At 33.4% G+C, this 72,089-nt stretch overlaps 3 protein-coding genes across 3 annotated transcripts in view; all 3 read right to left on the reverse strand.

The window, feature by feature from the left end:
• The window catches only part of LOC120348706 (protein takeout-like), a 15,508-nt gene extending 11,647 nt beyond the window's left edge, over positions 1-3,861 (reverse strand). The window contains exon 1 of the mRNA XM_039440077.1: positions 3,462-3,861. Within this exon, the coding sequence (XP_039296011.1) occupies positions 3,462-3,540 (79 nt within the window). The 5' untranslated portion in view covers positions 3,541-3,861. The remainder of the gene's footprint in view (positions 1-3,461) is intronic.
• Positions 3,862-10,092: 6,231 nt separating this feature from the next.
• On the reverse strand, positions 10,093-40,846 carry LOC111048647. The gene is made up of 12 exons (XM_039440388.1): positions 40,617-40,846; positions 35,417-35,509; positions 32,634-32,781; positions 29,791-29,924; positions 27,507-27,659; positions 25,520-25,672; positions 18,554-18,901; positions 17,381-17,473; positions 16,233-16,380; positions 13,565-13,698; positions 12,259-12,408; positions 10,093-10,986 (listed from the first exon to the last, which is right to left on the reverse strand). Exons 1-12 carry the CDS (start codon positions 40,681-40,683, stop codon positions 10,832-10,834), a joined length of 1,776 nt encoding a protein of 591 aa, XP_039296322.1. The 5' UTR covers positions 40,684-40,846; the 3' UTR covers positions 10,093-10,831.
• Positions 40,847-56,230: 15,384 nt separating this feature from the next.
• Positions 56,231-57,253, reverse strand: LOC120354114. Its single transcript, XM_039440389.1, has one exon. The coding sequence runs from the start codon at positions 57,251-57,253 to the stop codon at positions 56,231-56,233; it is 1,023 nt and encodes a 340-aa protein (XP_039296323.1).
• Positions 57,254-72,089: the final 14,836 nt, after the last annotated feature.

A 72,089-nucleotide genomic window follows, 5' to 3' on the forward strand; every position in this document is an offset into this window, starting at 1 on the left:
AAAATGATATTTGTTATTAAAATATCAGGTGAAGTCTTCTGGAATGACTTGTATCACCATGATATGACTGGAATCACAGCTAACTACTGTAGAACTATATCTCTGTACTTATTAAGTTTAATATCGGGGCACCGAGCTTCGCTCGTTATTTTTATTTATTGATAAGCAGAACACATTTCTCTAAAATGATCGTGTTTATATTTTACAGCTATTTTATACGTCAGCTTATGAATTTCGGGGATGCGATATTTTGATTTTCCTCAGAATCACTCGCTCACTTTTCACCATCCACAGACGACGAAAGTCTCAGCTGTTTCAGCAAAGGATGAATTATCCTTTTAATGTCGTTCAGCGAGTTTTCCCAAGGATGAGACCTAGTGCAATCGAATCTTTATATCATAAACCTACTATGGTCTAAATTTCGTGAAAATCGTTAGAGCCGTTTTCAAGATCCGTTGAACATAAATAACCAGATATAAATATACAGAAATTGCTGGCAATTATTATATTAATAATAGGATATTTGTTTGTATTTATACTACTTTTCATGAATGCTTTACAGATGTATGATCTAATTACTTTGTGTGTAGGGGTCGATAAGATCTAGCAAACAAAAAACTAAAGAATAGAAGGCGGTGGAATTGAAAACATGACAAGTATGCTGTCTTATATGAAATTCATCTACAGTATTTTAAAACTGAAGTAAATCTTACTACAACAGTTCCAAGAGAAATCTAGTCGATACACAAGTAAAAATAAAACTATATTGTTTTGCATACAACATTATTAGCAAGTCTAAGCTAAAATACCTAATATTTTCCTTGTTTGTTCCTTCCATCCGTCTACACGCAGTGAGTATAGAATGTAATAGAATGTAAGAGCATAGAATATAGAGTATAGAATGTGATGTAATGTTATATTCTCACTGTCTACAGTAGGTTATTAAACTAATGGAATCTTCTGTAGGCTTTTCCATTTTGCAAAAACAGGATACATATTTGCTGCTTTGTTTACAATTTTTATTTGAAATCACCAGAGATTATCTCTGTCAGCATCAAAACAGCTATTGGATGTCATTAACTGTGCTAATCTGTCAATAAAACGTGGTTTATTTTTCACAATAACTTGTCGATTCCCGATAATTTCAGTAAACGATTTGAATTCAGTGATGATTAATCATTACCATCATCATTGATTACAGTAATTCAGTGATCTACATTGAAATATTCCGCTAATTATCTAGTGAGTAGAAATTATTTAGAAAAAGATTATCAGTTCTCATTCACCTATTCGGGTTTTCACAATAATTATTGGTGCAGATGTTGTCCTTGTAGACTCATTAACCTCACGTACACTAGAACACTCCACTGTACTCTTATGGAATTTATGGAGAGAAAAGTATAATATAAAGTATAAGAGCGATAAACTATTAATAGAAGCCTAATCTTTAATGACTGATCAGGATCATTCTTCAAAGTGAATTTGGAGTAATAATGAGAAGAATTCTGTAATGTTTCATTAGCAAGTTTTGATAGAAGACTTGTTTATTGGACTGATACGATATGAAGTGCTATTTATTAATCTTTTATTCGCAGAAAATTCACTTTCAGATCGGTGAACACGTTGACAATATTGTTGGAAATTACTTAATGGTGGAAGCTCTACTAATAGCAGAAATATTTATGAAGCTTATTGTTCAAAGATTCAGAATTTCAATTGAGTAAACTATAGTGAGGTCCACGTTATAATGTCAGTGATTAATAAAGAGGATAGCGATATCTCTTTCTCGCTTTGCTCTGTTGCCAGATTGTTTTTTAACAATGTGGAATTAATAATTAACTAACAAAATATTCAATCTTGATTATGAAAATTCATTATGAAATAATTGAACAATATAATTTCTTGCTTGATAATATATAATTGATTATTTCAAACGGAAATGAACATCTGATATTACATCATTAAACCGGTATCAGTTACCCTCTATAGAAGGCATTGACAAGACAGATCATTGACTCAAACCAAATCGGTGAAACTTGTAATTGAAACTTCAATAATATGCAGCATCTTTGTACAAAGAAGAGTATATAGGACATTAATAGAAATACAAATTTCAGTACCCTTTCTTGAGGGTATTCTGAGGCTTCATGTTCTGATAAAATAATTTGAAAGGGTACTGAGATTTGTATTTCTATTTATATTACAAGTAGCCCTAAACAGAAAAGAGATATATAGAACATATACGGATATTATTTGTATTACATTACTTCACTAATAGATCCTGCTACATCCTATCTATCCTATATACCATCCTTGTCTTTGTTCAACGCTAAAACTATAGGTTTACACGTAAACCGGACACATTTACCCTGCATTATAAGTCGTGTTACATTCAGGATTTAAACCACGGATCTATCTCCGTTTAAACTGGGATGGTGCATACAGGCCAAAGTGTCGGATTAGTACTGTTTCTTAGAACCAAATTCACCAAAACGAAAACTTTGAGCGCCAGTTGATTCTAAAGGTACGTACAGATATACGCGCCGCGAATAGCTGACTATCTGTATTTTTACAGAAACGGTAAGATACAAATATAAAAAGCTTGGCATCAGCTGATTAAAAGTGAATTGCTCATGTTCGCGGCGCGTATATCTGTACGCACCTTAAATGAACAAAAAATCATATAACAAAACCCATTCAAAATCATCCGACTTAGAATCAACTGCCACTTAAACCTTGTTTTCGTTTTTGGTGAATTTGGGCCTTGGATAAGCTTCTCGTTAACCTACACTATTCAAAAATCCTTCAAATTCCAAGTGATAGTGGAGTTGAACCTGAGTTTTCATTTGTTATGTTGGATATAATCAATCTGTCCCTATTTATTATTCATTTATCTACAACAATATGTGATTACACGAGAGAATCACAAAGATTGTTCCCCAATCAAGAAAATTACAATAAACGCAATAGAAAGGACATTTTTCATTTAAAATGGTTCAGATTCAGATTCAGATTCCTTTATTCATGTGTTTAACACAACAAAATTCAACTTACGTTCTAGCGTTATGAATATCTATTATTTTACCAGTAGCTGTAAAATAACATGGTAAATCATATTAAACTAAAGAGTTCTACAATAATATTGAGCTAGAAAAATGATAAATTATGCGAGTCAAGGTACTACTGTTATGTTTTCACATGAAACGGTGAAGTTTGGACCTTAGAAGAAGTCCATTCTCAGAGAGGGTATCGAGAATACCCTCCTCTTCAGCACTTAAATGGTTGAGAGGAGAAGAAATACAAGGAAAAAACTATTCTATATTAGTGAAAAATATATATTACGAGAAACTATATTATACTGTACGTTATTCTACTCCTGTAAGAGTGAAATTAGTTACGACTGACATGGAAAAATTAGAAATTTTAGTGAAGAATGTATTGTTTGATTTAGAAGGACTTACCCAGTTTATTGGCCGGTGTGACAATGCCTAATAATCCCAAAAAACAAGCGACTGCCAATATTTGACTGGAGACCCGCATTGTGCTATTACAATTAGCAGCTGGTACAAGAAGTAAACTTATAGTAAAGCGAAAGAACTTATGGTAGAACGAGAAAACTTATGGTGTACTTTACAATGAAAGCGGCTACCAAGCTAAGCACCGGTTGCCAAGTCCACTTTACTTAAATACTTCTCACTCTACCGACTCTCTATTTGTACGCTTCACAGGCGCCATCTTGTTTTTTTCGCGCTCTCCGAGAGGGACTGCGTCGGTTATCCTTGTTCGGTGGGCTGTGTGAGAGAGAGAGAGAGGGAAGGGAGAAGACAATAAAAGATGATGAAGACGGATGGGTAGAGGAGTATTGAAGAGGATGAAAAACGAGGAGAATAAGAAGGATTAGGATGTGGAGGAGGTGGATGACCGGAGGAGGAGGTGGAGGAGATGGTGGAAGAGGAGGAGGAGGTATCAGGCAGAAGGGAAGGATAATATGGAGGAGGGAAAGAAAAAGGGGAAAAAGAAAGTGGAAGAGGAAAAAATAACAAGGATGGAGTAGGAAAAGAAGAAGGAGGAGCACGAGCAAAAGTTATTGAAGATGAAAGAGGAAGAAAAGGAGAAGGCGAAGGGAGAGAAGGAAAAAATGAAGAAAGGAAAGGAGGAGGAGGAAGACAGGAGGGACATGATGAAGGAGTGGGAGAAAATAAATTATGAAGATGAAGGCAGCAGGAGATAGTGAAAAAGAAGAGAGTGAAGGAGGAGAAGAAGAAGAAAAAGAAGAAAAGGAAGAAAAGGAAGAAAAGGAGAAGAAGAAGAAGAAGAAGAAGAAAAAGAATTTTCAAAATGGAATAATGAAGGTAATATATTTCAAGGAGGAGGAGGAGTGAGAAGAGGAAGAGGAGGAGGGAAAAGAGGAAGAGCAGGAGGAAGAGGAGGAGAAGGGGAAGAAGAAGAAGGAGAAGGGAGAGAAAAAGAACAAGAAGAAGAGAAGAGAGTAAGAGAAATAAGCAGAGACAGATTAAGAAGTTAATAGAATTATTTGGAGATTCGTGGAAGAGAAAAAGAGATTGATTGATTGAGTGCTTTATTTATGCAGATTGCAATATTGGGATTGAGAGAAAAGAAGAGAGAGGGAACAGATAGAGAGAAAAGGAAAGAATCAGTGAGAGAATGACTGATGAAAGGTAGGAGTAAATCAGAATAGAAAATTGAGATGAGTAAATGAATAAAGTTCAAATGACGGGGAGAGGGTAGAAAACAGAAGAATCAGTGAAGAATAATATTAGTGTAAATGGAGAAGAAAATGAGGTAGGAGGTAATATCCATAGGGTTTGGATGTTGCAGCAAAGAAGGAGGAGATAGGAGACTAGAGTTTTAAGAGAATGGAGAGAAGAATTGCGGTGGATAACTAAAGAAAGATGAATTCGTAGATAGGAGAGACTATAATATGTGTGGGAGAGAAGGAAAAAGATACGAAGAAAAAGTTGAAAACAATCAAGAGGAATCATAGTTGGTAACTCTTTGCGTGCTGTTTAGGAGGAAAAATGTTAGATTGTGATAAGTATAATTATTTGTGGAAAAAGGCAAAACATTACACGAAAAAATAAGAAGAAATTACTTAAATCTTCTGAAAAAAATGACGAAGAAGAACGATTTACAATGTAAATAAAATTTTATGTGAAGGGAAGAGGCGTGATGGATGAGATAGAAGAGTATTTTAGAAACAGAAACGTAGAAGATGAAGAGATTAGAAAGAGAAAATATACACATTTTGAATGTAAATTAGATCGCATATGAAAATAAAAAAGTTCCAGTTGTGTTTTTTCAAGATTTGGGAGACAAGAAGTGAATAAAAGAAAAAATAAACAAAAGAAGAAGCTGCAACAGTGAAACTAAAGGTGTTTTTATCAGCTAAAAAAAGTTGAAAAGACCTTGAAAACTGAGATTCTATTTTGAATTAAAATTATTGGGATGCTCTTAGTGAATTCAAGGTTTGATATAACGTTCTGCATGTATGTAACAATAATTATGAGATAATAGTTGGGTGATAGGTAATTTCGAGAAACATCGATGTAATTGGAGGTTTGAGATACATTCAGAGTCGCAGAAGAGACTCTGAACAGAATCTAAAATAAAATAGAAATTAAAGGTGTGATTTGAAGTGGATTCTGGATTAGAATGATAAATGACCAGGGCCAAAGAAAATAGATCTTTCAAATAGAGGTTTGAGATACATTCCGAGTCGCAGAAGAGCAGGCTAGAACTTAGAAGAATCCAAAATAAATTGAAACTAGTGATTTGAAGTGTACTCTGGATTAAAATGATAAATGATAATGACCAGGGCCAAAGAAAATAGATCTTGCAAATAGAGAAACCTGTCTTAAGAAATATTTATTATTCTCCTCTTAAAATTGTTTCAATATTTGTTGTTGGGTTGAATCTATTCAATTTATTGTTCATGTGCTCTTTGGAGCCACAATAATAATATCGATCAATAAAATTCGTATAATAGATCAATCATATTTTTTAATTATAACATTTTTCGGAATTTTACTTGTTTTTGGCATTCATTTGGTCTTTATCTACTAAATTTTGTTGTTGTTGTTGTTCTTCTTCTTCTTCTTCTTCTTCATTGCTGCTTATTTTACAAATCATCACCGCCACTGAAATATACTGAATGAGAAAGATAATAATATTACCACTTTTCAAGAGGAGTTAAACTAACTACTCTTATAATAAATATAATTAAATTAAATATAATTTATGAGTTTAATAATCGCTTCCCGGTGGTTCGGAACCCACCTCAAGCTGTAGATCCGCTCATCTCTCATAATCATCCGTCTCATAACTCACGCACAAGCCTGGATCTCATATGGGCATCATCCTCGGAAAAAAGGTTACCTTGTAATGCATAAGAATTTCAGGAAACGATTAGTATTCGATCAAATTTTCATATCAATTTATTCTTCTTGATATCCGAGTTTCAATTTGTTTGCAACATACAATGCTGATTTAAAAATAAATGATAAAAACTAGTTAATTGGTGTTATTACAGGAAGTAGCAGTAATTACTCAAGTTCTTGTTCAGTGAAGGAGCTTGACCTTGCGCTCTTCATTTGTTGCTTTCAACTGTCAGAATTGGTTGAATGAGAAGCAGAGATGCTATTTATCAGGTGCACTGAAAGATCAAAGTTACAACCTCACTTTACTGACTTCGGCTATTAAAAGCAATGAAACACCGTAACCAATTATTATCCAATATTAATGGATTATCATTTATCAACTTTAGTGAGATGATTTTGAAATTTGGGGGAAATTGACGGATTGATTTATGACAAAAACATCAGTATTGGGGATGACTGTTAAGTAGTAGTTACAGTCCATGCTCAGGATGAAAATAGGTATTGGGAAGATGAATTGTTCTGAGAAATATTAAGGAGAGGAAGGAGATTGAATTTTACAATGATTATTAATGATTCATCTTCATCTTCCACTCATCTCTTCTTCTTCCACTTCTTCTTCTTCTTCTTCTTCTTCTTCTTCTTCTTCTGCTAGTGCCTTTTCGTTCCGAATATTGGCGATCAGACCATGGTTATCTTATTTACAGCCATCCTGAAATATTATAATAATAAATATAATATTAAATATTATTATTATTATTGTGAATATTCATTCATATTGATCGATATTAGAACCATAAATAGAAAAGGAAAAATGTATAGAGGAATTGACGGTTGAATTATGAAGGAGAGTAAAGGAACCTCTAGTGAGGTCCTTTGAGAAGAAAATTGTAATATTTGGGCCATGTAATGAGGGGTGAAAAGTATGAGCTGTTGAGACTTATATTGCAAGGAATGATCATGGGAAAAAGGAGTGTGGGAAGAAGAAGGATATCCTGGCTGCGTAATTTAAGAGAATGGTATGGCTGCAACTCAAGGGAACTATTTAAGGCTGCAATCAATAAAGTGAAAATTCCCGTGATGATTTCCAACCTCCGATAGGAGAAGGAACCATAAGAAGAAGTGAGGTCCACGTTATAATGGCAGTGGAGAAAGATAGGAGGACCCTCCGATCCTCCGTCTTATCAATGCCTTCTATAGACGGTAGCTGATAAAGGTTTATTGATGTAATAATAACTGTTCATTCTCGTTCAAAATAATCGATTATATTTTATTAAACGAGAAACTATATTTTTTAATAATTTAATAATGAATTTTCATAATTAAGATGGAATATTTTGTTAATTAATTATTAATTCTACATTGTTAAAGGCGATCTTGCAGCAGAGCAAAGTGAGAAAGAGATAGCGCTATCCGCTTTGTTGAATGATAGACAAGGATATCAATGCCATTGCTAATCAAACGCTGCCATTATACGTGGACCTCACTATATTAACTGAATATTGCCGGCTTGGTTTGGTCATGTGGTAGAGCGTTACAAACTTCAGCCTGGTTCGTGGGTTCGAATCCCGCCGATGGCATGGACGTTCGATCATCTCATCAATTCATAACTAACTTTTCATTACCCACGCACAAGCTGAAAGCTCATGTGGGCATCATCTATACTATAATAAAAGAGAGAACTGGCTAATACACGTAAGGGATGGAAAATTATGTTTGACGCATCCTCACGTCTGAACTACTGGGCTGATTAACTTTTGAAATTTTTATCATTAGAAATTTCTCATTTAGATTATTAATTAACCGAGGTTGGTTCAAGGTCAATTTCAAACTATTCAAGATTCCACTCGGTCAAGTTTTCAGTTTGTCAAGTTTTAAAATAGACCCTAGCGGAGCACGGGTTACCTGCTAGTAGGTAACCTATAGTCCACAATAAAATAAAGTCAGGGATACACTGATCTTTTTTCACTCACTTTTTTCTATTGTGGACAAGGAGGTAGGTGATGGATGAAAAGTGAGGGATATAAATCAAATGGAAATTAAAGAGAGATTGAAAGCTGGAAATAGGGCATACTTCTGCCTACAGAAAATTCTCAGATCAAGGCTGTTAAGCTGGAGCAGTAAAATTAAAATTTATAGGACAGTGCTGCGACCAGTGGTGATGTATGCTTGTGAAACATGGGTGTAGACAAGTTGTGATGAGGTGCTGTTGAATCGATGGCAGAGGAAAATCCTGAGAAGAATTTATGGGCCAGTTCTAGAGGCTGATAGGTGGCGACTCAGAAAAAATGATGAGCTCTATAATCTGGATGGGCAACCGAGCATTGTTACTGGAATTAGAGAAGCTAGAATTCATTGGTTGGGCCATGTGGAACGGATGCCGGAAACCCGTACAGCACGCATGTCTCTGTATCAGCAACCATGGGGACCGACCACGCAAGAGATGGTTGGACGACGTGGAGGCAGACCTTTAATCCTTGGGCGTGAGAAGGTGTACACAGCGAGCACAGGACAGAGATGTATGGAAAAAGCTTTGTGGAGGAGGCCAAGGCTCTTCAAGGGCCATAGAGTCAATGAGTAGTAGTAGTAGTAGTAGTAGTAGTAGAGGGATACAAAGAAGAGACTTGGAGAGTGACTTAGAAAGATAGGTAGCCTACTATAGAGAGTGAGAATATAATTGGGAGAGAAAAGTGATTAGTTTGGAATTAAGTGCAAGGAAGTACCATGAAGACATGTTTAAGAGTGGAATAGTATAGTTGATACAAGATTAAGCAGGCCGAGGAGATTGGGAATAAGGATTTCAAAGGATAGTACAGACTTCAAAAGTTTTTAACAGAGAAACTACAATAGTGAGAAAAAATAGAGGAGAATGATTATATGAAAAAAGGAAAAGAAAATAGAGAACAGGGTTATAAAGAAGGATGAAAGTAGAGGGTTAGTGGAGGGGTGTAGAGATGATGAAGGAAAATAAGCAGGGGAGGTTGTAGTAGTGGTTGGTGGAGGTGGTGGAGGAGGTGGAGGAAGAGGGAGAGGAGGAGGAGGTGGTGGAGGTGGAGGAGGAGCAGGAGAAGGTGGAGGAGGAGAAGAATGAGGAGGAGAAGGAAGTGCTGATGGTGGAAAAAAGGATAAGAAGAAGGAGAGGGTGAAGGATAAAGTTGGAGTAAGTTGGAGTAGGAATAGGTTGTAGCGGATTAGAAGGAAGAGGTGACGTTTTGGAGCTAAAGGAGGTGGAGGTGAAAAATCAGGAGAGGGAGGAGTAGGAAAAGGAGTAAGACGATGAAGAAGAGGGGAGGAAAGAAGAGGAATAGGAGAAGGAAAAGAATAATATAAATAATGGGTTGTTATAGAGAGAAGGTGTTTAATGTAGAACCGTATAAGATTTCAGATTGAGTATGAACAGGACAATATTGTAACAGTGGAAGAGATAGAATACAGACAGAAGAAGTGAATGATGACACGATAAAAAGGGAGAAACTATGCAATGAAGGATGAAAAGGAAATTGAAAATTAAGAGTCAAATCCTTTGGGAACAGTAAAACAGTCCCCAATGACCCATTGAACTAGATTCAACTCAATACTGAAACTTGATATTATAATAAACATCATTGAATTATATTGGAATATTATTGATAATTATCAGGTTATTATTGGAAGATTGGTTTAGGTGCTGTATAATGCAAATAAATAAGCCATCATGAACAAAACAATGCTATAACTTTATTAATCAAGCTATGAACATAAATCATTTTCCAAACTTAGTCCTATATTGCTTAGCAATCTGCGACTAGATGAATAAATATCACAAATATAATATTATCACAATTCATCAATAAATATTATGCTCTAGCTAGAATCATGTATTCAAACAATAATAAATATTAAATCAGTCTGTTACCATACTACAAAATACGAACTACATATTCATTGAGAGCATAATTCGTTTCATATAGTACTGGTCATTTTTCAAATACCTACTTACAGTCATTTTATGTACAAAGATAATATACACACTAGTTTTCACAATTCTATGAATCTACATAGTTTACAATATAATGAAATCAGGGGTTCATAAATAAATTATATACATTCAGCTCAATATTCTAAAAAATTTAAATCATATCTTCACAATCGTCTCAGGAAATGAGGGTGAAATTCACATAAAATTTTAGTTTCAATGAAATGATTAGATGATGCCGTATTTAACAGCCTGAGAAGAGATTGTAATACAGTATGTTTCAATTCATACTTTGGAAGCATTCAATAGTGTAGTTAATGAACGAGAATGAGTGATGATAAAGTTACATTTTTTTGTTGTGGGCCCACATTTTATCTTTACTATTTTTTCAAAGTTTTTTATTTTGTATCATAATCTAGTAATATTATATCTAAGATTTCTAGTTAAGTTACCAACTTTTCAGTGTTATTGAGTAGTTTGTTTACATGTCAGTGAACATCTGAGAGTAAGATACTTTGTTGAAAGCACGGTTTCCGAGTTCCATAAGAATTTGAGAGAAAGACTCCTCGATGACTGGTTTCAGCTGCTTGAAGACTTCCTGCCAGTTCTCGTTCATGAATTTATTCATTGTGTCACCTGTAAATTCAATAATTAATTCATGATACTGAGTAAGAATACAACTCCATGAGAATTGAAGAACAAAGAAATGAATTGAGAGACTTATTGTAAGATTCGTGGACAAATTTGAGAGAAATTGTATAAAAATGTAGGACTCAAGGACTGTTTTTTTTTCAAATGAGACTTTGTTATTGTATTCTTTATCACTGATATGATATTTATGTTAAACCTGTAGGTTTTACGGGTTATTAGATTTAATGAGTGTCCTAGAAACCTGGTCTGGGTATAAATTTCTCATGAGTTTTTGAGATGTGATTGAGCTCTGAAGGTAGCTGGGAATAATTGGGCTATTGATCTGTCACCCATATTTCACATTATCCATATAGGTAGGCTACGTATTTTAATTTGGATTGTTTAAAATATTCAAGTACTGTCCAACTGGCCAATAGAGAAGAAATCTCCACTTGAATTAATTTTGGATTGAAAGTTAAACCAGAGGCAAAAGCTCTAATAATCGGCACAAAAAGGAGCAAAGGAAGAGAAGTGAAAGGGGAAATTTTCTCCTTTAAAAAATAATGGACGAATAATACACAGTCTCATTAATACATCATTCTGATTCAGCGAATTATAACCAGGGATTTCAACAACTAATAATGATACAGCTGCAGAAAACTTTTCTTCCAAATTCAGCTAGCTGAAAGCTAAAAAGGGACAAACAAGAATATCACAGAGGCCCGGTTGGATGCAAGCTTGTTGAAATTCAATCATGATTGAATGTTCAATTGAAGAAACCTTTCTCTTGAAAGTCTCCTCTGAAAGTCATGGCATTTAATCTCAGTAAAAACTTCACAGGCCTGGCTGTTGAATTATTCCAATCTCCATTAAATGTTATGAGAACTAATTGAAGAAGCCTTATTTTTGAAAAGCCTTCTCTGATTGGTTCTCGTGGTATTTTATCACAGTTGAAATGATTCAACAGACATTTTTGCAACCGGCCTAGAGACTTGTAAATGATTCTTTTTCGCTCTACAATTAATTTGATAACGCTATTGACAGTAGAAATATAGTTATTGGATAGTAGCTCTCATAGAATTTTCATCTAGCTGTTTACCCTTTAGTCAATATTTGCATTAGCAGAAGTCTTTGGGGTGATTTACAGCATTCAATCTGGTTTTTCGTACAGTAATAATAAATTAATAGATTAACAATAAATTGCCGACGGGATACGAGAAACGGCTGGAGCTGTAAAATAAACTTGCTTATATTTTTATAATAATTTATGATTCTCACCTAATTGTTTGTTTCCATTGAAGAGGTTGTCGAGCTTGACAGATACCTTCTCAGGGTCGATGTTGACATCGAAGTCAGTCAATTTGACAAAAGTCTTCTTGTTCTTGGTGCTGGGTTCCCCCTTCAACTTCCACACAGCTTGGACATTCTCTAACAAAAATAAAATGATTAGAGAAAAATAAAATCGATATGTAAATGAAGTTGAGGAATAATTATGTTTCATTTGTCACAGTGTTCAAACAAATTTATGGTATTGTCGAGCCAAAATTATACTCTAATATAACTTCCAAATTAAATGGATAATTGGTCATGCAATTTGAAATGTTGTGCACTAGGCTTCAGTTTGTTAATTAGATAATTTACTATTTATTTATTCTTATGGCTTTTATCGGCAGAGGAATCCTTTTGGATGTTCTGCCTTGCCGTATTACCCAATGTCATTTCCTATCAACACTCAAGTTTATAGGTTATGTCTTGGGTTCTTCATGTTTTCTCACTAAAAATTAGCACTTTCACTTCCTGTGTTAATTAGATAATGATGCAAAGTATGCCCAGCAGTAATCCAATCATTATCTATCTGTAATCTGTATGTACAGTACATTATATAATTCATGCAAACCCTGATATTAAAATTCAACATTATAAGATTTATTTACTGGATCATTCCAGAGTTACCGAAATCATTGGTCACTCTATTGCCGTATTATGGCCAGTGACGTAGCGAAGGGGATTTCCAGTTTACAATCCTCCATGAGCCCAAAAAGAGGCCCAAAGACCCAAGATAGCAACTCCTTCCCCACAATCAAAGGTCGAGGGAACTCGACCAAATTTTTTGTTAATTCCCCATTTCAAAATCCTGGCTACGCTAATGATTCATGCTGGGAGCAACAACTCAATTATCCTTTTCTGATTTAATAAAACAATTTTTAGAGAGTTATCCCATGTTGATGTCAATTCTATCTTTATGCAATGCAAAAACCTTCACCATATATTGTTTTAGTTGAAATTGGATTGCATTGTCCTTTCACCATCTATAGACAAGCTCCTGACAATCATCGAACAAAAACCAAGATTAAATAGTGCAATTATTATAATCATTCATTCATTAGCATTTGAATGATTGCAACATACTGTATTTTTAATCAGAACTAGCATTCCTTCACTTCCTTCACCCTATAAAGTTAAAGGAAACATTATCTACTTCAGTGGTATTAATCAGGTATTATTAGTTACAGTTTAATTGCATATACTGATTATGTATATATTTAGTTGTTGTTGATGTATTTATTTATTCGTTGGGACTTACTGAATGTGATGTCAGATGGTCCGCTTCCCATGATGGGCAACATCATTATCTTACCAGACACATTGTACATGCCCTTGATGTTGTATTCAGGAAGTGTCAGCTTGATTTCAAACTCGTACTTCTCTGGATCAGCTCTGTTCACAAAATTAGAATTAATTATCACAAGATTAAAATTATAATAAATGAATAAGTGAGTGAAAATTGTTGAGAAAATTGAAATGCATAGATCATTTATTACATTGAATGATAATTGTAATGCATAAATATGTAATACACTTCGAAAGAAAAGACTGTGTTTGTTGCAACTGCAAATTTATGTAAATGAATACAAGGAATCCGTTTCTACTGTTTCATTATTATCAATATCCTATTACCCAGTAAATCATCTCGGTAATCAGTTTTTAATAAGGATATTTTTGCAGTAAACTCAACCACTCAAATGAATAGGAATCAGTTTTACTATTATCAATATTCTCTCACCAAGTAGTATATCTTCTTAATTATTAGTTTTGAATAGAAAAATTATTGCAGAAAGAAAAATAAAAATCTTAGTACCCTTTTTGAAATATTTAATCACAACATGTTTCGGACATTGATGCCATTTTCAAGTCTAGGATTTTTATTTTTCTTTCTATTTCTATAAAAGTAGCCCTATACAGAAAAGTGATAAATATTATTGCACTTATTGAAACCACTCATACTTATTTATTTTAATATACATAGGCCCGGTTGCACAACAGCCGGTTAAATTTTAAACGTGATTAATACCACGAGAACCAATCAGGGAGCCTTTTTGAAAAGACGGCTTCTCTGATTGGTTGTCGTGGAATTAATCACGGTTAAAATTTAACCGGCTGTTGTGCAACCGGCACTGAATATTGCTTGCTATCATCAATCACGTTATAATATTGTTACATTATCATCACCAGTAATATCAGATGTTAATTAATTATCAGTGAACAATTTAAATAATCAATAATTTTCATCAGTGAACTTATGATTTTACAGCTAATAATGTTTGGAAGCAAGTTTCGGATGTTACATTATTATGAATCAATTTTGAAAATAAAACACTTGAAACTTGTCCCAATAACTTATTCATTGAAATAAGAAGGAATAAATTTCGGTTATTACGTTATCAATCTCCGATAGTGAGGCGTTTTATTGCACTCGTAGCATAGGTAAATGAGATATTGCTCTCCAAAAAAATTAATGTGTCTCAATTTCACTATTTCTATACGTTTCAAGACACCCTGAGTTCCTAACGAATATATTCAAATTCATTTTTAAAAAACAGATTCTGAATTTGACACAAATATTAATCTTTTGTATTAGGGAAATAATTCCAATAAATTGGGAAATAATTCCGATTCTTACATTTTTCATTAATCTGTAGTGAACATGTTTCGCATCGCTTTCAAATAACTGAAGGAAAGTTGGAAAGGACATGTGAACTCAGTCATGAAGTTTGCAAGCTTGGGTTCAACGTACAAGAGTTTCACAAGAATTGAAAGCAGGCTCATTGTAGGCCTCTAAATCAGGCTTTCAGTGTCAATGCAAGTAAATTTCAGATAAGAGTTGACCGGTAACATCCTAATATTCAAATCATGCAAAATGTTTCGAAAAGGAAAGTAAACACATGTGGACAAACAGGTTCACATTTTTCCTTGTTGGATATTTGAGCCTGATGTGGAATATTACGAAAGTTGCTTGATAAGAAATGGTCGGTCACTTGGTTAGTGTACCATCTAATTTATCATGATAAATTCACTGTCAACTGTCAGCATTCCTTTGAAAAGGAATATTTACCTTCTCATTTAACATATGCTGACATTATAAATTGAATCTCACTACATAAATCTACAGTATCACTTCTGCTCCTCTGAGAATTGAAATGTTCCGTATTATTCATTTATTGATAGAATATTATTATTATTTTTCATAATGGGAAGCTTCGATTCAAATTTGAAAGGTTAGAAATTGTATTTTGTAATTCGATTTTTGGCCTACCGATTTTGTTTTGACGAAGATTATTTAATTAAATTGAAATGACTTGTTTTTGAATGATGAATTGTGTGAATTTCTGTTCTACGATCTACGTTGATAACAAATGAATAAATTCTTCTAATCCAACTAAATTATCTCTACTTATCACTTATATTTTCATCTCAAAAAATTAAGGCCAGGTTGAGAGTTGTATAAACATATTCTCTCTAATTAATTTAACCGTGATTAAAGGGTGATTGAAGTCGACATTCGCTTCTCTCAATGGTTCTCATGACATTTAATCGGCATTTAATGATGGTTAAAATCCAATATACTCTTGTTTGACCGTGCCTATGTTTACCACCTAATTCATCTCATCTTATGGTGCGTACAGACTTAAGCGCCACGAACACGCGCATTTCACTTTTCATCAGCTGATACTATGCTTATGATATGTGTCTCCTACTGTTAATGTACAAGTACAGATTTAATAAGAATACGATTTGATTAATATATAATACTATAATTATTATATATGTGTATCCTACTGTTTATGTACAAATACAGAACGGCATCAGCTGATGAAAATCGAAATGCGTGTGTTCGTGTCGCTCAAGTGTGTACGATCCTTTATCAATCTATTGAACTGATCTTGGTTTATTTTTGAAAGACATGTACTTACTCGACAGCTGTGACATGGGACTTGGACAGTCCTTTGTGGGTGGCGTTGATGAGGTCCAAGTTAAGGCTGACTGGTCCATCTCCACTGTGAAGGCTCATCATTGGCACATTGAGAGGGTCCATTTTTGGCACACCGAACTCTTTGAATCCTGCAAACAATCCGATAAATCCAATTAAATTAACTGAACTGATCGATTCTTTTCAAGGAAAACCATCCTTTAAACAATAGTGAGATTCACTTCATTTAATAATCAGTGCACTAGTATATAATTCGTGAATAGTGCAATCACTTTTATTCATCGGAATTCAAACAATTTCGAAATATTAATTTATTAAATTTTCTCGTGGTAACACTTCTATCCAATAGAACCTGTTGAATGATGTGTTTTTAATGAGTAGTATAACTGGATACTGTACTGCGAGGTAGAGCATCTCCTTCAATTAATAAAAACCACTCTGCCAATAAAAGCCACAATTGATAAAAAAATTAATAAATAATAAAAGCCACAATTTCAATTAATAAAAGCCACAAGCTTGAATAAGTAAATGGATAATTCACTTGTAAAAGCAGTTGCTATGACGTTTAAAAATTTGCTATGAATTTTTTTTGTTCAAAGTGTTCAATTTTTGAGTAGAATCTACTGTTAGTGTTCAATAACACTTGATTATCTAATCATCTATATTTGACTGAAAATTTTGTGAAGTGAAGAACTACAAGACTCAACCTATTTTGGACTATGTGTAATCTTATCTAAATTTGGGAGAGTTCCCAAATTCATTCAATTCCAAATTTATTCATTCAATTCTTATTGAATGAATAAAGAATAAAATTACTTCACTATTGAGCTCCAAACTCAAGCTCACTAAAAACGGAATATTTTTGTTAGAAAAGTGCGTATGAATACCTGGATTTACATCAAGCTGTCAGCATTGTTCCAATGATAAGAATTTGAGTTATTTATGATGAATACTGACTGTTTAAATGGGTAGGTCTAGTGATAGTTAAAGGAGCGTTACTAAATCCAGTACGGTTCGTGGGTTCGAATCCCGCCGATGGCATGGACGTTTGACTATCTCATCAATCCACCAACACACTTTTTATCACCACCGCACAACAATAACAATATATTAGTAAAATTTTTCACCAACCTTTAGCCATGTTCTTGAAGATTTGCTGAGCTCCTTTGACGAGGCATTCGTCAAGATCGGCATCTTTAGCATGGCAGGGTGCTGGGTTGTTATCTAGAATGAAGAAAATAACGGTACGTATTTTTGTGAGAAGTCCACGTGTAGTAGAAGTCATATGAGAACCAATAGATAAGGAGATATCGATAAGGAGGAGGAATAGATATAGATATATTATCACGTCTTCTATATTTATTATTTTCAGCCCTCTTTATAGATAAAATCAATTAACCTGCAATTAAATTCATTTTTATTTTCAAGTTAGTTTTTTTCATGGATTGATTCCAATCTGTGATTAATTTTTTGAGTGCAAAAGTTGTCCATCCAGAATATTGACAAATCGAGAGACTGATATTTTTCCAATACAGTTTACAGATGGAAATAAATTTGAAGTTGCATTTGCTCAAATTATAATAAATGAATAATTATCTTTAAAGGAAATTCCGAATTAATATTAATATTATCAACTATCCATGTTGACAATATTTGCAGTACCACGGTAGCACAAGTCTTCGGGGTGATTTACAGCATTTAATTTGGACTTTCGTTTAATAATAATAACAGTTTACAGGTTGAATTTCATGTTTTCTCATACAAAATCATTTGATGTTTTTTCTACAATATAATGAATTCATATGGAAAACTTTCTTGAATAATATTTATCATATTCAATTAACTAATATAATAATGAATAGTTCTAATATTGCAGTTTTAGCCTGAATTATCAAAAACAGTACCCTATATGGGAATAATTTTGAAATTGAACGGATATGGTATACTTGTATAAAGTATCACTCATGTCTTTTATCATTACTCTATCATTACACAGATCTTTCATCGTATTAGTGGAAAATTATCATCCTCTTCCATAATTCTTCAAGTAAATTTTCAACTCATAGAGGTATAAATAATGAATGATTTCGCCAAATGATCCAGAATAGACCAAGAGAGAAGAGGGACTACACCTAAAATTGAATGAACTGAAATATATAACATTGATCCTCCCCCAAATTATTTTACATAATAATTTTGTATCATTGAATCAATAAACGTGGAGAAAATTTGAAAACCCCGAAAATTGGATAAACTTGACAAAAGTTATTGTAAAAAGTGAATATTATTGAAGGAGAAACTCACTTGGCTTGGGTGCTCCAGATGCGGTGGATAGTATCACACACACGAAGCAGGAGAATAGATAGAGATGTCCTCCCATTGTAGATGAATTTAGACGTAGAAGCGCTCTGATCGAAAATGAGTGTGATTTGATTAATTGAATGCTAACGAATGTGAGACTGGGCAGTTTGCAAAAAGTATTTATAAACAGGTAAAAACAGGGGGACAATATCCATCTAGTAAAGGAAGGCTGATAACCTTCGAAGGAGATAGAGGAAGAAGAAGGAAGAGAATAAGAAGATGGAGAAGAAGAGTATAGGTTAGTCGGGGGTGAAGAAGTAGACGTCGAAGAATAAGAGTGAAAAGAGTAATCTGGAAAGCTGGAAAGTACTGAGAAGGAGGAGAAGAGGAAGGAGAAGGAAGAGAAGATGCGGGAAAGAAGAAGAAGGAAGCTGATAGACGACATTATCAAGCGACTTCCCGTTCTCTCAAATGTGAACTGATACTTCCCCTTTTAAAACACTTCCCGATTATCAGCGTTTTTCTTCTATTCTTTTTATAAATGCTTCCTTCAATCCTTCAATGTTTTTAACGGAATCGATTTTTTACTTGTTAAAATGGAGTTGAGTTTTTACACAAGGGAATTTGCGTTCTATCTAATGTCTAGATCAGCGAAGATTTGACGTGGGGGTTTATTAGATTATTCATTTGTTTGTTGGGCAAAGGTATTTTTAGAACGTTGGAAATTGAATTTTATCACCTGACATCATAAGCTAGAAATAGTGACATGCTGCAAATGATTTGAAATATATTACCATAATTTTTCTATTTTGAAAAATTCTTCTTTTTCTCCTTCTTCTCCTCCTCCTCCTCCTTCTTCTTCTTCTTCTTCTTCTTCTTCTTCTTCTTCTTCTTCTTCTACCTCTTTCTCCAAATCACACAATTCAAATTTAGGTAATAAAAATTACGTTCAGACTCCGCCTCCTCTCTTCTGATTGGTCGACAACCGACAAATCGAAGCACATTAGAATTTTGTCAATAGGAGAAAGCACTTGCTGAAAATTTACAAAAATTTCGACTCTCCGCCAATTCTCTTCCGATTTGTCAATATGATTCAGAACGTGTATCTAACGATTCATAATATGAATACCGGAACTTATTGAATGGTTCTCAGGGATTTCATTGAAATGAGATTTTCAAGCTCTGAAAGAACTAATAATTCTCCTATATAGAGAGATTTTCTAGGATTTTGTATTTTACTTTTCAGTTGGGCTTCCAACTTCCCATTTTGGAACTTTTTGAATAGCATTCAAAACATGAGCTCAACTAACCTTCAACCTTTTCAAGTTCTTCAACAGCTCTAAAAATCTGTGGAAACGCAAAGAATATTGGAGAACTTCAGTATCATCTATAGGGTAATTCGACTATATCTCAGGAACACTCTAAATCTAACTCAATGTCACCTGTTCATCGAAGAGAGAGTTTTCCAGTTCAGTTGGTCTTGGATAAAAACTAGAAATAACAGGAAAAATGCCGATCATCTCTCTGAATAAGAGATGTCCCGGTGGTGTCTTGATGGGAAGGATATTATTTTTTATCCTCTTCGGAGAATCGACATTTAATTGTTGAACCACCGCTGATTCATGAAGTTATATCACAATTCGTTATTCAAATTGCATTCAATCTTTATTCTCATTAATTGAATTTTAATCAATCATAATTGAATACTTTGTAAAATTCGTTTAATAATCAGCAATACTGTCATTTAATGTAAATTGGTGTATAAGCCAGTATACATTATACTGGCTTATACACCAATTTACATTAAACTTACAGTAATTACTTTACTTAATTTACATTTTACATTACAGTATTGCTTACGTATGGTTACATACTCTTAAATAAAGATCTCTAATCTGTGAAAATCCAATAGACTACAATATGCCGATTTTCAAAGCTTATCTTTGAGACCCTTTCTTTTGATTTCTAGATCTGTGCTGAGTCTGTATACCGAATTTGAATGTTATCTTCTAAATGAATTGATAAAATTCTATAAAACAACTATTCAAGTGTATATTGATTAAAGCCATCTCAGAACAGTATTTCAAGACTGCTGCTGAACCAGTAGGCCTATATAGAATTTAAGCATTCTCTCACAATTAACCCATCAGGCAAATCAGTTAAAAAAACATAGTAAAACGCTTGAGAAACGCCGATTTTGGGATTATTTTTTTACATTAATTTGTCGAAGCTTTTCCAACAATAAAATTTCTAGTGCGAAGCTGATCGGGGAAGCGAATGGTTTCGTGGTTACGCTGATAAGCTTAATAATGTAAGTTGAGCTCCATGCACTCCAGTTTTAAGGGAGACTACTTCAAGAGCCTTATTCCTCTAGATACCATTACAGTTATTATGAGTTTAAAAACCGCTTCCCTGTAGTTCGGAACCCACCTAAAGATGTCGTTTCATTCACCTCCAATCATCATCGTCCGTCTCATTACGGAAGCACAAGCCTGAAGCTCATGTAACCATCATGCTCAGAAAAAAGGTAAATAAAGAACCTGTGTCCTGTGTACCAAATTTTTTGAAGAATTTTTTGTCAATTAGTTTTTCTAGGCTGGAAAAATCCTACTTCACTTGGGGCGTATCGTCAGGTTCTTTCAAATCAGTCCTTAGCAATATCTATTCTTTAATGTTACTATAACTTAGTTCTTCGTATGCTTTGAACGTTTTTGGTTCAGTTGTTCAGTAGGTTCCGATGGCGAATGAGTAAGGCTAGTTACATACACATCGATTTTTGGACGTACGATTTTTTGCCGTCCTTAATCCTATTGGATTAAACTGATGATGTTTGTCAATCAAATTCCGGATAGAATTCATAAGCACTGCAAAATATTGTACGTCCAAAAATCGATGTAACTGGCTTAAGAGAGTGAAAGAATAACGCCTTTTCACTTTTGGGGCGTTTTCAGACTAGTCGGCAGGGCAGGAAGCTCTCCAATTGGCTGATTGAGTTGGCATTCGGGAATCAGCATATAATACCCACCGGAGAGCTTCCTGCCCTGTCGACTAGTCTGAAAACGCCTTAAAAACGCTTCGTGTGGCTTGGTCCTTATTATCTATGTAGAAATTATTCTTGTGATTTCTCACTCATCAAGGTAGCTTTCATTGATTGGAATCATGTTTTAATATTTGGTAGAATGGATGATATGTTCAATAAATATTTCAATTCAGATTTCTCCACAATTGAAAAAATACATACATTTTATTTTGTCATATCCACAACCAACACAACTTCAGCTGCTGTGATGGACTGGACTGCAGTCCAGCCACATTAGTTCTGTTTACAAGTCTAATAAATGTTGATGTGACAAAGATAACACTTTTTTTCAATTATTAATTTATAAGATAGAGCAAACAATATAATAGTCGGAAAAGAAAAAACATGCTATTGCCCAAAACCTCCTCTATTTCCTAATTTTGTCTCGAATCATACAAATATTATTATTATAAATAATACAGTACCGTAGATAATAATCAATACTTCCCTTTCAACCATTACTGACTGGTTGATACGAACCTTACTATACAATATGCTCTCCAAATACTTCGAAAAAACAATATGTATCTTACACTTGCCTCGCTACACGAATCATCCGAATATTATGTAAATTATCTCCATTTCAATTATGGAGAAATTCCACAATATCAACTCTTAATCAACAAATTCTAAATATTTTTTGTATTTTATTCTTGATTTTCATTTCTCAATGAAAAATCTTGCAACAATAAAATGTGTCAGCGAACGGCCAATAGAAAATAAGATTCGTGAACACAATGTTATACCACGGTTACTGAATAGACGAATAAATTTACTCTTGAATCAACCTTCTTTCTCCTCATTGGTCGACAGCAATTTAAAGAATGTCCAATTTCGTTCAAAATCATGCCAATAGGTGCAGCACTTGTTGGATCACTAATTTACTATCTCTTAATCATGCTACCGTTTATAATCTAATTCAGAATCTGGCCAGTAGATGGCAGCACATGTTTTAATATCAAGGGGATGATAATTTTTGTAGTTTTTATTTTTCTAATGGTAATATTTCACTCTGCCCACTCTTTCCTGGTAGATGGACAGTTGTTTGTGTTGTGTGTAATTATTCTAAACTCTGTCAATTGGTTGCAGCATCTTATAGGTGATGAATTTGGATATGATTGTAAATCTGTTTACGTTTTTAATTTAATTATTAAGAATCTTCAATACTTTTGGTAAAAAGAGGAAATCTTGCGCTATCAAATTATCAGACAGAAATAAATGTGGTTTGATGATAATTTTGGGAAAAAGAGAAAAAATTGCATCACCTGAGTTATGTGTTTCAAGTAGTTTATGTATGTTGTTTATGTTTGTAAAGTAGATTACATGCCAAAATAGAATATTATTCAATTCAAAGCTGTTTACGGTTTTCAATAAAATATCTCAAAAATAGTGCATATATTTATCAATAAGTAACCCATATTTTCTTCGTTGTAGAAATGAAAAATAATAAATTATATTTGTTGTAGGTTATTATGTATAATTTCACCTCTGCAATGCTCTCACTCTACCTACATCATCAGTATTTCTGTTCCTTTTAATACTCATCAATTACTCTATGAATTATTTTTAGAGATCTATTTATTACTCTCTCAACAGAAAATCTATACATTCATCAAGTTACCTTGAAACGTTTTTCATGCTCCATGCATATTATATGATATATTTTGGATCATATCGAATTTCTATTCCAAAGGAAGTCCTTGTGATACATCAATTTTTCTCTGAAATAAATTTTCCATATCGTATAAATATAAAATTCAGAATCCTCAAACTAATTAAGACTTTTCATAATAGTACAATAGATTTTTTCTGTTTCCAATCATCATATAAATAAAACTCATTGACAGACTCTAGATACCTACAGTTATCTCTGAAAAATCTGAGAATGGGTCAGTTTTTGAAATGGGGTTCAATAATATTAAAAGGTATCCAAATTTTAATTTATGAGTGATTGGGATTTGTAATTTTTTTATCATTCCATGGTAGTGATAAAATACGTTCGACCCCGTTACGGTCGGGGAGCATTGGTTGGGGAAGAGTAACTGGTGGAGGGTATCTGGAAACCTTGTGGGAAGGAGAGACACCTCTTCTCATGTTAAAAAATGAGAAATGAATAAATAGAATGGAAATGGACACTCACCAAGGTAAGAGCATGCAGGCTACCTGATCTGCACTCCGGATAGTGTATTTCAAAAGTAGATTGAAGCAATGAGTCTCTCTGTTTTAGACAGTTTTACTCTTGGGGAACACTTCTACTCATTAAATACTAATTACTCTTCAATTCTTTGGGGAATACTAGGCCTATACTCTTTGGATAAACATTTAAGTGGGTAGTCATCCAGAGCAGAGAGTGTGGCAACGCCGGGGCCCTACGCCTCCCTCATGGCTCGGCTCTAAACTCACGGGTAGAGAGTCCTGGGTGATTACCCAGCTTATATCTGCGCGTAACTGTATTCTGGCTTCATGGAAAAAATTAGAGTCAATACCTTCATAATAATCCAATACAAGATCGTCACGCAGTGTGTCAAAGTGTTTCCACTTTCAATTTTTCCATAAGGAGTCCTTTGGAGCTGGAGCTACGGGCAACAGTATGTGTAAATTTTCAATTTATAAACTGCCAGAGGCAACATAAGTGAATTTCGTGTTTTAGAGGTTTTCAACTTTTACTTCAATTTGGAGTATTATAGACCTACAATTCTTTTTTCCAGGGTTTTAGATGGTACTCTCTAACTGGGACTTGAATCCAAGAATAAAGACGTTTGTGCTCAAACTACACCTAATAAAATTAATCAGTTTTCCAGAAACGCATGAAAGGGATAAGAATGAATAGGAAGAGCACGGTTTTGAATCTATGAAGTGAGAGATTGATTGATTGATAGAGAGATAGAGATACAAAGAGAATATACAAGAGAACATATTTTTTATGCGTTTCCACACTGAACAAAAAATGTTTGACAAACATGTTTGTTGAAAAAATTGGCAAAATTTTATTATGTTTGACAAACAATGTTTGCCTGTGGCCAGTGTGGACTCGTCACCAAAAAAAATATTTGTAAGTGGGAAGAACAGGTTCTATGTTTCACAGCTGTCAACTCTGAAAATGTTTGGAAAAACCGTAATTTTCTGTTTGAAAAACAATGATTGTCCAAACTTTTTAAAATGTTTGTCTCTGAGCTCCTCAACAAACATGTTTGCTGAACATGTATGTCGAACATTTGTTCTGTGTGGACACGGCTTTTGCTTGATACCTACTTCATTATTCAGTACTATTCCAAGATTCGATGGAATGGATATTCTGATTTTCCTAATCAACTTAAAAAATAGAATATAATATATAGTTTAGAGATGTTTAACATCTATTCTAGGGTGTCTATTCTTCAAGCAAAATCCAAGTCTTTTTTAATATTAAAAATTTGACAAGTATGATAAAATAATATTTTTTTGGAGACAACAGTTGAAACCCCATGCCTCCTCAACACATTAGGCTACAATGATTCTCAACATAGCCTCATAGAATTTTCAATAAAAAGAAAAAGAGAATTATGAAAAATACAGTTAATTATAACAAATTCTGAAATAGTAATCCTAATCCTTCTCACTTCTCTTATTTTTTTCCTTTTTCCAGCTTATTTTAAACTGATAAAATCACATCATTATCAAAACAATGACTCAATTTCTCTTAGCCTTTAGAAGGATCCAAATAATGGATATGATATTAAATAATTTTGTAAATAATGAAAATCCAACAAACACTGAAAAGCAAAAACGTTTAATCTTCTGCTTGTTACAAGTACATAACTAATGACACACTTTAATATTATGACCTAAATGAGAGCTTTTTAAATAATTAAAATGATGACTGGTGATTTGATGAGTGTTGCTTTGAATTCAAGATGGCGGATAGATGTTGTCGTAGGAGACAACGTTGTTGAGGTTGGAGACGAGGAGCGTGAAGACGTCTCCCATGGCTTTGCCGAGGGCGGGGCCCACATCCTGGGTCACCTCTTTCCAGTTCTCGTTCAGGAATTGGTTCATGTTGTCACCTGACAAATAATAAAAAAAAAATTGAATATGATGTCATCAACATCAGTGATCCCATTGATAGAATTACAAATATGTGGCAAACTCTCAGGAATTTCTCGTTTAGTTATTATTGGTTCTTTTTTCCACCTTTGTATGATACAAAAAATATAATACATCGATATAAAGGAAGATATCGAGAATAAATTGAAAAAATGAAGGGGATTTGGTGTCACATGGGTTTGAAAATACTGTGTGTGATACAGTGTAGTCTATCAAACACACTAGTTTTATTATGAAAACCGAGGTTTTGACATAAAAAGGGAATACATTGAATTCCCTGAAATTCCCATATATTGACTTAACATCAATAGTCAATGGAAGGATATGTTACCTACAAGGAAATATTTAGAACACAATAATTCTTTAACCATTCAACTCTATCCGAGAGTTGAGAGATGAACATATCAAAATTCCTCACCCCTACCCTCTGTTGGGGGTATTTCACACAACAGACGGACGTATGCAGACAGAGAATGGAAAAATCCCTCTCCAGGCTACTTTCACCTGATGACGTCCGTGTAACTGCAATATGTTTGCTCACGTCTGCATGCAGACGTTTGGTTTCATTTTTCCTCTGTCTGTCTAACTGCATATGGTACGTCTGTCCTGTTGCTGGAATGTGTTGGCCTTGAGGGGAAGGGGTGGTTTAAAGCTAACATTCCATGGTAACATGATATGTTTTCCACATACCATATCTCGAAAACTATGCTTACTTAAATGACCATCCATACAAAATTAAAGCTTACAAGACATCCTACAAGTTACATTCGACATTTTTTAAATTGCATATAATAAATTTATAGCTTTCTATGTCAGTCCTCTTGAAAGTGTGGAGTTTTTGAGTAAAACACTTTCGTTTCCAACTGTCTGCTCTTTTTGGTCTTAAAACTTTCTAAACATTGATAAAAAATCGTGCTTTATTATGAGCTCATAGAGCATTGAATTCTCTCCAATATGATGTATACCGTAATTATCTCCTACGACTGTTGCAGCAGTTTTAGTGTAGAGTGCAAAATCTTCAGATTAGAAAAAAAACATTGAAGAAGAAAGAATACATCAGTTGACAGTGAAATTCGGAGGGGATGTTTGGAGCACAATTTTTGACTTTGCAGCTTTGTAGTTATAATAGGAGGTACCTGAACATATACAACTTCCAATCCCTATCTCATGAGCCAAAAGGATGAGAGTAGTTCAAAAGTTGAGTTTCTTTTCATTTGTTCTCACACGCTTATTTATATCTTGGAAACGATGCGTTTAACCAACACAACCAACTATTATAAAAATGAAACTTAATTATTTCCCCCAAAAAGGATATTAGTATGGGAATGTTATTTTCTTGCTTATGATGATTGAGTGTTTGTCATAGATCTTGTCAAACAATGTGAATCAAGTAAATCACTTGAAAATGGCATTAATGTCTGAAACATGTTGTGACAAAATAATTAAAAGAGTATACTGAGATTTATATTTTCATTTATATTAAAAGTAGCCCTAAAGAAAAAAATCGATGTAAAGATAATCAAATAAATATCAAATATTCAAGTTTTTCCAGTTAAGGTTTTTATATATCCAATAGTTTTTAGATAGGCTATATCTGCACTTAGAAGTGTGGAATTGATGATGTGTGAAATAGAGGGAAAAAGTTTTGTTTCCGATTTTTTTGTAAAAAGATGTGAGTGCCATATTCAAATTTTACAGTGGAGTTTATAAACTCTAAGTAAATTATGTGTATAAGTTTATAAATGAATTTCAGCATTGAATAGGCCTACCCACTCTTTGGATGAATTCACTCACCAAGTGTCCTGTCTCCTCCGAAAAGGTTCTCCAGCTTGAAGTAAGCTCGGCCGTTGGACAGTTTGAGGTCGGTGGTGGTGAAGTTGATGTACTCCTTTCCATTGTCCTTCTTGATCAGATTCCAGTTCATTTCAAAGTCCACCTTTACATCGGCTGCGAAATATCAGAGCAAATGTACCATATGAATAAAGAAAAAGTGGTAGCCAACATTAATTTGTGTTCATTCATATGGAGAAATACCTCAAAATCACTTACAATACAACTATAATATATCAAACTTGAATTTTTAAAAACACTTATGGAGTGAAAATTCACTAACATTGATCTTTTAGACCTGTTGTGGGTTATCATCAGACTGCAGGAATCTACTCTACCGTAATTGACATTGTTCAACAACAACAGGTCGAAACGATCTTAACTATCAATGTAAGTGCATTTTCACTCCATAAGTGTTTTTAAAAATTCTAGTTTAATTTGAATAGTGAAAAAGTATGGATATGCAACAGTATTATATATCAGATGAACATTATTGGAAAATATTGATATTCCCCGTACATGTATACTTCTCAAGGCCGGTTGCACAAGATTCTGTTAAATTTCAGTCATGATTAAATGCTATGAAGAGAACCGGAATCAGAGAAGGTTCTTCTGAAAAGAAGGCTTCTCTGATTGGTTCTCGTGACGTTTAATCACGGTTGAAATTTAACAGGCTTTTGTGCAACTGGGCTTTGGGCCCGTATTTTCAATAGCAGTTAAAATTCATAATCTTATTTTGAACCATCAGCCGACTCAATAAAAAAATATAATAAATGTGACCATTGCTTGAGTTATTCCTAGATTGATTTAAACTTGCTTTGACATGCTATTGAGCCTTAAACTGATAGTTGACAATCTAATTAAAATTCATATTTTCGTTTTCCAACATGTTTTAAAAATTTTAGATCTGTTTCATACCGATACTTAACTTGATGATACAAGATGGGGCTGTCAAACGACACTATTTCACGTTTTAAAAAATTAAATTCACAGAAAAATTCAAGTCATACATTATATATTCCAACAAATTGTAAGAAAACAAATTGATATTTTGGTTTTATGCAGAAAAATTGTTACTTTTCGAATAGTACTCCAGTAAAAGGTGACCATTATTTTGTGCAATAACACCAGAGGTGTTTAAACACCATGTCGAAACACTAGAGGTATTTCAGTGTGAGACTTGAACTTGTGAAAAATTATGATCGCCTCCTTACTGGAGTAATATTTAAAAAGTAACCATTTTTCTGTATAGAAATAAAATCTCCATTCATGTTCTTACGATTTGTTGGAATATATTACTTGAAAATTATGTTATTGTAATTTTTTCTAATAACTAAAGTAGTGCCGTTTGACTGACCCACCTTCTTATATTCAAACTATTCACGGTACTTTTTATTTTTATCTGTAATAATATTACAGATCATTAAAATGATTAAAGGATAAGGCAAGCTATTCCTTTCCCACATTCAGATGAAATATCACAAATGAGAATTTGTTTACTTCACTATTTTACAATACAATGTTGTAGAGCCGTTCCATGATGAAAACACAATATATTTGTGTTTTTATTTCATTATTTTACAATAAAATTTTAAGACCAAAAATGATCATACAACATAATTTTCATTATAGATGGAATTAAATAGAGAATGCATTTATTCAAATGCTAATTAATATATAATTATTATTTAACGAAAATCCTAAATAAATGCTGCAAATCACCCCGAAGACCTCTGCTACTGCAGACATTGACAACTTAGCCAAGTTGTCAATTGCTAGTCAGGAATGCTTGCCCTTACACCAAACTGACAATGCAGCATTTATTTAGGATTTTCGTTAAATAATAATTATATATTAATTAGCATTTGAATAAATACATTCTCTATTTAATTCCATCTGTAACTGGTTGGCCGCTGTAGCTTCGTATAAAATGAGCGCTGCTATCCAGAGATTGTCAGTTTGGTGTAAGGGCAAGCATTCCTGACTAGCAATTGGGAGTTACCGGGTTCGATTCCCGGGCTGGCAACTAATTTTTGGATAGTAGTTCTCATCGAATTTCCATCTAGCTGTTAACCCTGTTGTCAATGTCTGCAGTAGCAGAGGTCTTCGGGGTGATTTGCAGCATTTATTTAGGATTTTCGTTAAATAATAATCATATTCTCATTTATCTTATTTAGAACTTATTCATCTACTGCACTAGTAGGCTACCATACTGTGCAATAACCAAAATCAAAATTATTTTCCTCACTTATGGTAATGTTGCATTTTCCTTCTCCCTTGATGGGCAGCACCAAGATTTTCCCGTTGACTGAGTAGTCTCCAATCATTTCCACACGCTCATGTGCGAATTTCCAAACTGCATTTCGCTTGGCTAAGTTAGTCCTGTAAGCATGAACATTCACATAGTAGTAAGGTTTAGTTATTACTTTCAATATTAGTGCTATTCAATGAATGTTCAATAGTAATTTACACTCACTTGTACTGATTTATATATTAAATTCAATAAATTAATGAAATGTTGCTTACTGTAAAAATGTTCAAATATATTATATATTAGTGATATAATCCTCACTGACAAACGATAATACTGTATAACTTCTCTGAGATTATTATAAACTTACATCAGATATACAATTTATTGAATTGCTCGTTCAAATTCCGAATTAGAATAACATTTTTGTGGATAATTTTTCTGAATATCTTGTTTGAGAGAGCAAGTTTTATCAATATTTTAGGTGGATAATTATTATGTTCATTTAATGGGGATAAGTGGATAAATTATCTACAGTAAAAACGTTCAACATTTTGAAAACACTTAAGGTGAGCCTAACTCATTGAGAAACTATACTTAGCACTTAGTTCCCCTGGCATAGTGATTATGAACAGTCAACAAAAATGTATATTATTTGTAACAATTTATTGAATTGAACTTTTTATTATAAAAAATCACATACTTGTGAATAATTATTATGTTTAGTAGTCCCATAGGCCTACAATAGAAACATTCAATATTTTTATACATGATTAACTTCTCTATTTATATTGTATAAATACAATGATGAATAAAACGCTATTTGGTTTGATTTCTTATAAATTTGTATGAATTATAAGTTAATTGGTTCAAATTAAATTCTATGTGAAAAATTATCGCACTCACATTCTTGAATGACAATCAATTCATGCTAGTTTTGCACATTATTAAGCTATTAATTCGATTATATATGCTGTATTTTATTTATTCATCTATTCACAAGAGTAGCAAAGCAAAGTTTTTACTCTGCAAAATTGAGTTGAATATTATACAATTTTCCCTTCTTGGGTGAATTCTCAATAAATTAATCAAATTTATCATATAACTGAGTTAATCAATATCAATTTATTCAATAATACTTTAGATTAGCATTGCCATGTAGGGTAGGCCTACAGTAGCCTACAAGATATAGGCGAGAAATCAACCTTGAAATATTTTATATTACTTTTGATAGAAAAACGTTAATCGCCTCTTGAATCTATTTATTTCAAAGTGTAATAGTTCTAGAAAAGCTGTTAAGGTGCATAACCTGTTTTCACTTGTAGATCTTGAAGTAAATAGAGGTATCAACATATAAATGCGTCATAAAATCATTATAACAATTTTTAAAAGAACGTAGTTTCCTACTCTTATATATCAATATATCAATTATTGTGGTTATATTTTACAGCCTATAAGGCTTTATTTAGTTTATCTAGCCAATAATTATTATTACTATGAATGTTGCAGTAGATTATCATTCTATGCAACGTCTTTGACATTGGAGCAAATTTATTTATGTTGACAGGTTGCTGACATTTGATGAATGACAGTCTCTAGAGAACTGAATGTCAAGGATAAATTCTTCATTCCATCCAAATATTTACAATTAGTCAAAATGTTACATCACTAATCACTGGAATATGAATACAAAATCATAATACTTTGTTCCAATTTTAATACATAATATAGATCTGGTACCCCGTATGTTTTGTTTTATTTTCTTCAAGACTGAAAAGCTGCGTTTACACCGGATTTAATAATACGAGTTATTCACAAAAAGCTATTAACTTGACTGAATCGTCAAAAATTTCTCGTGACAAAGGTTAATAGCTCGTGCTTTTAACAGAAAATTCCTTGTTATTAACAAGATCTTGTTATCAATATAATTGATTTCCAAGCTTATCGACTAAAACGCAATTTATCATCACTCAACAGAGGGATAACTTTGAATTTAAATAATGTGCATAATCAAATTTTTATAGAAATCGAGGGATAGATAGACGATTCTCCTGCTTTAGTCTACCTTTGAATTCAAATAATATGCATAATCAATTTTTTATAGACATCGTATATGATTGTCAATTTCCAAGTTCCAGCATAGATGATCTTAGATTAGAGAGAGAGCATGTTAATTCAAATTCAATGAAGATCTAGATCCACATAATGAAGTATTAATTCTGATTTCTAATCAATATAATTTAAAACTTTGTTGTAGTTCAGACACTGTGTTACTTGTAAATATTTGAAAAACACCTACTTTTCTTGGAGTATTGAGGAATGCATTTCACTCCTGAGGAGGAGCTTCATCCATGATGAGGTGTTGCGATGAGGAAAAGTAATTTCTCTAAGATTTTCTCAAATATTTACAAGTAACACAGTGTCTGAACTACAACAATGTTATTATATAGTGTTACCGTACGTCATGGAAAGCAACATCAATAATTCAAAACTTAAAAACGTCTAAACTCTTGAAATAAATATTACTTCTAAGTAGATAATTTTAAAGTAATATGATTTGAATTGAAGTAGATATTTTTGAATTAGGAACTCATAATATAATGAACTTAGCACCATAGAGTAAAGAAAACTATATTTCTTTCATCTGTGTTAGCACCTACGAGAATAAGTTCATTTGAAAACATAGTTCCTACCCAAGTTTTGTAAGTTCTTAAAGAGTTTCAACTGTTTAACATTGTATATAAATGATTTTTCAAAATGTTCATTACGAAATAAAAAGGATGGGCTGACATTAATGCAAAATTACAGCAGAAACCATAGAAATCTAAGGAAATACTCACTTTGAACTGAGGAACTTGGCATGCTTCATTCCGTACATTTTGATGTTTTTCAGTGTTAGTTCTAAGCCTACTTGGGCACTTCCTTGTTGTACCTTGAGCTCAGTGATGTCCATCGGGTCCATCCTTGGGATTCCATACTTGGGCTCTCCTGTAATTATTAATTTATATAATATATAAATGAATAATATTAATAATATTAATAATATTTTAATGACTTATATTAAGTATACAAGTAATTATCATAGAAAAAAGATAGCATAATAAGATATCCTATGGTATAGGCAGAGAAATAGTTATTTGTATATCTAGAGTGAAAAGTGCTGTTTTTTCTCCCTGAGGGAAAAGTTTGAAGCCCGAGGCGAAGCCGAGGGCAACAATTTTTTTGAGGGAGGAAAAACATTTTTCACTCGTGATATACACAACATTTTTCCTCCACCTACATTTTTATAAAAACTGCTAATAAAATAATTTTTAAAAACGTATGTGACCAAACAATGTGTTACAACATAATCTAAAAAGTAAACAGAAACAGCTGGCTTATAATCACAGTTCTCCTCCGACAGCACTATCTGTCGGCTAAAGTTGTAACAACAATGACAGCCAAAACTACAGCCATAATGAAGTTCCCGTTTCTGAAAATTTGATTAGTTAATAAGTAATATTCGTTGGCTGATATTTTGAATAACATGGAATAAAAGAAAAAAAATATATACATTTTTTTTAGTATGGTGATATGAAGTTTGTAATAATAATTTCAGCATACAAACATAAATTTTATATATCGATCAAATGTCTGGTTGAGGTATTGAATTGAGTTGGTTTAATGACTACTCTATATGCTTCCTCATCTGAGCTTAGACATTCTGACCTATTCCAAATGTACGTTTTTAAAATAGAGATGCTTCCCATGTTATTTAAATGGAGTCACTTTTACTCCATAGGGAGTTTTTCTGTTTTTTAGTACCGAGAGCGAAAAAGTGACACTCTGGTATCGTGTTTCAGGGAGTAAAGTAAGTACTTTTGACAGTAGGTGGAGGAAAACATATTTGTTTTATTCTATTATATCCTATAAAAATACAGCGTAAGGAGATACTGTGCCCATGGTATAGGGCCTACATGTTCAAATTTCACTGTTAACTCAAGTCTTCGTAGTTGTTTTTCATGAAGCTATGTGATGCTGCTCTCACACTCTCACCCCAACAAAACAGTAATAGACAGTAGTCGACAGTAATAGGCTTGAGTCAACAAAAAATTGGCTTGAAATTTGAAACATGAATGACCTGAAACATGGGATATCTACGCTACTTATGCTATCTCTCCTTTATGACATTATCTATTCGTTCACTTTTGTAATAATAATCTTCTACTCATTATTAGTACTGACTCAACTTGATTAAATTTATTTATTTCCTCATTTAGAAATTTATTCATCTTCTTATGAACGAGGAAAACACATAGAAATTCATGCTAGATTATGAAAAACTTGGAAAAAATTCAGTACAAAAATGGAACAATTTTCAATTTGTACTGCAGCCAAGTTGCACTCAAACGAAAGAAAAAAGTTAGTCGTCATTATAAGTTCTAGTATATCTGATAGATATTAATCCTTTCACATAAATTTAAGACTTAATTACAAAATCCAGATTATTTTCAAATGTAGGTCAACTATTCTCAATGGTGTTGTTAAAAATGCATACAACAGAAATCAACAAAACCAGTTCAATTTTTGGAAAAGTTATAAATACGACATTAATGTACCTATTGCTATTCATTAAGAAGGTAAGGTATTGAAAATTATTTATATTTAACCAAAACATTCTTTCAAACTCGGGATATAATTAACTGCAATGAAAAGTCAAAGAAAAACCAAGAATTGAGAAGAACAGAATAAAATGAGAATAGCAAAACTATATCTAAGAATAAAACATTTATTTTATGTTATTTATTCATATGGCTTTTATCGGCAGAGAGATCCTTTTGGATGTTCTGCCTTGCCGTATTACCCAATGTCATTCCCTATTTACACTCAAGTTTATAGATAATAATAGAAAATTATCCTATCAATGTTTTACTACTGTATCTCATAATATGTTACTAACATCCTCAACCATGAACAATTTTTCAAAGTTATCAATACCTTTATGTAATGAAAAACCTCTGCATTCTAGGCTTTATTGATCAGTAATGAATTCATAACAGATTCAAAATTAGAATAAATAGTTCAACATCTGATAACAGAAACATTAGAAGAAAACACTAGTCATATGATGATTCAATATCATCACATTCTTCCCGTCTTTAGGAATTCAATGAATAGTCTTTCAAATAAGAAGGCATTTTGCGCTCTCTATAAGATCTTCGCAGGGTGCCATCAGGAGGCTCTTCTTCATCACTGAGGGGGAATCCTGTATTTGTTTCATCTTGATTTTCATGATGATTGTCTTGATTGTTCTCAGGCTCTGCGTGATCACTAAGGCTTGATCCTGCATTTGTATCATCTTGATTTTTATAGTTATCTTCTTGAATGCTCTCTTCTCCTCGAGGGGCAAGGTTTTTCAACGATACAGTTGTCTCTCTTCCATCACTAAGCCGTACCTTGGCATACTGTGGGTTGATTTGAAGAATCTGTGGTGTCTTGTCTTGACTAACTGATGTGTGTGCCTAGCCTCAATCTCACTATCGCATTACGGTAACCTAATTAAAGTATCTCTCAGCAAATTTCTTAGACTTTTCTTCTTCAAATATGGATTTTTTATTTAACGTAGAAGTATTTTTGAACTCACCTTGGCTGAATCTCTCAAGAACAGCTTGTCCATGCTCCACAATACACTCATCTAGCTTGGGGTCATTCCTTTTGCATGGAGATATGTATGAAGCTACATGAAAAAACAATAATTAGAAACTATCTTGAATTACTTCAAATAATCAACATATATCATTATTATTATCATATCTTTATCAACTCTTTAATTATGAATACAGGATAAAATTAGAATTTCCGAATTTTTTCCCCACATAACTCTTCAATAATTGTGAATGAAGGACAAAAAATAGATCTTCTTTTTTTTATTCCAGTAGAAAAACAATAATGAAAGATGAAACTATAGATTCACAATCTACAACCTACACAATTAAAAAATAAATGTTTTTGAAGAAGTCTATTTTAATCAATAACTAGTTTTATTCTATCAATTCATATCAATCCTATTCTATTTCACCTCTTCAATCGGCCCGCAATAATTAACAAATCATTTTGTTATTATTTTCGCATCATTCATCTGTATTAATGAATATTCAATTCAGTTCCATAATTTATCCTCTGATAAGTATGAAAAATCATATATTTAGAATATGCCAATCTATGGATATTTCAGTTATCTCGACCTTTTACATGTTTGTAAATTACACAGTGAATGGAGAAAATAATTATTGGGATTTCCTTATAGTGTAGTCACCTGGTAGTGAAAAAGGGCGGTTTGGGAATCAATTCCTAACTCGCTTAATTTTTCGTGCAATGTATCTGGAGTATTGAACGACCAATAAGATAGAAAAAGTTGACCTAGCCCTGGAGCTTTTTACAGAGTGCCCCGAAAACCACCGATTTTCGGCTCCTTTTCCAGTTCTTTGAGATTAACGCCAAATCGAGTCATCGGACAAAAAAATTCACTGCTACCTTTTTTGAATAATGAAATAAAATATATCGGAATTCACTATCTTCACAGAGTGCTGAGTTACAATTTTTCAAAAATGAGTCAAATTTTCGGAAAACTGAAATTTGGAGGAAATTCAGTTTTTAATCAACTATCTTCCAATTTCCACAATTTAAATTTATGATCAAAATACCTTTGTGCGTAATTATTTGTGATCTACAACCTGAGACCAGGTGGTCCGTTCTATCTCAAATAGATTTCCAGGTACATCCGATAGCAAATTGCCTTGAATTTGACCAGTTGGTTTTTATGTATCCACCTGTTAGTGGTAGTATTATTTAAATGGGCATTTAGCGCAGAAAAACGTACATTGTGCAGATAACTGGAGAATTAAGATTATAGGACATCAATAACATAAACTGGAAAATTAAGATTATAGGACATCAATAACATAAACTGGAGAATTAAGATTATAGGACATCAATAACATAAACTGGAGAATTAAGATTATAGGACATCAATAACATATGACTTGTGATACACCATTTTGAAGGTCTTAAAACTAGCTATAACGTTTATATCTAACATTTTTCTTCGAAGAATGGATAGGTACGTAAACTTTATTCGACAAAATATAAAATTATGAGGTGAAAAGTTTCTTATTTTCTGGCTTTGTATGGGAATAACTTCCTGAACAATAGATATAAGATAAAATGTTTATGTCATCAATTGTAATTCTATTCATCCTTGAAACGATGAGATCAAAGTCAGCTCGATACCTCAATTTGGTACCGAGATACACTTTTTTTAGGCAACAATTGCTGTTTCAAACTTCGGGGGGGTCCAGGGGGAAAGTAAGCGGGGGAAGATGAGTATTTTATGATTGCATGCCATGTACTATGAATACTAACATCCTGCGAATATTCAGCTTTCCCTTAATTAGTTGCGCAAAATCCAATTTTTTGTCCCTGTTGACTGGGCTCATATTAGTAGGGAAATATTGGACAATTACGATTTTTCGATTACGCATGGTTATCGTAAATCAATCTTTTTTTGTGAAATACCGTGAGACCGTGAAAATGAGAAAAACATCTCCATTTTCATGATTTTTGAAACGAGCGAATAGAACTTTCCAAATATGTTTTTTTCATGAATTATTTTCATGAAATGAAATTGAAGATTCTGTTTTACAATTTAAGACCAAGTAAAATTTTCATCATGATGGGTTTTTGAAATAAGCAGCTTTGAATATGGAAATTAGCCATTTTGATGGGTATGAAAATGTAGGTCCAAGTACAGTCGAGGATAAATTTCCCATTTTTTTCCTAATTTGACTTATGATAGGTGATTTCGAACTGCCAGGAGGAGCCGAGAAGAATGAGCTGTAGTATGAGGAGATCCGATCATTGATTTTTGAAATTTTTATCCTTGAGGTGTCCTTATGCGTGCCCCTCCACTAGAAAATATTGAAAGAAGTTCAAATTCAACGGGTGAGTATGTTAGTGTGATGATAAAACAGCTGTAATATTTATAATCTGTTATCTCTGTTACTAAGACACATATTTAATGTCGAATAAAGCTCGTGTTGAGTCAAATTCTATTACAATTAGAAAATGATCTCATAGACCTTTATTATTGTGCGAATTCTCAATAAGAGGATATGAAGTTAATGATGGGTGTTGAAGCTAAAACTCGGGTGTTTTTCGAAACACAATAAGGAACTTTGTTAACAGGTGTACCTGGAAATCTCTCTGAAATGGAACGATCTACCTAGTCTCAGGTTGTAGAGCACAAAATTACACCCGGAGGATTTCTGAATCATGAATTTTAATAGTTGATTAAAAACGGAATTTCCACCATTTTTATGTTTTTCCAAAAATTCGACTCATTTTTGAAAAATTGTATCTCAGCACTTAATTGAGATAGAGAGCTCCGAGTTATTCCATTTCATTCAAAAATGTATTATCTAAGAAAAAGGAAATAATTATTTTTTGTGTCCGATGGCTCGATTAGCCTGAAATCTCAATGAACTGGAAAAGGAGCCGAAAATCCGTGGTTTTTTGGGCATCCTGCAAAAAGCTCCAGGGCTAGAAGGTCAACTTTTTGTATTCAGGATGTCCAATACTCTAGAACTATTGCACAGAAAAATCAGCGTGTTCGGAGCTTTTTTCCAGCAAAAAGTACCTGGTGACTAGACTATTACGTCAAGGAAATAGTTTTTGGGTTTTCTTTTCTAGAAAATAAGGAGAAAACCATCGAATTCCAAATTAAAATGAGCATTATTTTTGTTGTGGCAATCCTCTCTCTCTATACAGATGAACATGATTGATTTTTGTGAATTAATAAATCAAAAAAATGTGAAGGGAGGTCAAGATCATCTATCTATTCATTATAAAGTTATTACATAAGAGAATTCCAGAAATTATATAACGAGAATTTTCAACTTGAGCTAGAACCCAACTCACTAGAGCTGAACTTGAACTCAACATGTATCATGAACTTGAACTTGAACTCATGATGTATCATGAACTTGAACTCATGATGTGTCATGAACTAGAACTCAACATGTATCATGAACTTGAACTCAACATGTATCATGAACTTGAACTCAACATGTATCATGAACTAGAACTCAACATGTATCATGAACTTGAACTCAACATGTTTCATGAACTTGAATCTAATTATTTCATTAACCTCTATAGTCACATAAGTGTTACTGCTAATTAGTGATTAGTCATAGTATCAATGGAATGTTCTTGTCTCAATTAAAATAATCATCAAGTATGGAAACTCTAGTGATTTTCTTATAACTTGGATTGTAGGGAACATTTTCCATTTTCGGTATATAACTTCACATCTAAAGTTTTCATTCGTGAGTATAAGTTAGTAGCCTATTGTCTCGGAAGTTCTGTTTTTCAATGAAGCTCTGCTTTTCAATGAAGCTCTGCTCTGTTGGGCAGAAAGAGAATAAAATTGTTTCTCTGTCCACTCATTTTTATTCTCCAATGCGTGAATAATCCCATAAGCACTAATGTTATTTCTTCCTGGCCAACCGAGCAGAAATTGATTGAAAAGCAGCTTTACCTTATTACAATATAAACTTGTACAGTACAATATTATAGCCTAATATATAACTCAATTGCTTTGCTTTAATATTGGAAAAACATATTAATCATCTTCCAAATTTTTTCTCCCTTCCATCTCAATATCTATTGTAATCTATTTCTATTGTAAAATTTAATACATTATTGTTTTGTAACTATTATTTCAGTAGAACGTCAATAGTTCGAATTAAGCCGGATTCCCACAAATCAGTGACAGTGAAAGTGACCGGCACAGTGAAAATATAATTCCCATGATTTCTGATTGGACTATTCCCACTCAGCACAACCGCGCGAGTAAGAATTATCTATTAGAAATATTATCCTATTAGAAATCATGGGAATCATATTTTCACTGTATAGCGGTCACTTCCAATATGCCACTGATATGTGGGAATCCAGTGTAAATTGATACCGGACCCAACCGTATTTTCAAAATAACCTTCGCCTTTTCAAAATTACTCAAAAGAAGGGGGTAGCTCGGACTATTTGAGAAAAAACTATTTGGAATAGTATATTTCATATCATAGGCATGTACAGTAGTACAGGGTCTCACACCCAATCGCTCAAAAGTCTGTTAAATTTTAATTTCGATCAATGCATTCTTTTCAAAAAAAAACCTTCTCTGATTGGTTCTCGCGGAATTCAATCATGATTGAAATTATATAGTTTTTTTTGCATCCGGGCCTCAGAGATATATAAATTCAAATCATTTTTTCAAATACTGTATCTTACTCTAATTGTAGGAGAATGTATTTTTTTCTTTAGGGCTACTCTTAAAAATAAATAAAAATTAGAAATCCAAGAATAGTACCCTTTTAAAATTGTTCAATCACGTCATGTTTCAAATATTAATTATTTCACTATAATTAGTGGAAATTATTTGTTTGATAATGGCATTATATAGCCGAAACATGTCGTGATTGAACAATTTTAAAAGGATACTTGGATTTCTAATTTTTATTTAAATGTCTATAGTGTACATTCACTTCATTTTTCTTGCTAGAGGAAAATAGGAACTGATTTTTGATTTCCAAATTATTTATTCATTTGATATTGTAGAGTTATAACTTTTGAAATGGCCCAGCAAGCTTATGCCCAAAAGGGTTCCTATTGATGCTCTATTGGATTTCAAAAATTAATATAAAGTTTAGCTTTTATATTCAAGCAAAGTTTCTAGTTCTTTAAACATGAACATTGATCTTGCACGATAAGTGAACGATACTTACGCAACTTGAGTGAGACAGCCACTCCAACCAAAGCAAGAAGAACTAGTAAACCTCTTAGCTGACACATTCTGCTAGCCCAATCAAATACGAATGAATGGTAAACAAAATTTATAATAAGAACAAATATTTAGAGAGGAGGACGTCGACGTCAGACCACTCTGAGTCTCGGATTGAAACTGAAGTGAGAAGTGACTCCTTCAAGAGTGTTTCAAACAATCTGCAAGCATTTGATTCCGACCCCTGCGTCACAAAGAAACAAGTTATTCTCCTCCTTCTTCTTCCTGTTTTTCTTGGCCCATTTGGTTTTCTTCTTATTCTTCGTCTATTAATTTTCATCTCGTTTGCCTTCCTGATAATTTTCTACCATTTTTCTTTCGTTTTCTCTCACGTACTTATTTCGTTGTCTTCTTGTTTCTAATCTCATCCATCAATATTCATCATTAGTTTTTTTCTACCCTTTATTTTATTTATTTGAGTATTACAATAGTGCGATAGTATCCCTCTAGCTGTAAGCTATTTGAGGGATATATAAAAATAATCCTTTACATACAATAAAAAAACAATCAATAACAATAATTATATTTCTTAAATTTATCTTACTGTATTGCTCTTGTATCTATTCTCTCTCCCTTCTAATTATTTGTCTATCAACTTTCATCTGCTTTCATCGTCTTCCTCTACATTTTCCGCCATTTTTCTTCCCATTCCGCTCAAGTATGTAATTGTATTTCTTCTCATTTCACATCTATCAATAATTTTGATAATAATGATTTTCAATTGTGGATTTGCCACCCTTTTTCTTACTGCATTTTTATCAATTTTCTTCTTTGAATTCAAATCCACTTCACACACATTCATAAAAATCAGAATAATTACAAAGCAAGATAAACAAAAATATAGAATTAACATACAATACGAAATGAAATTTTGTGAAAATTTGAAGTGAAAATCACTGACATAAGATCTTCTTATTTTTCTTTTACTGATTATCAGCTCTTGCTGTTTCATCTCAGTTCCTACTATTTCCTCTCTCTTACTCCGATTCAATTTAATAGTCATGAGTTCTTCGAACATGAAGGTTCTAAATAATTTGAATTTAGAGTCATGTATTTGAAATTTAAAACTTTTTTATGAGACTTTTACAATCATTTTGAATAGTATTTTGAGCTCCCTTCTTCCATTACTTCTCCCTTCTCTCCATCGTCTCCTCCCTCACTTCCCCCATACTCCACATCTTCCCCTCCTACTCCTTTTTCGTCTTCTTCTTCCTCTTCTTTTTTTCTTCTTCTTCTTCTCGACCTCTTCATTCTCTTCCCTCTCCTTATCAACTCCTCCTCAACATCATCATCCTCCTCCTTCCTCACACTCATCATTCTTATTCTTATGTTCATCTATTCTTTTCTCCCATCACCCTTCTTTTTGACGGCATATGAGTTATAATTTTATCATAGAAGATTTCTAGTTTATTAGAAAGTATTAATTTATCATAGAAGATAATTTATTTTCTTATTTACTATCTCCATCTTATTCCTGATTCTTCATCTTAATTTTCTTTCATGCATTTATTTTTATTACTATCATTCGAACTATCCCCCCTCCCCACAAGACCAATGACGCACCCCTCAAATTCAGCACCCAGACTCAGACGTCATGTGATATACTTCCGACCTCTTTCTTAGAATCCCCCAAGATTTTTTTGAGAACCCCTCCTCCCCGAGAATTTCAATGACGCAGTCTGCATCGAAACCCACCCCACGCACTGCAGGTATAATTTCTTCTTCTTCTTCTTCTTGTTCTTGTTCTTCTTCTTCTTCTTCTTCTTCTTCTTCTTCTTCTTCTTCTTCTTCTTCTTCTTCTTCTTCTTCTTTTTCTTCTTCTTCTTCTTCTTCTTCTTCTTCTTCTTCTCTTCTTCTTCTTCTTCTTCTTCTTCTTCTTCTTCTTCTTCTCTTCTTCTTCTTCCAAGAATCTTCATATTTTTCAGAGTTCTTCCTTCTCCTGCCATCTCTTCTTTCTTCTTCCCATTCTCCCATTTTCTTCTTAACGTCATCTTCCTCTCCTACCTTTTATTCTTCCTATCTTGCATCTCATTTGCAACTCCATACTTCTTTATCACCAATTAAAATCCAATAAAGTTCTGACGTTCAAACATCTGTATGGCATTGATGAATATTTTTACAGCGGTCATACCTACCTGTAACATAGCATTATGTAAATGAACAACAGAATAAATCAATAACAAGTTGTTGCCAACCTCTGGCTATCTATTTCGCAAAAATAGAATATGGAAATGAAGGAGAAGAAAACGATAAAGAGGTTGAAGAAAATGAAGATAAATTAGGTGGATGAGGAAGAGAAGTAGATAAAGGAGGGGGTGGAGGAGCAGGAGGATGATTGGATTAGATTAGAGTTTTTTATTCATATATGTTACAATAGGAGAAGGAGGAGGAGGAGGAGGAGGAGGAGAGGAGGAGTAGGAGGAGGAGGAGGAGGAGGAGGAGGAGGAGGAGGAGGTGATGGAGAAGGAGGTGGAAGTGGAAGAGGAGGAGGAAGAGAAAGAGGAGTAGGAGGTGATGGAGGAGGAGAAGGTGAATGAGATGGCGGAGATCAAGGAAGAGAAGAAGAAAGAGAGGAGGGAGAATATTAAGAAGGAGATGAAGAAGCAGATAATGAAGGAAGAACAAAAAATATTTCAAACTACAACTGCTTATCAGGGCCATTTATGTATTGTGGATAGATGGTCCTAATTTTTCAATTCACCTAACCATAGTTATTATAGAAGCTCATTTTTTGTTATTGTAGACTGTGTTTTAACCATACTAATCATTACCAGTTTTTCCTACAAACCGTTTAAATGGAGTCTGTTCATTTTTTAGACATTCATGAGTTTCAATAATATTATCGTAAGTAGTGGCATCCACTTATTGCAATCTCCATTCCAGTGCAAAATTACTAGATAGCTGTGTGGGTTTCATTTTTTAAGATTTTGATAGGTTTTAATCGTGTATGTTTCATCACCATCGGTTAAAGTCAAAATATAGAGATCCAATGATGGGCCATACATAGCCATAGGCTACTTTTGGATACATCATAAAAATTGCTTCTCATTTTAAAAAGAGCATTGCATCTTCATGCAATGACTCTCTATAATAGTGTTTATCAACATCTAGTGCCAGGTGCGCCAGAGAAACTTACTTATTTGAAAGGTCAATAAAAACAAAAGTACTTTAGATATTGTTTTGATCAATTTTTACATGAGAATACAATATCTCCATTTTTTCCATGCAGTCTTGAAAATAGCATCAGACCAATAGTGACCCCCATTAGATGAAGATGAAGCAGAAATGATATTTTTTTCATCAGCATCATAATTCGATTCTAAACCCAGAAATGGACTTCAACGAGCCGTCAGAACTCCAGAAAATATCAAAACAGTGAGGCAGTCAGTTGTGCGTTCCCCCCGGCGTTCGGCTCGCAAAAACATTGATGAAGTCGATTTTTGAAATTTCTTTGCAGTAAATCAATCGGTATGTTGACAATGGGGTCGCGAATGTTGTTCTTGAGGTGTGCTATGGTCCGTGGTCGATCGACATGGACCAGAGATTTCAAATAACACCATAAGAAAATCGCATTGAGGAAACGCATGTGGAAATGAGGCTTGTCACTAAAAAAAATGACTGCGTCTTCAGGCAGGTTGTCAATCAGCATATCACATGCATTTTGACGGGCAACAAAATCGCGTTCAGTCAATTCTTGAACAACAGACATTTTATAGGGATGAAGTCCCTGGAAAATTCGTCGAACAGCGAAGTCAGAAATTGCCATAGCTGCTGCGTTTTTGCGAGCCGAACGCCGGGGGGAACGCACAACTGACTGCCTCACTGCTTTGATATTTTCTGGATTTCTGATGGCTTGTTGAAGTCCATTTCTGGGTTTAGCGACTCCTGGAACCAACGACAGAATCGAATTATGGCCAGGAACGAGTCTGTGGGGAGGAATTTCAAATCGAGTGCGGAAGGTGATCGACCATTAGAAAAGAAGCTCTCAACTGCGATGGCCCGCTGCTCTCTAGACCAGAGCATGATGGCTATTTACTTGAAATAAGATAAACTCGAGAACTTCCCTCTCCAGTTGCGCCCCCTTCTGCCCCTCTACACGACCAATTCAACGCAAGGTAATTTTTTCAAATAAATAAGTTTCTCTGGCGCACTTTGTATTTAGGCTCATAAATACTGTAAAAATAGTTAACGTTTTATTTTTCTTCTTCTTCTTTTTTCGTTGCAACCTTTACCCATTTAGATAAGGTTGGCTAAATAATATAAAAATCATTTTTAAGCTTTACGTTTCACCAGCGACAATCGAGTAAGGCCCGGTTGCACAAAAGCCGGTTAAATTTTAGTCGTGATTAATTTCACGAGAGCCAAACAGAGAAGAGTTTTTCGAAAAAAAGCTTCTCGGATTGGTTCTCATGGAATTAATCACGATTGAAATTTAACAGGCTTTTGTGCGACCGGCACCAAGTATTATATTTTCTCTGGTTTTACCACTCTATTACTCAATCATTAATTATTTTCCAAAAAGTTGTTCAGTTGCGTTTTGCGTGTTTGTTTACTAATATTTTTAATGTTTTTCATACACTTTTTATGTTTCTCTTGATTTACTTTGGTTACATTTGAATCATCATAAACCAAAATGCACCCCAAAATTTAATATGGTTAAAGTTGATTGAAAAGCTACACTGATTCTCTTAAAAATATTAATAGTCCTATAATATGAAGCTGGGATATTGTAAGAATTTGTAAAATGCTTAAATCATATATATTCTCCATTTTATTCTCTTTTTTTCTTTAGGGCTACTTTTAATATGAATAAACATGAATCTCAGTACCCTTTTAAATTATTTTATCACGTAATGGTCATTAATGCCAAAATTAACTAAGTATTGACTTGAAAATGGCATTAATGTCCGAAACAAGTTGTGAAAAAATAATTATTTAAAAGGGTACTGAGATTTATGTTTTATTTAAATATGCTCTTCTTCTATCAATAACAGCGAAAATTTGATTCTTGTTTTTGCTTGGTCATTGTTCTATTCCATGTTGGATCGCAATTTTTTTGCTGTGGGCGATGCCCACTGAGCTGTAGGCTTGTACATGAGTAATGAGGCGAACCTCATTACCTCTCATTATCTCATGGGTATGAGAGATAAATGGGAACTTCAGTTTTAGGTGGGTTCCGAACCACCGGGAAGCGATTTTACAACTCATAAATCATATTCAGAGGAGTTGGCTCAAGTGGTCACCCTTCCTACACTTTGAAAGAAGGTTGCACAAATATTTCCATATCAGCTAATCCTAGGAAGTTACAGGGTACATACTGTAGGAAACTACTGAACTAATAATAAGTCACCTGTAAAAAAGATTACAAATGTGTGTTGATAAGGAAGTTGAAGTTATGTTTGTAATGTGATGGTCCGTTGGTCTAATCAAATAATTATCTTCATTAACTGCCAGAAAACTTGTTAACATCGCATCAATAGCTTAAGCTGTCAGACATAAATTTATTCACTTTTTATTACCAGTCACGGCCATACCGGCGACTGTGACCTTTCCGGCATTTTATCAATTCCTGTGTCTATTAATAATCCTATTGGTGTCTCCTTTTAATGTACCATATTATCATACTTCCAGATCTTCTTCTTATTTCTATTTCTTCATTACCTTCATCTTTCATAAATTTATAGCCTAATAAAGATTTTTTTCATTTCATCTTCGTTTTCTTATTTATCTATTCATTTGTACAAAATATCCTCTGATTGAAATTATATTGTAAGCGGAAATAGCTATTTATGTATTAAGAGCGTAATGCGCGACTCTATCGCTCGCGCAAAACAGTTATCACGCGACGCGAAGCGGAGCGTAATAATTTTGCAAGAGCGATAAAGAAGCATTACGTGCTAATTACATACAAATTTTTTTCTACAAATGCACAAACGTGTTAAATCACTTATATCTGGCGGAGTTTATAATAATTCGTCTACACTGATATCCATCATGGCTGTAGAATCGGTACAATTACCGACTTTTTAGGTTAAGATCTGACTGAGAGTGGTTTCTCTTTTGGCGAGCTGCTTATCATCAGCTGATTAGCGAGCTTAAAGAAACTCTTCTGCGCATGCGTGAATGATTAACGAGCCTAAAGAAAATCTACTGCGCATGCGTAGATGGTTAGCCAGCGAAAAAGTAGATTCTCCTCAGAAATAAGATGTTTTACGAGGAGAATTGAGTATGTAAATTCTTTCTTTACGCGCAGTTGTAGAAAAAACAGGTTATAGTCCGGGCGCAAATGTCTTTCCATGGTCATTTTTGGGTAACAGCCATGGAAGATGTCTCAATTTCTTCGTTAGTACTAGCATAATAAGGATCGTGATGATGGTAAGTCGAAATCACTGACAAACACCTCGAAAACAAGATGGCCGCCAAAATTCATAAGGTTTTGTTTTATCGCTTGTATTTCGAAAACCGTAAGATATTCAACCGTGTTTTGACGAAAATATTCTGCAAAAATCATACGCTGGAGAACACATTTTTTATTAACGTTATTTAACGTTTTATTAACGTGTATATCGTTTCAAAGCTGAAAAAAGATCTAAAGTTCATAGATTTAACATTATTTCTCTGTATCTCTTGTACAAAATAGTTATAATAGAAATGAATTTGAAACAAATTGAGAAAAAGTTTTGTACAGCTTTTGAAGGTTACTAATAAAATAATTATGCATTTCAGAGTAAACTTTTATAGAACAAAAGTTGAAGATGAAGAATTTTGAAATATTTTCGTTCAAAACACGGTCAAATATCTTGAACAATTATATTGAAATACCATAGAAATAGCAAAACCCTAGACATTTTTGTAGCTATCTTGTTTTCGAGGTGTTTGCCTGTGATTTCGACTTATCATCATCACGATCCTCATTATGCATCCTCGTTATAAATGTGGACCTAACGAAAAAATTGAGACATCTTCTACGGCTGTTACTCAAAAATGACCATGGAATGACATTTGCGCCCGGACTATAAATTTAGAATATTCACGGGAAAATCAGCAGCAAGGATTTACTCCTCCTCCTTCCTCTTTATCTTATCCTCTTTTCTCCTTTTTCTCCTCTCCCTTCACCACTTCATTTCTGATTCTCCTTCTCCTCCTCCTCTCCCTTCTTCTCCACTGTCTCGTTTCTCTTCACTATCTTCTCGTCTTCCGCATCTCATTTATTCCTCTCCTCTTCCTCCTCCTTCTTTATCTTCTCCATCCTCAACTTCTTCTTCTTCTTCTTCTTCTTCTTCTTCTTCTTCTTCTTCTTCTTCTTCTTCTTCTTCTTCTTCTTCTTCTTCTTCTTCTTCTTCTTCTTATTCTTCTTCTTCTTCTTCTTCTTCTTCTTCTCTTCTTTTCTTCTTCTTCTTCTTCTTCTTCTTCTTCTTCTTCTTCTTCTTCTTCTTCTTCTTCTTCCTTCTTCTTCTTCTTCTTCTTCTTCTTCTTCTTCTTCTTCTTCTTCTTCTTCTTCTTCTTCTTCTTCTTCTTCTTCTTCTTCTTTTCTTCTTCTTCTTCTTCTTCTTCTTCTTCTTCTTCTTCTTCTTCTTCTCTTCTTCTTCTTCTTCTTTTCTTCTTCTTCTTCTTCTTCTTCTTCTTCTTCTTCTTCTTCTTCTTCTTCTTCTTCTTCTTCTTCTTTTTTCTTCTTCTTCTTCTTCTTCTTCTTCTTCTTCTTCTTCTTCTTCGGGAGCAATGGCAAAATTATAACGTGATAAAAATTTTCGGCTCCAAATTTATTGTCTAAATTTGGCTTTTAAATTAAAGTATTGTGCTCACTGTAACCTTAGTGTCCGGATTCCCATTAGGGGACTTTGGACTATATACGGCGAGGTGGAACTACCCTTGGGTCTCCCCACCATTCAAAGCCATACGCTAATAATAATGATTCGGGAGCAATGTTGCCCAATACATGAACGAAACACTGCTTTTGCATTGGCAGAGCTTCAAGGCAGGACCAGATCGTTTATAGTGGTTTCGTTTATAGTCATGACAGAGAGAGAGACTTTAATGATATTCTTCGACGCTATCTTTATCAAGTTTTTTTATATGTATTAATCCAGTTTATGCAGTTGACGTCAAAAAAACGTTGTTCGTCATTAAATGCTCGGAATTTTATGTTTTCATTTTCTGTTCAACGCAGTATATAGTTATAGCTTGAACACAGATTATAGCTATAAAAAACAGATATATAGTTGAGCTACACATTATTTTTATATACTATAAACAGTATTTAGTTATATAGTTATACTGGCTGACAATATTATTGAGGAAACGAGTTTTTTCGCTGATGATTCATTTGAATACAGGGTTGCCTCTTCATTCTTTATTAGGCTAAAATTTCATCAGGCTTCCTTTTCTAAATTGCATGACACACAATTTATTAGTGGAAATTCCCCAGTCTTGATGTGTCTTTTTCTCCACTTGTTATTGTTTTGCTGCTTCTGATATTCTCGTCGTTTCTTTTGTGTCATTCTTTATATTTTTCTCTAGCGCTGTTTTCTTATTAATTTTTCTCTCGGTTCATGAGCCTACGATTACATAATCTGTGTTTATTAAAACTGGGAAAAATGTAATCTCTTCTTAATTCTCTTTAAAATACTCTCCTTCTCACACACACACACAGACTTTCTCTCTCTGTCTCCCTCTCTCACTCTCTCTCTCTCTCTCTCTCTCTCTCTCTCTCCCGGTCGTGTGTTAGTGGGGAGGATATTTTATATCCTTCTTAGAGAATCGACAATTATTTGTTGAAACACCGCCGATTTATGAATTTACATCACATTATTATATTATCGTTATTCTAATTACATTCAATCTTTTTTCTCATTGATTAATTGTTTATACTTTGTAAAATTCGTTGAATAATTAGCATTACCCTCATTCAATGTAAATTAGTGTATTAGCCAGTAAATATTGTAACATACATAAATAAAGAAATTTAATCTAATCTCTCTCTCTATATCTCATAAAAAGGGTTGTGTGGCAGAGTGGACCTGCGCCCTACTAAAGGATGATCAATCAATCAATCTCTCTCTCCAATGTCCAAAGCTCCGCCAATTTATGTAGATGCATAACAATATTATCGATAGTCATCCCATATTGATTTTTTTTATCATTATACAGTTCAATAATTATTTTCTTAGTCTATATTATGAAATTCATCTATAATATCGCTGTATTGAAAGCCATTGTATATAAGTAGTGTATAAGTCAGTATATATTGTAATCTACAAAAATATAGTACTCAATTATCTCCAACTTTCTCACTCTCTCTCTCTCTCACACACACACTCTCTCCCTCTCTCTCACACACACTCTCTCTGGCATGCAAATTTAAATGGCAAATAACCGACAATTTGATTTGAGAATCTCGGCAGAATAATAACATATTTGGAAGTTACATCATCTCATCAATAACCCACGCACTGTTTCGGAGGAACACGTTAAGTCGTCGGTCTCGGCTGCCTGAAAATCAGTCGTTAGGTCATGTCAGAGCCCCTGAAATTGATCCGTTGTCACCTGAGAGTTCAGTTGTCACTCAATTTTCAAGTAAAATTACATAAAGATGAAAATGTCATGTCTTCTGCATACTGGAACAAAACAGCATTATAAGAGGTAATCATCTGATTGTATATGACCACAGTCGTAGTGAGGGTCATCAATCTGCCTCCTGGTTGTGCAGTATTCTCTAAATTGATTAAAACTATTCTGAATAAGTAGAGATTTCTAAATGATTTCAGTATTATTCAAACTCGTATGGATCTTTCAATAGAAATTTCAAAATCATTGTAATCTTACAAAATATTTTAACAAAATACAATAAGAAAAGTAGGGAAATTTTCAATTTGTATTTTTCTCTATGAACAGTGCAAACAACACAGTAACGTTGTATTTGCTCGCTTCTGAATGCATTACATAAAATAGTCTTCAATTATGCTTATTCCTCAAAGTGAAATATGGGGATATTACAAATGCAAAAACATCTTGAAACAATTGATTTAATTTATGTTTGAGCATTAATTTAATTCAATTAGCAGCATGTAGTGAATCGCTGGACTGGAGTAATAATCCTCTCAAAACCCATCTAACATTTAGAACCGGTCGCACAAAAGTCGGTTAAGTTTTAATAGTGATTGATTTCACGATAAACAATCAGAGAAGGATTTTTCGAAAAGAATGCTTCTCTGATTGGTTCTCGTGAAATTAATCATGATTAAAATTTAACCAGCTTTTGTGCAACCGGTACTTAGTCTATGTGATACTGAGAACATCCACATTAAATATTGCACAGTGAACAGTACAGTTCATATTTTACTATTTTACATATTAGGTACTTTGTTTTTTAGACTCGAGTATGTTTCAAAATGGAATGAAAACCTTTAAAACTGCAATTTCTAAGAAATATAGAAATAGATCAAATCCTTGAATAATAATTGAAGAAATTTGATGGTTGTTTTTCACATTCATTTGAATTGCAAATTAATAATATCCACAATATTTAGATGAATTAATAATATAATAATTTATCTGATTGCCAATGAATTGCAACCAGAGGAGTTTATTGACAAAACATATACATAGTTTTTATATTATGATGAATATACCGTATTCGAATTTCAAACAGAAAATCGAGTGATTTGACAATTTTAAACACAACGTTATAGGATAGAAGGAAATGAATGTATTGACACAATAATTTTAAAGAATTTATTTTCTTTACGTACAATAGAGACGTACTATTTACTAGTTTTTCATATTTACATTGAATTTATTATTACATTCATCATAAAACTATGACCTGAATAACCTATAGCAAGAAATTCAGGTAGGCCATGTGTATATAGGCCAAGTTATGTACTCTACCGGTACGGTACGGTATAGGAGATGCTGATTATTTTTTCTTATAAATTAGTATTCCAACATGATTACAGGTTATTAATAATTCTGCAAAGTACTTCCTATTCTTTGATAATATTGACATATAACTCTCTTTGGAATATTCTCTGTGAATTGTTATTATAGTTTGTGTAAAATAATTTGAGACTTGGCCCTCCATCCGAAGAAATCACATATGGTTGCCAATTTGTGTACAATTGCAACTTTTTCAAATTTCCAATTCAACGTCAGAATTGGATGTAGAATACCATCCGCGATATCCTAGTAGTGCTAGAGAAGATCCAGGTTTGAAGGATTGAAAGGAAATTTAAATTTTATGATAAAATTGGAAACATCGCGAAAATTTGTTTTTCTTTTGAATATCACTTCTCTCAGAATCATGGGGCGTCGTAATGCGTAATAATTAATATCAAATTAACGGGGAGAATGTCTCCTTTCTATTGGTGTCTGGATAATCTTTATCCGACCTATAGTTATATTTTAATTAATGATTATGTTCGTCAATGTCGAGACATTTCAAGCAGAAAATATGAAATTTTTGACAAGCTGGAAACTTTTTTGTTTCAAAAGATAAGTGGGTGGTGAAAGCAAGAAAGTTTCTCAGAAATAATTGAAATTATTTTTTCAATTGTCAAAAGTAGTCGGAAGATCGTATTTTGAATTATACATCTAAATGGTAACAATCGGAAGATATTGTTGATCAAAAACTAAAATTCATCAAAATTTATTTTTTCTTCTAATTTCACTCATTTTTGAAAAATCATAACTCAGTAACAATTGGAGATAGAGAGTTCCGAATGATCTCATTTTATTCAGAATTTTATAATCTAAAAAGAAGGCACGATCAAATGTTTCTGTCCGATTACGAGATTTGGCAGAAATAGCTGAAAACTGGAAAATGAGCCGAAAATACGAGGTTTTTGGGCCAACCTGTATCTAGCACAAGGAAATTTTGCATGAAGAAATTGGTTCTGGACTTCTCTTATGTACCCAAATGATATATTAAAAAATCAGAACTACAATATAAATATTGCATGCACCAATGTATATAGTGACTGGACTAAAGTAGAGTACCTAGTGTATTGGATGGTATCGGCTGAAGTATAACCCCATTGACGGTTTAAATTCCATTTTCAGGCTGGGTGAGACCTTCTAAAAATTGTAAGGGACTCCACAGTCCACACCAACAAAAGTCTTACTAATTTACTTTTTCATAAGTGGTGGTGGTAGAAAATATTGTCTATTTATGAAAGTTAAATCTATTTGAAAAATTATACAAGATCTTTTATTTATTTATTTATTTACATACAAAAGCTCACAGAATAAATCCATGAAGAGCCTTATTGACATCAACTAGTTTAGATACATAATATTTGATGCAAAATAAGAATGAAAAATAAAATAAAATTGTAAACACAATTTTTGAATACTAATAAGATAAGAAGAGGCGAAATGAAAAAATAAAATAAACCAATGATAATAGAAAATGAAGAAGAATGAAATAAAAATGATAAGAAAAATAAAATAACGAATAAAATAGAGAATAGAGGAAAAATAGGGCTTTAGAAGAGAGAAAAAAAATGAGGGAGTTTAGTATAATTATTTATCAATCATGAGTTAGCTATAGAGCGATATGCTAGTTCACAGGATTTCTTAAAGGTTTTGAAACGGTCAGCAAACGGATCAATGCAGTGGCTTATTCTATTGTACAAACGTAAAGTTCTGTATATATAAGAATTGCAATGATGAGTCGTTCTGATAAATGGCATGTGGAACAGAATATTTGGTTTGGTCTATTAAACGGGACATGAAGTTGCAACATACTTATAAATTCTGGCATGAATACTTGATTGTTTAGGATATTATATAATAGCAAGAGGGAACTGACAGATCTCCTTTCTTCCAATCTTTGAACATTAAATATCAACCTCAGATTGTCTGTTGAAAAAGCTATCGGACAGAATGCGTTGAACTTTTTAAAATAAAGATACCTTAAAAATTTATTCTGAATTTTTTCTAAATCAAGAATAGCGCTGCTGTGAAATGGAGCCCAAACTAAAGCAGCATATTCAAGTTTACTCCTCACTGTAGCATAGTACAATTTCAAAACAACGTCACATGCTGTAAAAGGCCTACAATTTCGAAATAAAAACCCTAGCGACCTATTAGCACCATTCATAACATGTGTTAGGTGTTCCTTAAACTCAAGAGTAGGGTCCATTATGACGCCCAGGTCCTTTATACGGATAACACAATCGAGGATTGCATTATTAATATTGTAATTGTAATGAAAAGGATTTTTCTGACGTGTGAATATCATGTATTTTGTTTTTGATATATTTATTTCCAATCTATTTCTCAAACACCAGTCATGAATCGCATTCAGATCCCGCTGCAAGAGACAGCAATCCTCCAGACTAGAAATAGGTCTGAAAAGTTTTACATCGTCTGCAAAAAGCAAAATACTAGATTCTTTAATATGGTCAGGCAGATCATTCATGAGTAGGACGAACAACAAGGGACCAAGGTTTGACCCTGTGGAACCCCAGAAGAATTGGTAAAGTAAAGAGATCTGTGATTATTAAAAACCACATAAGACATCCTATCGGTTAGATAACTCTCAAAAAATGCAATCAAACTATCAGACAGGCAAAACCATTTCAATTTTTTCAACAGAATCCCAAAATCCACCGAATCAAAGGCTTTTTTGTAATCTAAATAGATAACATCCATACGACCATGCATGTCTAGCTGCGAAGAGACAGATTGGGTGAACTGCAACAGATTAGTTATAGTTGAGCGCGATGGCATAAAACCATGTTGGAATGAGGAGATTGCGGGTCTTACATGGTTGAAAACTTTGCTATATAAAATATATTCAAAGACCTTACTTGGAGAATTGAGGATAGTAATGGGACGAAAATTCGAGATTATATTCTTTCCACCAGTCTTATGAACAGGTGTCACCCTTGCAGCTTTCCATTTTTTAGGATATTTATTCAATCTCAAGGACAAATTGAAGATAAATTGTAAAGGTTGAATAAGAATATCTCTACAACCTTTTATAATGTATGCTGGTACACCGTCAGGCCCACAAGATCTAGTTGCTTTAAGTTTATTTATAGCTGAATTTACTTCATTTTCAGAAATATATGAAACTTGTAATATGTCAAGATGAGGAGATGAGGAAATGCTGTCATATGATTCATTATCATTATTATGTTGGATGTTATTACGGTTGTTGCTGTTATTGTAAACAGATGAGAAATAATCAGCAAAAGCCTGCGGTACTTCCCGATCGGTATACCTGCACCCATTCCACTCAAAACACTTTGAGTCCGATCTAGACTCTTTTTTACTCGCAACATAGTTCCAGAAGTGTTTAACGTTTGAATTTATGTTATTTTGTAGAGATTCTATATAATTTTGTTGTGCTATGTTGATTTCACTTTTTATTGCAGCTCTCAATTCCTTGAATTTGTTCAAATAATATCCCGAAAACGATTTTTTCCGTGCACATTTCTTTTTTAATTTAATCATCTGGATAATGCTTCTAGTAAACCAAACCGGATACTTCGATTTAATAATATTTTTATTTTTGGGCACATGCGAAGCGAAAGCATAATTCAATAAATCGTAAAAATAGTCTACAGCGAGATCGACATCGTTGAATTCATAAAGTCTATGCCAATCTGAATCTCTAAGTGTGAGATAAAATTCATAGTAGTTTGCTTTTTTAAAATTGTAATACTCGATACTCAAAGGGGGATGCAAGAGGCTCTTTTTAATCAAAAAACTAATATCTAAGCTTGGGTGATGTGGATCTTCAGCAAGCAGAGGGCTTGTTTCGTGCAAAACAATCAGAGGTAGATTACTCAGCACTAGATCAAGAGTTTTGGCATTGGCATTTAAAACATTATTAAAGGATACTAAGTTGAATAAACACATGCAATTCATCAGTCTGGCATATTTACTAGGACCACCAACAAAATTAAAACTTGAACCATTTATTTCATTCAGATTAAAGTCACCCAATATTAATAAATCATGTGAAAAAATATTATTATCACTTTCAATAAAATCAAAGAAGTCACAGTAATCGAGAAGACCAGATTCAGGGGAGAAATAGACAACATTGATAAAGATTACTTTATCTTGTGCAGATAACTTGACAAGTAAAGATTCATAGCGCGCTGTCGCCGGACATGAATGAGTCGGGAATGCCAACTGTTTTTCACTGCACAAAGTACACCCCCTCCCCACCGCTTTCCAGACACCAATCTATCACGGTCACACCTAAATACCCGATAACGAGAATCGAACAATTCACTATCATGAATCTCATTACTCAACCATGTCTCAGACAACGCTACAATATCATAAGTTTCACCTAGTACAGATCTGAACAAATCATTGGTTTTAGTGCGACAACCTCGAATATTTTGATAATTTAATTTTATCAATTCAGAGTTTACATTAGGAGAATTCATTTTTAATAATGAAATAATAAACTATAGCAGTACATTGAATTAGAAAGATAAATAGCTTTACAACAAAAAATAAAATAACATTGGTATCGTAATAGTAGAGTGCATTGGGGTTTATCATAGCAGGGATTTATTTGATAACTGTTTTATTTTAGTTAGTTTTTCGACTCGCAGTCAGCTGTGTTGGCGTCTTATCAACGCCGCTTCCACTGCCTGCAAGTTTTGTGATATCATTATCAGTTTTGATTAGATGAATGGCCGAGTTTTCGTCTCTTCTTATCTTTATGTTACCCGTTTTGTCAACCCATAGAAACTTAAAGTTCATCTGATTCTTCACCCTTTTTGTTTTAGCAAATAAAATTCTTCTAGCCGGACATAGAGACTGGTTTATGTAGACGGGAGTATCCATTGGCATGCCTATATGTCTTGTAGACAGAGTCCTCTTCACCCGTCGCCTCTCCAACATTTTTTCCTTAATAGCTCGGCGAACAAAGCGTACGATTATCCCAGGAGATGGCCGGTTATTTTGCTGCTTCAAACGATGACAGGCATCGATCATATCCTCCGTGATTGCAACATCCAGGGCTTTACCAACCTCTTTTATAATGCTGGAGACGTCTTCATTCTGAGTGACAGGAACTCCGTAAATCTCAAGAGTGTTCGACCTCGAATATTGTTCTGCATCATCCAATCTCACCGACAGTTCCGTGACTTTTTTAGACAATGCTAAATTTTCCAATCTGAGAGACTCAATCAACTGGTTTTGTTTATCAATGATAGCCTGCTGTGTAGCCAGTATACAAGAGTTTTCGTCGAGCTTTTCATGACACAAATCAAGCGATTTACCTAAGTCTTGTTCAAGACGTTTTAGACCACTGTCCATTTTTTCACCTAGTTCGTGAATCAACTTTTTTAAGCCGTCTAAGCTACTTACGTCCTTTGTGTTGACACTACACACAATGCCACCATCGCTGTGGCTACGACTCCTCCTACGCTCACACGCACAGTCAGCACACATCCACGCACGACCAGAGATGAGGAGACCGTTCAGGTCAGCATCACTAAGACCCAAGCACTGTCCGTGGAAATTCTCTTTACATACACTGCACTGGACCTTATTCGTTTTGTCCTTTGAAGACCGCACTATTAATTTCGTACATTTACGGCAATTCATTATGATCAAACACGCTCGTTTCACAAATAGATAAGGGAGCTATCCAAAGTGCGTCCGCTCTCATCAGAGGCTGATACTAAACTGATACTAAACTGAAGTCCACTAATCTGAAGTCCACTTTAATTTATTAAGAGTAGGAATTCTCGCAATAATATTTTGTGAAAACACACTGAAAGAGTTTCTATAACTGAATAGTTTCATATAGAATATAAGATTTTATAATAATTTTGGACTCATGTGAATATGAATATATAATGAGGTTGATACAGAATAGCATCATAGGTCATACACAAAAATCACTAGTTAATATATAAATACATCTAGAACGCTAATTAATCTACTATATAGTTAAATACATCTAGAACTAATAATCTTAGGCTAATTAATCTACTATTGTATTTAACATAGACTTGGCATTTATTTTGATCTTTTGATACCTTCAATTAGTCAGCCCTGTTAAAGTAATAGATGGTAACTTATGTAATGAGTTATCTACATTAATATTCTTATCTACTGGTTCTTAGATTATTCTTCGAAGTCTTCTACATTTTCATCATCTCAGAAAGCATAGGCCACGGAACTCCTCAACTACTCTGACATTTTTTTGTGTTTCGAATTGATCAAAAACAGACAGAGCTTATTTGAAGTCTTAATAGGGACTTGTGTGACCTCGACACTGTAATGACCTAATTACAATTCGCTAATTACAATTCGTTGCAAGATGTAAGATAAATTTACAATTTAAATTGCATTCATTATGGTATGCATGATCTTTCACGCTGGTCGAAGCTGCCAATATAATAGAGGTATAACTAAAAAAAATACTGTCATTAAAGAATTGCACATCAAGTTTTCATAAAAGCTGATTGAAAATCAATGATATTTCATAAAATATTTATAATATTATAAGGAGTATATCTATAGTGGCAATCTTATAAACATAAGGAGACCATTGTCAAAGGTTTTCGATAGGGTAGGCCTGAAGAAGGTCATTTTCTATGAAAAATGGATACTGAACAACATATTTTGTTGTTTTATATCAGTATATTATAGGCTAGTCTCCATCATGATCTCCATCAGAGATATTAAGTAAAATGAAATTTGCAAGTCCAGTGAAAAACTTATGGCAAGATGTAAAAGGAAATTAGGGTGAAGGAAGTATGGCATAGATGTTGAGATTGTTGAATGCTTTGTTGAATATGTCGGTGAAAGCAGTGCTCACTATATCATTGATGAGAGGTCTGATCACTGCGAACCCAGGTCTCCAGCTGGCATTGATTATCCTGTCCATTATGCCCTCTGAAATGAATAAATTAATAGATGAATAGATGACCAAATGAATGAATGAATTGACTAGTAAAATTATGCATTAAATGATGTTGTGTGTGTAAATGCATCTAATGCTGGTCACTAGTGTTAGAACTAGTTGGAAAAATTTGATTGATACACTTTTCATGATACACATGTCATCACAGCGAAAGCTTTCGAGCAAAACTGTTTGAGGTTAGGTTTTTATATCCTATACTATTTAACGAGCTATTTCTGTTTATATGTTTAGATTTTTAGATGTTTATATATCTGTATGTAACCTGATCTCGAAAACGGCTCTAACAATTCTCACGAAATTTGGAACAAAGTAGGTTTATGATATGAAAATTCGATTGCACCTAGGTCTCAACCCTCGGATAACTCACTGAAGGACATTAAAGGATATATACGTCCTTGGAAAAACAGCTGGAAATGTTGTTGTCTGTCAATACCGTAATGAAATTGAGTGAACGAGTGCATGTGTGGAATCATTCAGCTGATCTCAAGAGAAGAAAAATTCAGCAATAAAAACTTATTTTCGTTCTTTTCTCTTTTTTTAGAAAACATGTTTAGGTACTTCAGAAAGTCCAAAATAGTAACTAGATGCTATTTATGTAGAATAGTACATATAGCCCAGTCAACGAAGTGTTATAGAGGGAAAAGTTTGGAAGACAATTTTTAACCCGCAGTTCTGTTTAGGGTAGTGAGGAGGTAATAATATCAAAAGTCCCCACCCCTACCCCCTGTGCTAAGGGGGTGGGGGTGATTCAAAAGTACCATTTTTTGGTTTCTCGCATATAACTCGAAAACTATGCATTTTACAGACATGACTATTCCATAAGAAATTAAAGCTTACATAATTTCCTATAATATTGATCTGACTACTTTTTCTATATCTCTTTCACTTTTCGAGATATCCGCTCTAAAAGATGTGTCATTTGAAAAAAAAACACATTCTCCCTCAATTTTTTGCTCTTATAACTTTTTGAATATCGACGGAAAGAATCCATGCTGATCATGAGCTTATAGAGCATCGAATTCTCTTCAATTTTATGTATAATTTCACAAGTTTACGCACATCCTTAAGACTGTTGCAGCAGCTTCAGTGTTCAGTGTGAGATCTTCAGTTATGCAAAAATAGACCAATATTGACTAAGGAATTTGGAGAGAATGTTTTGAACACAATTTTTGACTTTGCAGCTTTGTTAGGACCAGTTAGGGGGTGAACATACCAAAAGTCCCCATCCCTATCCCTTGTGCTAAAGGGATTTGGGTAGTTTAAAAGTTGCATTTTTCAATGTTTTGCTTACACGCTCATATCTTGAGAAAAATGCGTTCAACCGAATATACCCTTTTTTGAGCATTCATTGCCTGGACTAATAGTATATTAACAAATATTGTAGCAAACATAGTATATCATTCAAAATCGAATTCATAGTATATATATTTGTAATTGATGATGTGTTTGTTTTTTGAAATGTGAATAAATTGTTATTTTGATGAGTAATAGTATACATTTGAAAAGGGACAGTTTTGGGTATATTAAGCCTGCTGTGCCTCCTCATATATCTGTAAACATAATGTACGACTGAGAAAATGAATAAATAAATATAAACTATAAATTAAATCTTTCGTTAAAAATTGTCTATGCTTTTACACTCGTGCAAAGCTCGGTCCCCCGATATTCATTGTAATGTGTAATTTTCCAGTGGTTTACTATTAATATTGGTTTATGTTAAAAGTCTCTCGCTGATAACAAAATATGCATGATAAACATGTGCCTATATAGATGTTTATCATGCATATTCTACCGTTAGTGGCCAGCCTAATGTGAACACCCCTAACCCCCTAAGACAAAGTTGTGCATTTTCTATGATTCTCATCATTCATCAATTCTCAATACTTGAGAGTTAGTTAATATTATTCGGTTACAATCAATAGAAATTATTGGATTGTTGGATTGCTCTAACTGATTGAAGCAATCGCTGCATTGATGTTTATAATAACTTCATCAATTATTATTTTATTGATGTGTTTTTATACATTCAAAATATAAGTGGACCAGAGTTTATTTAGTTCGGTCATCTTGTAGCTCAATAGATATTTTCAGAGGGATAAATTGACATTTCACATTGGATTCCCTTGTGAGTATTTATTCCAGTCAATACATTTCGTATTACAATCTAATCCATTTATACAGAGCTTTATACAGAGTGCTCCAAAACACAACGGATTTTGGCTCCTATTCCAGTTCTTTGAGATTTTTGCTGAATTGGACAGAAAAATCACTCTTGCCATTTTTTTAGATAGTACCAATTTTTTATTGAATTGAATTATTCGGAGCTCTCTATCATCATTGTGATGTTCAAATTTTCTCCATATAGAAATCAAATCTCCGATTCGATATTTAAAATCGATAACAGCCAATAATCAATATCAATGTCTGTATAATCAAAAAGTGTACAACCTTTTTCTTCAGCTGTTCAATAATGTTGGAATACTTGGAAAATTAATTTTTCTAAATTAACAAATATTTATAATCGAGATAAAGGTTAAATAAAATTCGAAAGATTAAAAATAAAGTTTAATTGAAAATAATAAATGTAATAATTTTAAACTTATAATTTTGGATTTGTTGAGGTTGGCAATGATGACTGTTTAGGTGTGGCTTTGGAATTTTTAGATGCTTCCCTCAAAAATGGTGGATGGCTGGCTTTTCGGTGTATTTTGTTCTCTTCAAATTTTTCTATATATTTGAAGTTTAAAATACTGATATCTGAACTTTCTTATAAAATCTATTGATGTTGTAAATCATCTGTGGATGTGTAGATTTTGTTATTTTCTTTTTTGTGTTATATAATTATTTTCGTATAATATGAAAGCCATAAGCCTATGTTAAGACTCGTAATAAAAGATGAGTGACCTACAGTTTGGTTTGTAAGTTTTATATCTATCAATTTACAACTAAAATCATCGTTTCTAATTTCAGAAAACTTTCGAATTTATGTTATATGATTATACCAAACGAATTTGTAACTCAAATTGTGTTCCATCTGTGTGTGATTAGTTGTTCTGATGTAATCTGAAATTTCGAATAATAAAAAATTATGAAATTATAATTTGATTTGCTCTAAGCTGGAGTTCTTATTCTGAAAACAGTGAACCCATTCATAATTTCTGTCAAGATATTGGTGAAAGGAACCGATAGCTTTTCTTTAGGTGATAGGTGGAAACTATCAAACCATTTTGGAGAGATTTGATAGCACGGCATCATTGAGTGCTGAGTTTCAATTTTCAAAAAATGAGTCAGATTTTCGGAAACTCCGAAATTTGGAGGAAATTCCATATTTAATCGACTATATCTTCCATTTTAAATATTAAAATTTATGATTCAAAATCCTCTAGAGGCCGAGTTTTTTGCTCTACAACCTGTGACTGGATAGGTAGACCGTTCTATATCTCAGATAGATTTCCGTTACACCTCTAATTGAGATTTCACTCAATAATATAAAGGTTTATGAAATCATGTTCTATCATATTCACCCGTCTGATATACTTTATTCAAGTATTTTCTAGTGGAGAGGCATGATAAGGATACCTCAAGGATCAAAATGTCAAACATTGTTAACTTTGACTGAATGATTGGATCCGCTCATACTACAGCTCATTCTTTTCGGCTCTTCAGGCGGTTCGAAATCACATATTAAAGTTTAATTCGGTCAAAAAGTGAGAAATTTAAAAAGAGGCGATACGATAGTGAATTTTTCTGTGTGTTGGCTTGATTTGCTCCAATCTTAAGGGGCGTTAAGACAAAAGGGAACCAAACCTGTGGTTTTTGGGGCACTCTGTAAAAATCTCCAGGGCTAGAAGATCAACTGCTCTATCTGGCTGTCCATACTCCAGAATCATTGCACGGAAAATTTGCATGCTCGGAATTGATTCCCCAAAGGCCCTTGGCCCTTTTTACTACCTCGTGACTGGACTAGATGGTGAGCTAACCCAAACTCACCTTTAATTTCACTTCTATAACTACCAGGTTCTTTTGGGCCCTGTTGCATGAGAAAATATTCAAGTAATTTCCTATACCAATAACCACCTGTCCACTAATTGAACAAGCGTAGTGAGGTTCACGTTATCATGGCAGTGAAGAAAGATAGAAGAACAGCGTTGCCGATTCTCTTCCTTGGCACTGCCTTCTATAGAGGGTAACTGATACCGGTATATCACCAGTATATCTGATTTAATATCAACTGTTCATTCTTGTTTAAAGTAATGATATTCTATTTCATTCGTCAGGAAAATAAATTTTTCAATTATTAAAGGAGATATTTTCATAATTATTGAGACTATGTAATTTGTTTTTCGATTATATTTCTACATTGTTAGGAAACGATTTGGCAAAGGCAGAGCTAGAAAAGGATAGACCTATGTGCTTTGAAGAGTGACAGACAAGGATAGCAACGCCAATGCTAATCAAATACTGCCATTATAACGTGGTCCTCACTATAGTTTGTATTTTCTCATGCAATATAGGCCCCTTGTGAATAAGATTAGTAATGATAAAGCAGAAAACAGAATATTTTAGCGGTTTTTGTAATCAAGAAATGGAAAAATGATTATTATCCCCATGGTAATAAGCTCCATAATGCGACCATGCTCACATATCGCAATAGATTAAATAAACGATTATTACTTCATATTTATTTGCATGCGCTTTCAAAATTTAATTTGTTTAGTATTAATTTAGGCGGGGAGTGATTGTTTTTGCAGACAAAACGGTCCAATCGCATCGTTTATAGATCGCTCATCGTCTATAATCGCTCATCTTTTAAATAATATGAGTGCAGTTCTCTAGGTACAGTGCGATACTCCCGTTCGGACAGCAGTTCTACAACTACAACGCAGTTATGAGATTAAAAATTAGTACTTCACGATGGTTCAGTAATCAGTATCTAAAACTATAGCTTAAATTACAGTAAATTAATCTCTTATAGCCAGTTTAGCCAAACAAACGCACAAGCCAGACTTCTTTCCAGTAAGAAGTGTGTATATCTAGTGCTGCAACCATTCTTATAACAGACTACGACTTTTGTAACAATTTCTACAAGGAAAACTATTGTTTCTGATACTGTATAGTGAGAGTAATTTATCAGCTGTAGGCTACACTGCGTTATACGGTACACCTGTATTTAAATGCACTGCTATTATGTCCCCTCAAAGGAATCCATATTCACTAACCAGGACATTTAACATTTTAAGACATCTATTTTTGGTTCTTGGTATTTATCCGTTCCATTCCCAATCACCAGGAAAGTGTTACCTTCGCTATTTATTATTGATCTATTGCTGTCTTATAACAATTTTAGATACTTTATTGGCTATGAGTTGGATAAGTATGTCAATAAGCCGCATCCACATATTTTGGTTTGAATTTAAAGACTTTGATGATATTGTAATTGATTTTGGATCATTACTCATCCACATGGCTGGGTTGATACAGAAGGTACTCTACTATATTAGAACACACGAAATGATAACGTTTTTTAAAAAATGGAAAAAATTCGAGACCGAGTATGAGAATATAACTGGGAAACAATTGAAAACGATTAATTTTAAGAAAAGTTTGCCACTCATATTGGCTAGTTCCATCTGTATTGTTTCAATTAGGTTTGCCTTCCATTTCCGCGTATATTTTGAAGATTGGGAGATTAGGCTAGGTAAGTGAAATAGCTAGTTCCACAGACTTTGACCTATGGTTTCCTCTGAACAAAAATATAACTTAAAATAAGTCATTATAGTCCATACAAAATTACTTCCGACTTGGAGGAATATGTTGGACTTATTATTGGTGGCTCGTTGGTCTCATAATCAAGAGAACCTGAGTTCGAATCTAGACCAGGGAAAAAGTTTACGACCACAGCACAATCACATATAGATACGGCCACCCTCTCTTTCGTAGGAGACGATAACCGTCGGTCCAGACTACCTAAAAAGTATGTTGTGATGTTGCAAATTGCCAGGATGGAAACTAGGCTTAAAGACTACAAAACGCTGGCCGCTTCAGCATGGCGACATCGCCACCACAGTATCCCTACTTTTCTCTGCTCTGCAAATCCCTTCAAGTCAGAAGTTATTTTGTATGGACTATAAATCAAGCTTGATGAAAGTTTGTGAATCTATCTTTTTTTGTATATTATACATTTCTGAACTTCTGTGACAAGTTAAAAAAAATGTTTTCCTCCACCTACTGTAGAGTAGGCTACTTACTTTACTCTCTGAAACATGATAAAGTGTCACTTTTTCGCTCTCGGGACTAAAAAACAGAAAAAACTTTCTAGGTATGGTAGTAAAAGTAACTCCACTTAAATAACATGGAAAGCTATTTTTTAAAGACTTACATTGAAAATAGGTTGGAAGGTCGAAGCTCAGATGAGGAAACATAATAGAGTTGTCTGTCACTGAGCCAACTGAACTCAATACCTCAACCAGAAATTTGATCAACTCATGAAATATATGTTTTTTATGATATTACACAGTTAATATTTGTGGACAATAAAAAGAAATACATATTTTCGAATATTTTATTCTATTCAAAATACCAGCCAAAAAATATTTTTCATCTGTGATTCAAATCTGAAAAATGCTAGTCAGCCATAATAATATTGTTCATTGTCGGCCAGCTAATAATAGATTGTTACAACTTTTTCCGAAAGATAGCGTAATGGCAGGGTTGACAACCACTCAAACAATGAAGCGTTTGGTCAACATTGTAAACAAACCATATATAGCTAATCCATGATGTAGGCAGCTCTCAGCGCCTATTTTGTTATTGTTTTTTTGGTCTTTTTCAAGTACATTTAATCAATTTTTAATATTATAACAGACACTTTTCAAAAAGCTTCATTATGCCGTGTTTTTGATGAAGTTAATTCACCTTTTGAATTGGCTTTGATTAAAATGCCTAGTGATGATGTATAATACCTTTGTCCCGGCTGAAGTATGACAGTCGTAAGGCCCATTGACAACTTAAATTATATATATTCAGGCGTTGGGACCTTCCCGCAAGGGACTCCCCACCAACAAAAGCTATACGAATTTACTTTTTTACCTTTGTTTACAAAGTCGACTGAGTGGTTTGTCATAGTAGTGGGTACCCACCCAATGGCAGTGTCAGCCAGACCACCAGTTTTTCGATTATAGATTTTAGGTTAAAAAAATCTATATGTTGTAAAAAAAACATTGTCACCATAACGTAAGTTGTTAAAATAAGTTGATTTGCAGTTTCTATAAATGTGGGTGGAAGAAAAATGTTGAGTACATCATGCAAGTAAAAAATGTTTTTTCTCCCTCAGGGAAATTGTTGCCCTCGTCTTTGCCTTGTGCTTTAAACTTTCCTCTCAGGGGAAAAACAGTATTTTTCAATCTAGAAATACAAATAGTCACCTCTCTGTTCATTTTTGTTCTCGAAAAGAAACATAGATAACCCAGATACCACTGCAAAAATGCAGATTTTGTGCATATCTTTCCAATTTTTTGGAATATTAGTGCACCTCCAAAGTGCCAACAGAAGATATATAGGCTACCTACCAAATTTGAAAGTTCTTAGTCCTGAAGATCTTTAGTTTCTTGAGAAGTGAGTAATTGTACTCAAATGCATTTTAAAGGTGCATCATTTGTTCATTACCTTGTTGTAATTACAGCTACCAAATCAAGACAATTTGGCCATTGGCTGTTGCACTTTTGATTTGTTAGCTCGATCTCGTGGTACAAATCCACCATTAAGATTCTCAACAAACTTTACAAGGGCTTGAAATGTTTCAAGTACTCAAGCTACAACAATATTAGCCATTCCACAGTTTATAGTCAAGGTTGTGCATTAGGCTTATGATAATAATATATTATTATCTTCAGGACTCTTGGCTTTCAGCTATGAAAATATGGCCCAGTTGAATATAACATTTTATAAAATATTCAATCATGATCAAGTGACAAGATTGAAGACGTCTTATGCTTCTCTAATTTGCTCTTGTCGCATTGCATTCAACCTGTATTCAATACTGGTTAATATTTGATAGACTTTTAAGAAAAAGTATTTACCATATAAATTTACTGTATATATTTGTCACGAGAATTTCATCATCTTCAAGAAATCTGTATGGAAATTTATATAAATATTTTTATTAATGGAACATGATAACATGTCATATTTCAATAGTTTTTAATGGTAATTTTCTGGAGATTGAAACGATCTCATAAACAAGAAACAATTGAGACTGTGCAAAGGCTAAAAATAAACTTTCCACTGGTGAAATTTTTCAAAGTTTTTTTCGATTTTAATATCATCAAGCTATCAAAATGAAAAAGTTTTCTCAAGAAATTTTTATTGATCATTACTTTTTGAGATTTTATTTTATTTTGAATGTTATTTTGATAACATTACTTTTTGAGATTTTACTTTTTGCGCCTGAAGGTCAAATTTCTGGGACAGAACATTTCAAATTCGGTAGGAGATTTATCAATGATATTTATAAGATAAATCCTTCATGGTATTGTTGATTGAATAAAAAAAAATCAAATATATCAATTTTTGAGAAAGTTATTCAATTTACTAAAATTTACCAAAAATAAATTTTAGCTGATTTTCTAAAATTTGTAAATTGAATAACTTTCTCAAAAATTGATATTTTTGAAATTTCTTGTTCTATTCAATCAACAATACCATGGAGAATTTATTATGATTTCCTTGTGTTTGGATAAAAAAAATAATTTGATGTTAATACAGACTGGTAGGCTTCCTTGCTATTCACATTGAATTGATGTATGCTGCCTCATAACTCACATTTCATTGTATCTATTTTTTGCTTTGTACTATTCCAATATTTTTAGTGTTGACTGATTGTGAATAAAATCTCCTTAAAAATTTGTTCTTGATAAATTTCTCTATCAATCACCATTCTAATTTTATTTTTTCGAATTGGGCAAAGTTGAATATTTTTTCTACAGTTCATCTCTCTCATTTGAACACACCTATCGATTTTTATAGTGATTGGTTGGAAAATTTTGAAGATCCATTATATGACACTCGTACTACCAATATTACAATTTTCCAGGTGAACATCTCTTTCTGCTATACACTGATATAAACATCTATCTGACACTTCACTTCACAGAACTAATATGGAATATGATGATGGCTGCAGTGCAAAATGCGTCTCGCCAACTAATTGATGATTACTATGCTGGCGAGGAATGTGAAAATACACACTCATCTCTACACCTTTATCCTCATCATCTGTGGACAAAACTTTTCACTCTACAGAAACATTTTCTAAGTGTTTTTTCCTCAATCTACTGTTCTCAAATGATGTTCAATTTCTTGACCGTTCTGTTTTTTGGATCTTTCTGTTTAAAGTACATGAATAATGGGGTCCTATTCAGTGTTGGGAATATGGAATATAACGAAAATCGCTATCATGTTAAATTTCATACTGAAATGGGGATAAGTTTTGTCTACCTAATGATAAGTTCTACTATGGTGAACATTACACAAAAAATGGTATGATTATCATCATTATTATTATTATCATATCATCATCATCATCATCATCATTATCATGCCTCCCCTGCCATAGAATAACCTAATAGCCCTGCCTAACCTAACCTAACCTAACAAAGCAGAAATATGCTGTGCTTCACGAAAGTAACTATTTTAATTAGATTCAATTGCTGTCCTCTAAACAGTTTGGATTCAGGCCTGGCATTTCCACAAATGATGTACTTTTCTCTTTCATAGATCAAGTGCTGAATTCTGTGGATGGCAGATCCAGAGTTTGCTGTCTAATTGTGAATCTTTTCAAGGCTTTTTCACATAAAAAATATTAATATGAAAATAATTATACAGCTTGGATGGCACGGTACTCGAATGTGTTGTATCTTATTCCGACAAAGATTCAAGCAGGTTGGAATACAATCTCACTCTTTTGTGTACCAATCATTTGTCAGAATGGGTAATGGCCAGGAGTGGGGTCCCCGAGGGGTCAGTCCTCGGTCCTTTTCTTTTTCTCCTCCATATAAATTACTTGCCTCTACAACTTGGAGCAGCATACTGCCTAGTATTATATGCTGACGATTCTAAAGTACCTACTCTATTGAAAAGTAATAGTCAGCATGGCATTTAGTCTGAATGTAGAAGACAATAGAAAACTAAAAGAATGGCTAGCTTCCAAAATAAGTGGATAAGCATACAATATACTTTGCATGGAGCTATTTTCTCGATTAAACTGGATTCACAACTAGTAAGAGAGAAAACTTATAAGATTACTCTATTCTATGCTAGTAGGTAGTCGAAATGAAATAAAGAATCAAAGTAGCCTAACACTGGCTATCTTATTGTGCCTGCCTGCCTGATTATCAGATCGCTAGCCTCTACAAGGAGATCAATCAATTTTAAGAATTAAAAATCATTGACAAATCCATTTACCCCTTTTATAGGCGGTTAGTAGAATACTAGGAGTATTCAAAATGTTGTTTTAGCCAGCTAAAGTGCTATTTGATAACTCTGGATTCCCCATATAGAACAAACTGCTATAAGCTAACTGCAATAGCATTCCAAGCGGATAATTTGTCTAACTCAAAGTTTATAACCTCACTTTTGCTACCAAATATGGCCGCCGTTTTAATAGAGTGGACTCAAACCTGCGCTATCTGCTATCTCGTCTGCTAATTTTTTTCTAACGTACCACTATAGCATTGAGTTAACACAGACTTAGCAAATAGCAGGAGTTAGCGAATAGCTTGACTAAGCCAGCTAACTCCAACATTGTTATTACCCCTATAAAAAAAATAAAAATTTTATTGAAGAATAAAATGGAATTTTAAAAAGTTGTAAAACAGTCACACTGTGTGTGCTTGGCCTCAAACTTATTGTTTCTTCAAAAGTAGTAGGGACTCAAGACATTTTTATTCTTGAAATTTTATATGTTTGTGTAAATTTTCAAGTGTTATTGAACACTCTTTCATACTTATATAATATCTACTCAAACATTCAATACTTTGAACAGGAGATTTAGTCAAATTTTTGAATGAGCATTAGTGAGTTCTAACTTTTGACTTACTGAAGGCCAAAGTCATTGTCCGGCTGTTTGTATGTTCTACAATAACTTTAAAGAGAATTGATCAATCAAAATTTTGAACATGTATTCTTCAAACCTTTTTACAGGTCAAGTTCATTGAACAACAAAATTGACTCACTCCTTCATCCTTTTCCAGGATATAACAAATAACATTGAAAGTGCATAAGAAAAAAGTTTGTTGTGTTTTATAATTTAAATTTAGAATAATTTATTGCATGCAATTACTAGGTACTATTTTCCCATTCATTCATTCATAACATCATCTGAGGCTATCTGGTAGCTATCATACAGACATATCTTCATGTGATGACACATGATTTTGTCACAAAGTGAATTATGTAATGGCAGGAAAGTTGCCATGAAGAATAGCAGTTGAATATTTCTTTCTTTCAGGGTAGGAGCATAGTGGTTTTGCTAACCCTATCATCATTCTCAGCACCATTGCTTGCATTATCATCATCATCGTCATTGTCACTCATTCTGTTCAAGCCAGTTTCTTAGTTTTCCATTATCCACTGCATAGTGCTGAGGAAGAGATTTTGTCCTGTTATCGTTTTCATTCCCACGACTTGAGCCATCCCCTCCGCTCTAGGCATGTGCAGCCCGGAGCTGAGCTCAGTTGCAAAACAGATCTCATTGATGACAGATCATTGCTTTTTGGTTGGATAGTTGATCCATAATTAGCAACTCCTATTTGTTTAATTTGTTATTTTTTGAATATGTCATCATGGGAAATTCGTTCCATTATTATTGTAAATCTCTATACTTATAAAAGACTAAGCCCCGACAGACTGAAATCACACCACAGCCCAAACTACTGAGCCTAAAAACTTGAAATTTTGCATGATTGTTTATGGTAGCCTGAAAAAATCCACTAAGAAAGGATTTTCAGAAATTTGCCCCCCTGAGGGAGCTGGGGCCCCCCCAAAATTTTGTACTTTTTAACCGCTCATTGCACAGCAAAGTAATGAGAAACTTTTTTGTTCAGCTACAAAAAAAATTATAGCCTATCTATGCAGAAAAATTCCAATCAGGAGCACAGGGGGGTCCAGGAGAGGGCATTTTTCGAAAATTTTGATGTAAAATCACACTACAGCTCAAACTAATTGTCCTACAGACTTGAAACTTTGCACAAATAATCTTCAAACATGCTAGATGCGCACTAAGAACGGATTTTGAGATATTTTGCCTCTAAGGGTTTCAAAGGATGAAAAAGGATCATATTTAGTAAGGTTATGAACATGGTAAGGTGAATACCATATGGAACTGAGATAATTGGCACATGATATTCTAACATATGTTATTGGAAAGCTTAAAATAATTTCATCAATCAGCTGATCGAATTTAATTTTCCATAGATTGGAAGCGCTAGCTTGCCACGTGTTTGTTCTATTGTTGTATGAGTCTCATACATTCCGATTAGAACAGAGCACAGAGATTTTCTTTGGTTAGTAGTTTGTTGGTAATTCTTTTTTTCAAATTTTATTGCAAACAAAAAATCACATTGAAAAATTTCTTAATAGACAACAAGATTTTAAAAAACAAGATTTCAAACATAAACCTATATTCATTTGTAGCATGGATAGAAAAAGACAAACTTGAGTACTAGCCGTGAGTTCATTCAATATAACTCATATTTTTGTATTAATATTTTGTGAACAAGAAGTACGAGTTGATGAGAGATGTGAGTAATATCTTTTATTTGATCTGAATGGTTATTCATATTGTAGTAGTCGGGGTCACTTCAATCAAAGTTTTTTATTTTGTAGCTATTAAATGTCATACATATTGATTGTCCATAATGTAAGTGATTAAACTAATCAAAATTAATGGCTTACTGGTCCTTCACAGAACTTATAGTATTCCTGGTGATTGAGCCTGTCTTTTTTCAGTGTTGACTATTAATAATAAAGCTTTATTTACAAACAAGCTTACCTGGCGAACTTCGTACCGCCAAAAGTCAATGTACACTTCACTTTATTTGGTGAATCATGAAATTTATCTGACAATCAATATTTTCATTCACATCTAAATATGGAATTCCTATGTGCTTAGTCATGCAGCATTCATTATTCCCAAAACATATTCTTCTCAATCAATTGGTAGTAATATCTAACAGTAAAGTGTTGAATTAAAAAAAAAGATAGGATACATTAGTGTTTCAAAGATGAGTTCAATGTTTTCATAGTTGTTGATTGTCAATAGATGGTCCAGGAAATATGCGATGTACAATGAATCATCACCAGGAATTACATATTCTTTCCATCTTCCATTTTAGGATTTTCAGGATGAAAATAAGCTAAGCTAAATTCAAAAAAATTGTGAATTATTCTGACATTCTTCAGTAATAATAAATGCAATATGAACAACTCTCTTCCATGAGGTGAATAATTTTT

The sequence above is a fragment of the Nilaparvata lugens genome, chromosome 13, assembly GCF_014356525.2.
Source record: "Nilaparvata lugens isolate BPH chromosome 13, ASM1435652v1, whole genome shotgun sequence".
In the NCBI taxonomy this organism is placed as follows: domain Eukaryota; kingdom Metazoa; phylum Arthropoda; class Insecta; order Hemiptera; family Delphacidae; genus Nilaparvata; species Nilaparvata lugens.

Coding starts and splice junctions, on each gene's coding strand:
- LOC111048647 (XM_039440388.1), bottom strand. CDS start 40,683: ATGTGTCAGCTAAGAGGTTTACTAGTTCTTCTTGCTTTGGTTGGAGTG. Junction 35,510..40,616: donor GGCTGTCTCACTCAAGTTGC/GTAAGTATCGTT, acceptor TTTTTCATGTAG/CTTCATACATATCTCCATGC. Junction 12,409..13,564: donor ACCATCTGACATCACATTCA/GTAAGTCCCAAC, acceptor TATTTTTGTTAG/AGAATGTCCAAGCTGTGTGG.
- LOC120354114 (XM_039440389.1), bottom strand. CDS start 57,253: ATGAATTGCCGTAAATGTACGAAATTAATAGTGCGGTCTTCAAAGGAC.